This window comes from Mauremys reevesii, linkage group 4 (assembly GCF_016161935.1).
Source record: "Mauremys reevesii isolate NIE-2019 linkage group 4, ASM1616193v1, whole genome shotgun sequence".
NCBI lineage: Eukaryota > Metazoa > Chordata > Testudines > Geoemydidae > Mauremys > Mauremys reevesii.
In genome coordinates, this window is record NC_052626.1 from 17,290,017 (window position 1) to 17,362,105 (window position 72,089).

Below are 72,089 nucleotides of genomic sequence, written 5' to 3' on the forward strand. Positions count from 1 at the left end.
CCTGCCTTGTCCACATACTTTGAAGTGTGATGTGTCTGCCTCTCTAGTTTTGCTTGGTTTGCTGATTGCTTCTGAAGGCAGATATGAAGCCAACCTCTCCCTTGAAAGGGCCCCATTGAACAGCTGTAAAATGACAAACCTCACACATTTAGGCATTCCTTACACACCCAATACATAAGATGACACCAACTCAGCTGATTTGAGGGAGGTGTTCTGACAGCCTGGTGACATTACTTTCAGTACAGATAAGCCTGGGAGGTTATCTCAAGTGCAGCGATATCCTTTAAAAAAGTGAGGAGGAGAATCTACTTTGCACCATGTCACCATGGATAAAAACCTTTTGATGAGTGACAGCACTAGTTAGTGTGTTCCAAAATCCAATGCCTTCTAAGGGCATCTGAGCATGAAGAGATGCAGCCAGATACAAACACCAGTCAATAAAAGCAGACATAATATAGGGCCGACATTTTCAAGCACGGGTGACTAAATTTAGGCACCTACTTCTATATGTATGCACCTAAATACGTAGCCTGTTTGCCAAAGGAGCTGAGCACCTTGTGCGCCCATTGACTTAAATGAAATACAGGGGTGCCCACTCTTGTAAATGTCAGGCCACTTTTAAGTAGCTGCCTAAATGTGGGTATTTGGTTTTAAAAATATTATGTTGGCTTTTGCACTACTTTTACTCTTGGGCATATGTTGCTAAACTTGGATCCCTGTGCAAACTCTTCCAGAACATGGAGAGTTTTGATTTCCCAGAGGTCTGGTTCAGGCGCATCTTCAGTCATTTTTATATTGCTCATTAGAGCCAAGAATTATTATCTGCTGCAAATAAACAGAATTTAGCTGGCAACATTTGTTTAGCTTAAGTGTGGGGATTTGTAGTCTCATGTCAAGCATTTAGCCAAATCTCTCTGAGTGAGGCCATTTAGTGGCCCATTCCTTCCACCCACAAAAACTCCATTTGGGCATTCTGAGTGTCTAAGGAATCAAAGATCTGGTCCACCAATGTAGCCATTCCTGGAGTAAATATCCTGTTGTTTATGACCTCACAATATAAGCCAATGTTGATTGGCCAAAACTGACATCGCTCCTAGAATACTGTCTTTAAAAGTGCCACATGCAGGAGAATGCCATAAAAAGACTATTCTCCTCTCTTCCTGCTCCTTTCGGTGTGTGGAGTAGCAGTATGTAATTTATGGAGCTAGGTAAGTGCTGGCAGCCAACTCCATACTTCTGTCCCTTTATCATATCCTGTTGTTGCTCTCCAGTGAAAAATACCAGTAGACATTCAAGGTTATTTCCGTTTCATGGTATACTGAGATTGCAGTCTGATTACATCGACACCACTTAGAGGTTTCCTGCTGTGCTCTAGCTTTACTGCTCTTGCATCGTGGATTTCTCTTTAGAGACCATATAGCATTAAGGCTGGAAAATTTGGTTGAAATAGTCCTGTATTTTCTGACCAGGCTTTGACTTTTTTCCAGCTTCTTGTTTTTGTTTTTGCTATCTTCTGGCTGATACTTAAATTGAATTGCCCAGACTGTCTGCTCCTCAGATGTTTTAGTTCATGTGCTTGACAGACATTTGATACTAAATAGAATCAAACTCTTTACCAAGAACAGGATTCAAAAAAGGCATTTATATGAACAGCCAGAGCTATAATAGCAAGAATTCTAACACACCATGTGCACACATGAGTTTTGGAAGGGTTACAAAACTCTCATACTTCAGGGTATAAGCCAAAGCCAATCTATCTCTAAAATAGGTTAGGAAGTAAGTTTCCCCTTGGGCTAGCTATTTCATGACTGTTTCTGCAGAATTTCTTGCATTTCTCTAAGAAACATCTGGCTTAGGTGGTGCATGAGTCTGATTTGGACAAAGGGAACTGGATTAGCTGAATCACAGCTCTGATCTGGTTTGGCTGTTCTTAATTCTTTTTATATTCTGGACTGTAAACAGTATGGACTGAAGCTTTGGCTCTCCTTCTGTCTTAAAATGCATGAAAGGGATTAGGATCCAACTTGTTCTCCATTCTGAATACTTGTTCTTCAACTGCATGTTAAGCTTAGCTAATATTGAGAACATAAGAATGACCGTAGTGGGTCAGGCCAACGGTCCATCTAGCCCAGTGTCCTGTTTTCTGACAGCGGCCAGTGCCAGATGCTTCAGAGGACAATCAGAGAACAGGGCAATTATTGAGTGATCCATCCCCTGTCATCCACTACCAGCTTCTGGCAGTCAGAGGCTTAGGAACACCCAAAGTATAGGGTTGTGTCCCTGACCATCTGACTATTGATGGACCTATCCTCCATGAATTTATCTAATTCTTTTTTAATCCAGTTATGCTTTTGACCTTCACAACATCCCATCACAATGAGTTCCACAGGTTGACTGTGTTTTGTGAAGAAGTACTTGTTTGTTTTGTGTTAAACCTGCTGCCTATTAATTTCATCAGGTGACCCCAGGTTTTTGTGTTATGTAAGGAGGTAAATAATACTTCCTTATTCATTTTCTCCACATGCCTTATGACTTTATAGAGCTCTGTCATATCCTTCCTTCTTCACCTCTCTTCTAAGTTGAGCAGTGCCAATCCTTCTAATCTCGCCAGGGCTGGAGCACCCACAGAGAAAAATTAGTAGGTGCTTAGCACCCACCGGCAGCCAAACTCCCCACTCTCCCCTCCACTCTCCCCCACCAGCAACCTCACTGATGACTCCTCCCTCTTCCTCCCAGCACCTCCCTCCTGCCGTGAACAGCTGTTTCACGGTGTTCAGGTCAGCTCTGGGAGGGAGAGGTGGGGGCTTGGGAGAAGGGGTGGAGTGGGGGCAGGGTCAGAGCAGGAGTGGGATGGGGTGGGGGCTTCGGGGAAGATGTGGAGTGGGGGAGGGACTTGGGCAGGGGGGGTTGAGCATCCACAGGGTAAGTTGGCGCCTATGTGCTCTTCTATGAACTTTTTTCCAATTCTAATGTACCTTTTGTAAGATAGGATGACCGGAACTGCATGCATTATTCAAGGTGTGGGCATACCATGGATTTACATAGTGGTATTATGAAATTTTCTGTCTGTCTATCCCTTTCCTAATGGTTCCTAATATTGTTAGCTTTCTTGACTGCTGCTGCACATTGAGTGTACATTTTCAGAGAACTATCCATGATAGTTTTTCCAGTCTCTGGAAAAATCATGGAGCAGGTCCTCAAGGAATCAATTTTGAAACATTTAGAGGAGAGGAAAGTGATCAGGAACAGTCAGTATGGATTCACCAAGGGCAAGTCATGCCTGACTAACCTAATTGCCTTCTATGATGAGATAACTGGCTCTGTGCATGAGGGGAAAGCAGTGGACGTATTATTCCTTGACTTTAGCAAAGCTTTTGATATGGTCTCCCACGATATTCTTGCCAGCAAGTTAAAGTAGTATGGGCTGGATGAATTAACTATAAGGTGGATAGAAAGCTGGCTAGATCAACGGGTCGTGATCAATGGCTCCATGTCTAGTTGGCAGCCTGTATCAAGCGGGGTGTCCCAAAGGTAGTCCTGGGGTCGGTTTTGTTCAATATCTTCATTAATGATCTGGAGGATGGTGTGGACTGCACCCTCAGCAAGTTTGCAGATGACACTAAACTGGGAGGAGTAGTAGATAGGCTGGAGGGTAGGGATAGGATACAGAGGGACCTAGACCAAAAGAAATCTGATGAGGTTTACCAAGGACAAGTACAGAGTCCTGCACTTAGGATGGAAGAATCCCATGCATTGCTAGAGACTAGGGACCAAGTGGCTAGGCAGCACTTCTGCAGAAAAGGACCTAGGGTTTACAGTGGATGAGAAGCTGGATATGAATCAACAGTGTGCCCTTGTTGCCAAGAAGGCTAATGGCATTTTGGGCTGTGTAAGTAGGGGCATTGCCAGCAGCTCGAGGGATGTGATCATTCCCCTCTATTACACATTGGTGAGGCCTCATCTGGAGTACTGTGTCCAGTTTTGGGCACCACACTACAAGAAGGATGTGGAAAAATTGGAGAGAGATCAGTGGAGGGCAACAAAAATGATTAGGGGGCTGGAACACATGACTTATGAAGAGAGGCTGAGGGAACTGGGATTATTTAGTCTGCAGAAGAGAAGAATGAGGGGGGATTTGATAGCTGCTTTCAACTACCTGAAAGGGGGTTCCAAAGAGGATGGATCTAGACTGTTCTCAGTGGTAGCAGATGACAGAACAAGGAGTAATAGTCTCAAGTTGCAGTGGGGAAGGTTTAGCTTAGATATTTGGAAAAACTTTTTGACTAGGAAGGTGGTGAAGCACTGGACTGTGTTACCTAGGGAGGTGGTGGAATCTCCTTCCTTAGAGGTTTTTAAGGTCAGGCTTGACAAAGCCCTGGCTGGGATGATTTAGTTGGGGATTGGTCCTGCTTTGTGCAGGGGGTTGGACTAGATGACCTCCTGAGGTCCCTTCCACCCCTGATAGTCTATGATTCTCTGATACTGTAAACCTTCTGCCCGTCTGAGTGAGTGGACAGCAACAAGGGCTGCGTTCAGTATCTAGGGCAGGTCTGCACAACATACGACGGCCTGCGGAGCCTCACTGTGTGGCCCGTGGGGGGATTCTAAATCCCCCACACACGGTGCTCTGTGGGCAGCCCAGAGCCCTTTGAATCCCGGCCGCGGCAGGGAATCAAAGGGCTCTGTGCTGCCCGCGGGGGCAGGGAGCCCAGAGCCCTTTAAATCCCAGCCGCAGCCAGGAGTCAGAGGGCTCTGCGCTGCCCGCAGGGGCAGGGAGCCCAGAGCCCTTTAAATCCCAGCACGGCCGGAAATCAGAAGGCTCTGGGCTGCCCGCAGAGATTCCCAGCCGTGGCTGGGATTTAAAGGGCTCAGGGCTCCCTGCGGCTGCCTGCAGCCCAGAGCCGTTTGAATCCCAGCCCGCGGCCGCTGATTGTCCCCTCCCTGGACCCCTTCCCCTAACTGCCCCCCAGGACTCCCACCCCCTATCTAAGCACCATTGGTCCTTGTCCCCCGATTGCCCCCTCCCGAGACCCCTGCCCCTAACTGCCCCTTGGGACCCCAGCCCCTATCTAAGCCTCCCTTCTCCTTGTCCCCAACTGCCCCCTCCTGAGACCCCCAACTTCCCCAGGACCCCACCCTCTACCTGTCGCCTGATAAACCCCTGGGACTCCCATGCCTATCCTACTTCGGCCTGTCCCCTGACTGCCCCCCTGAACCTCTGCCCCATCCAACAACCCCTGCTCCCTGGCCCTTGACTGCCCCCCGGAACCCCCTACCCCTTCTCCAACCCCCAGCCCCCTTACCGTGCCACTCAGACCAGCGTGTCTGGCTCCGTGCAGCTCCAGACAGTTGCTGCCATGCTCCCCGTGGAGCCCACAGCCCCCTCCCAGCACCTGCCTTCCAGATTTGAACACCTCAAAATTCAGGAGTGCTCAAGCTCAGTTTGGGCAGCTGTTACTTCATTTCTCCCAAATCAAATATACTGATCCACTGTAACTTGCTGTAGAAAAAGTAGGATAAAATTGAGCAAGAAATGCTTATTAGGACTGGAATTGCTATTTTCAACAGCCATTGCCTTTTTGTTTGTTTAAAAGGAAGACAGTGATATTGCATTGGCAAATTCCCCATAGAAAGAAAGAGTGGAACAAAAGAATAATAAAGGCACCTCAACTTTTCCTCATTTATGGAGGACGGTCTTATAATATGCATCCAGATATCCCCCAATCACACAAGCTGAAAATTGTTCCACTTTACTGCAGCTCTGTAACCATATGGGAACCAATCCTGTCTGTGTTTTGTGCACATCCACAATTCCTGCTGAATGACCCGCTCTGGGAGCGAGTTACCAGTGACCCAGGGCTGGGGCAGCAGGAGGTGGGGGGGGGCACGGGTGGGGGGGGGCCACGGGCTGGGGCAGCAGCGGGATGGGGGGAGGGCACTGGTGGGGAGGAAAGGGGGAAGCCCAGCACTGGGGCTGCAGGGGGTGTGTGTGGGTGGGGGGAGAGCCCAGGACTGGGGCAGCAGGATGGGGGGCGGCCAAATTTTTTTTTTTTGCTTGGGGCAGCAAAAAACCTAGAGCCAGCCCTGCCGGGTTCCCCCAGCCGCCGGAGCCCCGAGCCCTTTAATTTGACCCTGAGGGCTCCCAGCCACCTCTTTAGCTGGGAGCCCCTGGTTGATTTAAAATAAAGTATCACCTCCCCACCCCCAACCTTCCGTTTTGGCCCACAGCTGTTTTGGTGGGGGCGGTGCTGGGGAAGGAGGGTTTGTTTCCACGGGGCTGGGCGGCCCTGGGGCGGGTGTTTCCACGGGGCTGGGAGGTTTCGGCCCTCAGCTGTTTTCTTTGGAGGAATGTGGCCCTCACCGCTTTACGAGTTGTGCAGGCCTGATCTAGGGGTTCCATTTCAATAACACAATGCAAAACCGGCTCGCGCTCCCACCCCGTGACCTGGGACAATTACATACCACCCCCTGGGCACCTCTAAGAGGCAACACTTCCCCTCTCACAAGCACGGAGTCTGAGTATAGCAAAATCCTTTTAATAAAGGAGGGAAACAATGTGGCATTATGTTGGGGAAACACCACAAACAGGATTCATAACACAAACCATGAACAAAAGACCCACCCCAAGTAAGTTTGGCAGTATCTTTTTTCCCTCAAGGTCTTAAGTCCAACACCCCTAAAGATCACCCCAAAGTCCCAAAAGTCCAACACCCCAAAAGTCTCTGTCGCTGGTCAGTGCAGCCCCAGACTTCAAAAGTTTATCTGCAGAGTTTTACCTGCCCCCCAGCCTGGGTGGAAATGGGGGGAAGGGGTGCACGGGCTGTTAAGGGGCACCTTGTGTGGTCCGAGGCCAACTGCCCTGCCTCTCCGTGGGGTTCTGCAGCAGCCTTCACCAGGAGCCACTCCACACCACCAGTCATCCTATGAGCCGCTCCAGCATCCCACAAACTGCTCCACTCAGCTCTGCTCCACTTCACTCCACTCACCATCCTGTGGGCCGCTCCAACCATCCCACAAAATGCTCCTCTCTACCAGCCACTTAGCAATATATCTTCAGGCTCCCCCACTAGTTAACAAAGCACTCAGTGATCTCAGCTCTTGAGCGATTTCAGCTCATAGTAGGGGAGCCCCAGTCCTGGTCCACCATTGGCCCAAAGTGAATTCAGCACAGCAGCCTGTAACTAGACTCTTAATGGAATCAAAATCAGTACTGCTGTTTAACAGTGGAGAGAGGAGACAGTACAATTGGTATTTCAGGCCCTAAAAGCGGGCCCATACTATCAAGTACAAATATCTGTACCCAGCTTCTCTCAATTCACTAGGTTTTGGAACCCATGTCCCCTGTCTAGCGAGTGCTACTTGGTTGAGGGTGAGTCCCTCTGTCATAAAACAGTTCCACTGGCCTTGAATCAGGGTAACAACACTTCATTCTTCCTGCCTCAATAACAGAGAAACTGGAGATCCCACAGCAGCCAAAGTGACCATTTGGGCAGCTGTGGGCTCATGCTAGATGGGGTGGGTGCGCCTGTGCAAACAAGATCAGCCCCTGAAATTCTTTTCCACACTCACCACAATTCACCACCAGATGTCAGGGTAGAGCTCATCCTGACTCTGGTTACAATACCAAGATCTTTCTTGAGAGCTAACAGCTAATTTAGGCCCCATCATTGGGTATGTACAGTTGGGATTGTGTTTTCCAGTGTGTACTACCTTGCATTTATCAACACTGAATTTTATCTGCCATTTTGTTGCCCAGTAACCTAGTTTTGTGAAATCCCTTTGTAACTCTTCGCAGCCTTTTTTAACTTAACTATCTTGAATAATTCTGTATCATCAGCAAACTTTGCTACCTCACTGTTTACCCTTTTTCTCGATGATTTATGAACAGCCCAGGTTCCAGTACAGATAATTGGGGGACCTTGCTATTTACATCACTCCACTTTGTAAACTGACCATTTTTTCCTACCCTTTGTTTCCTAATTTCTAACCAGTTCTGATCAATCAGAGGACCTTCCCTCTTATCCCAGGACTGTTTCCTTTGCTTAAGAGCCTTTGGTGAGGGACCTTGCCAAAGGCTTTCTGAAAGTATAAGTACACAATAGCCATTGGTTCACCCTTGTCCACATGCTTGCTGACCCGTTCAAAGGCACCTAATAGATTGGTGAGGCATGATTTCCCTTTACTAAAGTCATGTTGAATCTTCCCCAACAAATCATGTTAATCTCTTTCTGATAATTCTGTTCTTTACTCTAGTTTCAACCAGTTTGCCTGGTACTAAAGTTAGATTTACTGGCCTGTAACAGCCAGTGTCATAGGTCAGCTGGCTTTTAAGGGAGTCATGCGTTCAGCCCCACCTGTAACTAGTTTACCTCTCAGACTAGCGGTCAGGTGATGGAAGGAATCATGTGACTAGGATCTAGACTTGTTGGGAGGAAAGCATGTGACTAGGCACCAGGCCCTCATCTAGGGGAGGACTAAGAACCTTGCACCAAGGACTGGGATCCAGCAGGAAATATGCTGTTGTTTAAATGTTCTTCTGTTAACAAACCAGATTCTCACAAGGGGAGAGGTATAGTGAAAACATCTGCAATATGGAGTTTGATTCGCTGGGGGAAAGGACATCCACGGCAAGGGAAGCCAGATTGGGTAAGCGCTACTGCAGAAAGTAACCCAAAGGCATTATCAACTGCTACTAGCAATTGTAACTAATACAGTATAAATTTATGGCTGTTCTCAGCACATGTATGCAGATGTCTAGAGATGGGGAATTCAACTCTATTTCAGGTTGTACTGTCCACCATAAACCTCTATAGATCCAAGTCTCATTTACACTGCTCTGGAAAAATAAAGGGGCTTTAAAGAGGGGAAGGAGAGCAAATCAACATAGTGCCTTAGTGTGGAGATAAGAATCAAACCCTACAGTTCTCTCCTTTCACCGCTGTCTCAGTGAAAGCATGCACAGTATGTGCCCTGTGAGTTCTACTTCGGATTCTTCTTTTAACTTCAGAGTCATTGGACAACTTCTCTAAAGAAGGCAATTGCCCTGCTTTTTCCTAGGTAGTTTGAATAAAGCTAGTCTTTCATAGTCATTGTAGCTCTGTTAGAACGAAACAGTTGACTTAAAGTTTGATTTGAATTTTCTACAAGTTTGGAATGTTTTTTTACAAAATTGATTTTGAAATGTGTCCTAAACCCGGTTATATTTTGCTAGATTAATTGTAGGTTTATTATTTACTTGATGTTTAAATGTGTATATTTCAGAAGATCAAAATTAGGGGTAAATATAGTTGTAAAGAACAATATTGCCTAGATTTTAGTGGGGCTTATGGTAGAAATCTCCTAATAGATGTTGCTGAAGTTGTAATTCATTTTCTTCTTTACATATATACTTGAGACTCTTGAGATACATTTTCAGATTCCACCGGAGCCTTTCTCCATCAGATTACCAAATTAAAGGTGTGAAACTCCAAGCTACCCTGGGGTGATGAGACAAACTTTGCTCTCTGGGAAAATGAATTAACTTACTGGAATTCCAGATATGAGGGCCCAGATCACCAAGTGATAAATCAGTGTAGCTCTGTTGAGCTCAGTGATGCTGGGCTGGTTTACAGTAGGGTGACCCTCTGTCCCAATTTTATAGGGACAATCCTGATTTTTGGGTCTTTTTCTTATATAGGCTCCTATTACCCCCTTTCCCCAACCCCTGTCCCGATTTTTCACACTTGCTGTCTGGTCACCCTAGTTTACACTGACTGACAATCCGGCCCTGTGAATGAGAATCTTGACATTGATTCTTACTTTGAATGTTGACAGCAGGTTTTTCCATACGGCACAGTAACCAAAAGCCGCTTACCATAATCAAACTTAAGGGCTTGTCTGTTGGGCTATTTTTCTCTGCTGCTATTCAAATTTTAATGGATATTGAACATTTGCATCTAAACCAAATGTACTCTGATGGTAACAGGAGATTTGGAAACCTTAACTCCAGTGTCAGTTCTACAAGGGGGATACAGCGTGATATTCTGGTAGTGATCTTCCCATGTGGGCTTGTGTTTAGAGAATGGCTGTTATCTCTTCCACTATAAATACCTGTAATTTATTACGCTTGATTGTCAAGGTTCACCTGTTGGGCTCCTTTACTACCCTAGCAACTCCTTTGAAGGGATTATTTTGGGTTTACAGCCGTGTCAATGAAAAAAATCTGCCCCTTGATCTTGTTTCGCTTTCCTAACACCGCTAATTATTAGAGATACTGTCAGGAAGCCTAATCTTCTGTAAGAGATTTCAACAATAATGTTGAGTACGTTGTTGTGTCTTCTGTACTATTTCCATCTCCTGTGCATTTCCTTTCTCTAGAGAGAAAGGGGTTTGGAGTAACACTCTGCAGTAGATAACAAGGTGGTGGTGAGTGAAGAAAGGAACAGTGTTTTCTACAGCTCTGTCCTGTGAATAGCCCTTGAAAAACAGCACCAGAAGGAGATGCAAATACACGTTGATAAAGAGGGTTGCCAACTGATGGGTCCGATTCTGTTCTCACTGACGTTGATGGTAAAACTCCCATTGACTTCCATTTATTATTTGTTTCTGCACATGCATCTTGGAGACTTTTATCTACCATGTCGCGAGCCCAACTGAGACAGCTTAGGAAGAGTAAGTAAGTTTGTACACGGTGCCTTACAAACCACGGTCACTAAAGACAGAAACATAAAGCCCCTTTCACGTGGGCAGAGGAGTTACAACCAAGGTCTGCTGAGCCCTGCTCCAGTCCAAAGCAGCTGGAAGCAAGACTGGGTGTAGTGCTGTCCTCAGAGGCTATAGCTCCTGTACCACTACCCTTCCTCTCCCATGTAGGTGGGAGTTCCCAGAGGAGTGGTGTCATGGCTGGAACGCTGCTGCACTCAGGTAAGCCCTGCTGAAGTCTGCTGAATGACATCTTGGGGCTAGATGGTTTAGAGCAGCCCTGGAGCTGCCCTAAACTATGTTGGGGACAAACTTGCCCCAGGATTCCAGAAACCACCCCTCAACATCAGCTGCACCCATAGGATGGTGGCCATAGTTGACAGTGGAGGCAATTGTCTGCTTGTTTATGTGCATGAATAGCCCCATTTCTGGTGCCATCTTAAAAACAAAACTGCCAGGAACCCACCATATGTGACTGTGTCTATTCAAAACCATCTGTCATCCATCGGTAAGGCAGAAGGCTAACTAGCCCCTAAACATGCTTCCGTGCAGGGATCTCACCAGATTTGCCCATGTGTCTTTTTCTGGGTGACAGAAGAAGAACCCAAAATTGCATTTAAATATCTCCATGTTTTTATACTGCCCCTTTAATGTTGTATGCCCCGAGCTGACCGAAACAGCCCTTGCAATGTGGCTGTTTAATGCCCTGTCACCTAGACCGTTTGTAAAGCGCTGTGTAAATTAAGCAGAGAAAGAGGAAGCATTTTGTTTTGGCTCCTCCAGGGAGGCCAAGTAAATAGTTAAGTAGAAATACAGTAATAGACTTTGGGGGACAAAGTAACGATTCAGTTGAAGGTGCTTGGGGAAATGTTGTTCCAGAACTGAGGACTGGGAGACTGAGTAACAATGGCTTCAGTTTATGTTGAGCTTCACACGCTTTATGATCTGCTGCCAAGATCAACCCGAGTGAGAGGAACTGAAAAATAACACAAATCTTGTGGCAGCAGAGATACCCGGCAGCATATCCTGCTCCCTGTAAATATGCCTGGGAGTTAAGAGAGAAATATTGGCACTATTGTGATGAAGTTAGATTTAAAAATAGAAAGAGAATCGTAGTTTTGGGGGTGATTAAAAATTGTGCTCCAGTTGTGCTGCTTTCTAATGCAGGTCTGGAAAGAAAATACTTTATGGGTTTGTAGGTGCATAGAGAAGCATTTTGCTCATCTGTTAAAATGTGAGTGCTCTGCCTTATCTCCATTTTCATTGTGATAATGCTGCTCTGGTTACTCTGAGAAGTGTCGATGGGTTTTACACACCATCTATTGCTGTACACAAATATCTGCAGCACTGTACTAGCTTTTCTATTGCTATATATTCGGTGGAAGGCTAGCTAGGGCCCTGAGCCTGCAAACATTTGCACACATTGCTTAGCTTTATGTCCTGTGAGCAGTTCCAGTGACATCAGTTGATGTGCTCAGAGTGAGCGAAGTTAAGCACATGCCCCAATTCTTTGTAGGATGGAGACCAGGCAGTTTTCAGAGAGCTTGCCTGGCAGTTAAGTCTAGTGGAAGCAAATTGTCTCCAGAGATGCTTTGCCCATGGAAGCTGCGCTGTTGTGATCCAATTTCAGCTGCTGCTAAATTTACTTCTAGTTCTGTTCTTGAGGGCCATGTTTTTGATGCGGTGTGGTTCAGTAATTAATCTGTTGGAGTCCACTTGTTTAATTCTGTCCATCAAATTAGCATGATAGGCACATTTCTATAAATAAATATGGATACATTTAAATAAAATGCTGATCCAGGGATGCAGACATCTTGCTGCACTGAGGGTCCAGGGCTGTCCCTTTCTCTCTGAGTCTGGGTCTCCTGGAAGCGAGCATCATCCCGCTCCGGATAGCAAGAGGATTTGGAAAGGGAGCTATTGGGGATGTGACCTCCAGGAGCAGCTCAGCACATCGCTCAGTGGCACTCTCTGCATACACCAGCATGTCAAGGATGACAGGGATATTTTAGGGCCTGAGAGACTACTGAGGCCCCCAGGCCATTCTTAGGGAAGCTCAGGCCATGGCCTGGTGTCTGGGATGGGCAGGAAACACTGCAAATCAGGGCTGTCCCTGGCGGGGGTGTCCCCAGGGCGGAAGTGACGAATCCGTCATTTCCAGGACCGACCGTGCTGGGCAGTTGTGCCTGCCCGCAGGGCCTGGAGCAGTCGCCCCAATTTGCCGTACCTTAGGGATGGCTCTGCCCGGGGCAGCACAGTCAATGGGTCCCCGAGAAAGGTCTGCCTGATGTTTGGACGGTGCTACGCCTGCACTGGCTGGTGCCCAGTGAGCTGCTGGGTGTGCCACTGGGCGTGCTCTTCTGGCACGGCCAGGGCTTCCACGTGCCCGCCCGGCTGCCTTCGCCACCAGTGGTACCACCGTGTGTGTGCTTAAGAACCTTGCAGCCCACCAGGGCAATTAAAAGGACCCGGGGCTCCCGGCTGTTGCTACCGCTACTGTGGCAGCAGCCAGGAACCCCTGGGCCCTTTTTAAATCACCCAGGCTCCTGGGCAATTGCTCCCTTTGTCCTCCCCCCATCAGTGGGCCTGTCCTCCTCCACTTCTGGATTTTCAAGCACTTTATATTGGGGTACAGGGGACTGCAGGTGTGTACTCTATGTTGGAATTCCCCATGATTTGGCTTCACACCACCTCAACACAAGGCAATGTGTATTAGACATAATCTGTCTCCTGAGCTTTTGTTCAGAGGTTCCTGTACTTCATTCAAACTGTATGAAATGAAAGATTAGGCTTGATCTTGCTTGGGGGAATGCAGAGCTGGTGCTGGGGACTTTCTGTCGAGGTGGTGAAGTTGTCCTTCAATCAGGCAATGCTAAACTATCACGGGGAAAAAAATTCAAAAATGGAAGTTTCCTCCCTCCCTCCCATGATGGCTTTGAATTGGTTGGTTGTTGAGCAGGTATTGGGGGTTGATGGGCTTGCCAGGTTCCTATTGCTTGTGGCAGTTTAATGGAAGCTCCTCTGCCTTGTGTTCTCATGGGTTTGGTGAACCAAAACTGCTTACTAGATTAGTAAGTCAACAGCTCTCCGCTGGGTCTGAGACACAGAGTGAACCTGTACCAGCGCCAGTGAAATGCAATTGTTGTCTGTTTGGATTTGCAAAGTGCCCATCTTGGGGGTAGGTGATTGTCTCGAGCCCAACAGACTTGCTTGGCAACTTCTAACCTTTCAGGTTTTGGAAAGTGGAAGCCTGGTGGAATGCAATTCCTTTCCTTCCACTCTGATCCCTGAGTGAGGAGGTGGCTTGTCTGCTCCTTGGGCCTTCAGGTGGACTGTGGGCCTCAGAAGTGCCTTGCACAATTACCATGGAAGCCCAAAGCCACTGAGCGGGCCCTGAAGATCCTGGGAGGTGGACAAGGGCAATCACTTAGTCGACCAATAGCAGCAACCTAACAAACAAATGAGCTAACATCACAATTTCACCAGTGCCAGGCCACTGATGGCTTTAAACAGCCCTCCCAACACACGCCTCGATGGAAACTGGTCAGCCCTTGAGGAACCACTTTCTGTATTTGGTAAATCAACACCACTCAGTGATGCATAGGGAGAGATCCACTCACATAGAAGTAGAAAAGTTCAGCTGATTTAAATAAACATAGCCCACTTCATTTCTGTCTGCAAGCTAACTAAATCCAGGGCTTTCCCCCAGGACTCCAAATACAACTTGATCCTCATGGATAAACTGCAAGAACCAGAGATTCATAATTTTTTTTTCTTTTAAGGTCAGAAGGGACCATTAGCTCATCTGATCTAACGCAGGCCATTGAATTTCACACTGTTGAATCCAAGAACTAATTTTTCGCTAAAGCCTATCTGCCAGAAATGCATCCCGTCTTCATCTGAAAATTTCAAAACGTAGTGAATCCACCACTTCCCTTAGTAGTTTGTTCCAATGGCTAATCATCCTCACCGTTTAAAAACTTGTGCCTTATTTCTAATTTGTCTTGTGTTAACTTCCAGCCACTGTTGCTTCTCATGCCTTCTTCTGCTAGGTTAAAGACCCCTTCAGTAACTGGTATTTTTCTCCCCATTAAGGTACTTGTACAGCATAATCAACTCACCACTCAATCTTCTCTTTTGATACACTAAACAGCTTGAGCTCCTTCAGTCTCTCGCTGTAAGGCATTTTTTTCAGCCCTTGAATCATTTTTGTGGCTCTTAGATACGTCACAGATAACGTACATTCCTGGTACTAAGCATCAAAAATCTGGTTTGCTTCCCACGCAAAATTCCCTGAGCTGCGGAAGTTTATCCTTGGGCGGTGAAAAAAACATGAGATATGCTGTGTGCCATGGGGTGAATTTAATTAAAAGAACCAACCCCACGGTGCTGAGGCAATCCTCTCCCAAAAGATATTGGGAAAGCACCACCTCTGATTCCAGCTGTGGTCTCAAGACAAGCACCTAAGTGTCTCAACAGGAGGAAGGGAAAAACTCGGAGCTGGATCTCATACAAGTACATGGCTGTTCCAGGAGCTTGTAACCAGGGTCCTGTTCCAAAGCCCAGCTTCTCTAGAAGATAAAATCAGTGAAAGGAAGTGAGAAAAGAACAAACAGATTTTAGAAGAACCAACAAGCCTGTATGAACGCACAGCCTGCCAGCGTACCCAACTGCTGAGGGAGATGGTAATGTTTGATAAAGGAGACGAAAACACAACATGGGGGCAGTGAAACAGCTCAGGGGCCTTGTGCTGATACTGGACATGCTCGTTAGCATTCCAGAGAACAATTCCACCCGTGATACCAAGGCTAGGCCAGACAGGACATGTTTGACTATCCCGTAGAAAAGAATGCTAGGAGATTGGTGACAACCTGAGTTTTGCCTGTCTCTGTGCACAGGAGGAAGGACATAGGCTTGGAAGGTGAGAAGAGAGCAGACTTGATTAATTAAATTTGCAGCAATTAGAATGCCCTTGGGGGGAGGGTTTTAGACTGGAGGAAAACACTGCCCAAGATGAAAACTGGTTTGTTCACAAGGCTCTCAGGCCCCAGTTCAGCAAAGCATTTACACGTGTGCTTAAGTCCATTCCTAGTCAGCAAAACACTTAGGCACATGCTGAGCTTTAAGCATATGGGAGTTAAGCACTTGTCAAAAGCTGGGTGTGCTTTGCTGAGTAGGGAGGGACTGCTGAATTAGAAGCTAAATCATGGCAAAATAGTATACACAGTAATTACTCTTGGCTTCTGTGGTGTAAACCCCAGAGTTAGAAGGGATAGAGGGATGAAACTTTCTGTTCCCTCTACAGGTGTGAAGCCAACTAGGGCCAATATCATTTACAGGAATTATAAAGTTGCTTACCCAGAGTTCCACATTCTGTGTGGTGTTGCTTTATCTGGAATTTGTCTACATTCTGATTGTTACTGTGACTGCACTAGTAAAAGAGCATAGGAATTGTGCAAAATAAAGTGACTGTCTATCTGTGGTGATTGATTTTATGTTTTCTTCCAAGTTGTTAATAAAAATGTTAAATAGGGTGGGGCCAAAAACTGATCCCTGTGGGATCCCACTAGAGACACACCTGTTCAGTGATGATTCCCCATTTAAAATGACATTTTGAGACCTGTCAGTTAGCCAGCTTTTATCCATAGAACATTTTATAGTCTAGTTTTTTAATCAAAATGTCATGTGGTAACAAGTCAAATGCCTTACAGATGTCTAAAGAGATTACATCAACATGGCTACCTTTATCAACCAAAATTGTAATCTCATAAAAAAAATATCAAGTTAGTATGACAGGATGTATTTTCCATAAAACCATGTTGATTGGCATTAATTACATTACCCTCCATTTCATTCTTTGTTAATCGAGTCCGATAGTAGCCTCTCCATTACCTTGCCCGGGACTGATGTCAGATTGACAGGCCTGTAATTGCCTGGGTCATCCCATTTATCCTTTTTAAATATTGGCACATTAGTTTTCTTCAAGACTTCTGGAACTTTCCCAGTGTTCCAAGTCTTATTGAAAATCAAAATTAACAGTCCAGTGAGCTCCTCAGTCTGCAGAGACCCTAAGTGTTGTGTTTTTGCTTAGTTTCCCACCTGGAGACTCAGACCTGGGTCCAGAGTGATTTTGGGGGACTGGACAGGCCCAGACTGAACTGGCAGTGGCAGCGACAGCAGCACAGAGTTGGCTTTGCAGCAGGGCCTGTGGTGGGGTGTCCTATCCCCACCACAGGCCCACAATAGCCTGGATGCAATCAAGGAGCCCTGCCCCACCCTGGGTCTGGGATATAGAAACAGGAGGAGGAAGCTAAACAGGGGACAAGCAGCAACTCTGGCTCGTACTGGTTGCAAGCCCTAAGTCTCTAGCCTGATGTGGGCCTAGAGATTTGGTTTTCCTTACTATAAGCTTGGTTGCTCTTTCCTCAGAGCCTTGAGAAAGGGCCTTATGAACTTGGTGAAGCTGCTGCTCTCCTGACCTGGCACCTAAGGAAAAGGGAGGAAGCCTGTCTACCTCCTGAAATATAGAGGAAATTAGGAGCTCTGATGGCCAGGGTTGGTGTGGAGGCCTTCTGAAAGGGGACATGTTTGATGGCCGCCCCTTTCTCAGATCCTGCACTGGGCCAACAGAGCTGACTTCGCAGTGCCCTGACAGCTTGCAGCGATGCAGAGTAAATGTGTAGTAAGGTGTGATCAGACTAGTAGTGACAGAGCTGTTGTCACAGAGCTGGACCAGGAAGCCGCACATCACAGTGGGACATGGTGGTGTGGACATCTCTGGACTACAGCAGACAGGCAGAAAACGGTTGCCCATGGTGACCAGTGAGTCCGAGTGGAACCATGAGAGGCATTTTAGGTGGATTAGAATTGTTGTGGGACTATGAGTGCTGGACCACAACAAGCCAGACAGTTCATTAGAATTGAGGGATTAGCCACACTCCTGGCATAGGGTTTGGGTTTTGCGCATTTTATTATATGTAAATGTTTAGATGATTATGTTTCTCTTGTTTGGTTTTTCCGTTCTCCCCCCACCCCCCAAGAAAAAGCATTTGTGGTTCCAGAGTGTTTAAGAATGGAGAAGAACAACCTGCAGAGATGACCAGGGAGGTTATTTTTTAATTTCCCAGAGCTAGAAGTAAGAGTCCAGCTTGGGGTGGTAGCTTGAGGCCTAGTAATATTTATTTTAGAAAAGAACCTCTAGGCAGACTGAACCAAGTCCTTTTGCTTCCATTGGCACCTGGGGGAAGAGAGACACACGATGACCTGCTGTATTACCTGATAAATACGTACATAGTAGTTCTGTTATTGGGTATATCTGCTATATCATGTGGGTCTAATTTTGTAACCTGTGTTGATGCTGAGTAGCACTTTCACAAGCAGTCCTCTTGAAGTAGAACCTCCATTCCAAGAGTTACACTTGTCCTATGAGGGGCCAGAAACATCCTGTGTGGCCTGTGTTTCCAACCAAAACTAACCAATGCAGCTTGAGTTTTGTATGTTGCAAATGAGCAACAGATTAGGAATGATTTGTCTGAATCAGTTGGTGAAGAACTTCAAATATCTTGCAGACAATTAATGAAAAAAGAGATTACATTCATCAGATAAATTAAATGCCTTGCCATAAAATTATTCACCCAGCCATAGTAAATACTTCCTTACCAGCTGTAGAATATTACATTTCAGCCTACAATTTAAGAATCACTTGTCCATAGACAATGGGCTCCAAAGGATGATCATCAACCCATCTAAACAGTGACATGGGTGTAATCAGAGGAGGGATCCATTTTTCAAGTTTGGTGATATGTCAATTTGCCCTCTTAATAAACTCTTTGCACTGAGCTGGACTATGCTTGTTTTCTGTTACATTGTCATAAATCTTCTGTAGCTCATTCTCAAAAGGAGGAATATTTCGAATGTTTCTGATTTAATCAGGACAGGTAGCAGTGTGACTACTCTCTTATCTTGCAAAGCTAAGCAATTAAATACCTACAAGGCACTCCACAGCTTGCAGACTTTAGAAGCCTGCCTTAGCTTTTTGTTTTAAATTAGTCATAGTGATCTCAGACAGTGCCGTGAATCAGCAAGAGTTCAGCCAATGCACTAGGTGACATTAATCAGCTCTTGTGTCTGATCTGAATGTTTTACATCATGTTGTCTTGCAAACCGATTTCTTTAAAGTCTACATGAAAAAAGGAATGGAATGTCTGATGACAGTAGCCTCCAATTTTTAACACATTAGGCACCAAATTTTCCAGTGGCCTCAAGATGGCCTCCAAAATGGAGCATTCAGAACCCATGCTTCTGGACACAAACTGAACTGGGTGCAGCTGTGAATCTGACCAACAAAATATGCCACCTGAAGTGGCTTTCAGATATTTGGTTATGCCAAGTGTATGACTTGAATGGAGAGGAGACTACATAAAATTACTTAAAACATCTTTTACAAATTTCATTCTTCAGTACACTTTCTTAATGCACTCTTTCCCCCGTGTAGTGGAAGGCTGGGATACACTTGCTGAAGTGCCAATCAAGCTAACTCACTGGTTGCCCCCAATGTCCTAAGAGGACTATTGGTTGGCTGGCATTTTGTGGCCCCCTGTAGGCCCTAATCCCATAGCATGTGGGCAGACAGCTACATGTGTACTGAGCCCCATGGATGTGGTAATGTAGGCTCAGCAATGAGCCTGCATGCTGCACGGTGCCGGGTTGGGTGTTAAATGGGAAGCAAAAGGATCAGAGGCTAATCTGAGTAATCAGAAACACGTTATGGATTTGACAACATTTGGCCTCATATCTGTAAAAGAGGAGTGAGTGCTCTTGATATCAATATTTTCTTTAGAGTCACACAGCAACTTCTTAAATAATGTTTTTATATACACTTTTCTCAATAAGGCTATCATAAGCATCTGAACTAAGAATCATGGGGAGAGCCACTTCATGGTTTCAAAATGTTAATGAGGTCGTTGGATGGAAGTCACTACAGAAATGCAAAATATTAGCATATGTCAGGCATTGCAGAAACTTGAATGTTTATGGTGCTGATGGAAGGATGGGCCGCAGGGGGGTGGAATCAATAATTTTGGATTTCAGTTCTGCTGATTAGGTGGAGGGGTTTCTCCACTGCATTGGATTATGGCAACATCTCTTCATAGAAAGGGTTAGTTGCTTTGTGTTTGTGCGCGTAGATTGTGTAACTTGGTGTTAGATTTTCAAAAATGCTTGACTTTGGCCTAACTCTCCCATTGAAGTCAATGGGAGCACAGCTAGGCTAATGGGAGAGTCAAACCAAAGCCAGTGGGGCAGGCAGCTTCCTTGCCTGCCAGGAACTCCAGTACCTATGGGTAGTTTTGTCCCAACCTCAGTTGAGTGTATAGAATCTGAAAATCCCTTATGCGCTCTCTCGCGCTCTCTCACAGACACACACACACACACACACACACACACACACACACACACACTCTCTCACTCTGTACTTCCTTTCCTTTCGTTTCTGCCTGAACATTCTCTGGTGGTTGTAATTTGGTGGTACAGTCTATTTTAGTGGTTGCAATATGTACTTTTATTTTCTAGGGAAGTGAGGAAAATTTTCACTTGCCTCATTCATTTTGTGCCAGCAGTGAGTCAAGGAAAGGTCTGATTCAGGCTTCAGCTCTCAGTTCTGGACGTGCTGTTATGTGCTCTGACACCTAGAACATTGCAGGGAGCAGCCACGATTTAAAAAAATTCACTTTTCCTAGGGGATTGTTTACTTTACTCACTTGCTTTGGATACCTCTCAAGTGTCTCTTGTCACACTCCTTTTCGACCCCAATTTACCTCTGTCTCACCCAGAGTTACTCCAATTGGCAATCTTCTGTTATAAATTACTAAAGCTGGGGAGGAGCTAGAATTTCCATTTTGTGGGAAATTCTGCCATTTTGAAACTTGCTTTTATTTCACTGGTTCACCCTTGTCCATATGCTTGTTGACCCCTCAAAGAGTTCTAATAGGTTGGTGAGACATGATTTCTCTTTCCAACATGTTTGTATACGTGTCTGATAGTTCTGTTCTTTATTCAACCAATTTGGCTGCTACAGAAGTTAGCTTCAGTGGGTGCAGACATACTTTTATTCCTTCGCAGGATTTGGTGGTTAAGTCCTTTAGCCTAACTTCCTGATTCTGAAGATTATGGATTCAATTTCCATTGAAGGCTAAAATGACTGTTGTTGCACATACAACGTATTGTGGAGACAAAAGAATAAAAGTCTGATCATAAAGTTACTCTCACCAATATGATCCATGGCTTTGAGCTACTGAGGCACTGAGTTGGCCATAGAGCTCTTTTTTCATCAGTTGCTCACACGTGAGCTCAGTAAAGGGAGAGATACAGTAGATGAGCTTTTCAACTTCTTTGCTGCAGTCTGGCTTTCACAATCAGTAAGATCATCTCTACAGGAGGATCTTAGCTGGAATTTGTATTGAATTTAATGTTAACATATACAAGCAGCTTCCTAGGCTGTTTGCATGGTTTACAGGACAGACCCAGCCAAGTTCAAGGTAATTTTTCAGACAGGTTGCACGTCAGAAATTGCAGGGAGACCTGATGGGGAGTGGGAGGAAGGCCATGCTTTCCAGAACCTCAAAGGGGTACAGAGAAGGGAGAGTTTAATTGTAACATGAAAAACATTTGATCTTGTTAAGAAAAACCTCAGCTACATGCTGAAACTAAGCTGCGACAGTTGGAAAATCCTGCATTAATTTCCAAAGATATTGCACAGACGGTAGCTAAATGACATAAGCCCTGCTGTTGTTACAGCATGTTCCCCTGCTAGCTATGCAAATAGATTGTCACTCACCCCGGTATTCCTACATGACTTGATTGTGATTATATGGCCCTGGAATTGCTTTCTCCTGGGTAAATGACTCTGTAGGCATGCGCACGCGGGCATGCGCAAAGGGAAATAGAAATGGTGCTCAGCTCTCTGACCCCAGTACACTTTAGTTAATGAGTCCAGGTATTGGATAGACAGGGTCAGCAGTCAATCCATCACTGGACCAACAAGGACTCAGTTGTACAAGGGAAGGTAATGCACTACATATCGAGCAAACTGGGTCTTTGCCTTTCCACTTCCCCACCAAAAAAAAAAGTTTCCATCATGTGAAGGTTTGTATTGTGATTTGCTGATATATGAAATGCAAAAAATCCTGCATCAGGAACTGTACCTGCCTCGAATGCATATCAATCCCTGGAATATTGTGCTATCTTTGTTTGCTGGGCTCAGTTCTCTGCACTGGATAGAGAGAAAGGCAGTGAGTCATTGGCCTTTACCTTGAACAAGGTTCTTAATCCTTTTGTTTACAATATATTTAATTACACTGGACCAAATCCTGACTGCTGTCTGCATTTGCCCCGGTATTTACACCTTGGATGGGGTGCATCCCATTCATGCTTGCTATCTCCCAGCCTCTGGGCCCCTTGTTATTAATTATTTGTAGGATGATAACACCTACCCTCCCTCCTCCCCCCTCATGAGATTATGGCCCCGCTGTACAAGGTGTTGTACAAACACATAGACCCAGTGTTCCGGAGCTCTGGCAGGCAGCAGCGTGCCATTAAAAATCCTGCCCTGCCCGGCCTGGCCCGGCCCGCTCTTCTCCACCCTCCGCTCCCACCGCACCCCTACCTCCCCGCGGGGGGCAGGAGGCAGAAGCTTGGTCCTGCTGGCTCCCCTGCCTCTTCCCGTAGTGTGCTGGGTTCCTGCCCTCCTCCGCCTCTCCATCCCTCCCTCCCTCCCCGCCCGCCGATGGGCTGATGGCCCTTGTGAGGGAGGGGGTCGGGAAGGAGCAGAGTCAGCATGCTCGCTGTTCCCTGCGAAGGAAGTGGGGGCAGGGCCTTGGGGAAGCGGGGGGTGGAATAGGGGCATGTCTCCTCCAGCCCCCTGCCCTGACGCCCCTCACACACACACCCCCAGCCCTCTGCCCTGAGCCCTGCTGCCCTGCACACCCCCCAGGCTCCTGCCTGAGCCCTGTGCCCTCCTCATACACACCTACCCCTGTGCTTGACTCCTTCATGACCCCAGCGCTGACTCTGACACCCCCACACATACCCAGCCCCCCACCCCCTGCCCTGACACCTGCACCCCTCTCACATGCCTCCAGCCCTCTGCCCTGACTCTTGCATCCCCCTACATACCCAGCCCCCATTCACCCCCCACGTCCTGACTCTTGCAACCCCACATCCCCACCCTGAGCACCAAACGGGAGCTCCTGTACCACCACCCCACATTCCCACCTGCACCCCTCACACCAAGTGGGAGCTGCCCAGGTAAGTGCCCCACACCCAAACCTCCTGCCCCAACCCTGAGCCCCTTCCCTCATTCTAGCTCCTGGCCAGACCCTTCACCCTCAGCCTTGTGCTCAGTGCACTCCCACCCTCAGCTCAGTGCAGAGAGAGAAAGAGAATGGGCCAGAACCAGGGAGAAGGTAGGTACCCACTGTATGTGGGCAGGGCCGGGACCCCAGACCGGCAGCAGGCTGAGCAGGTCCGGCAGCCGGGATCCCAGCTGGCAGGAGCCGGCAGATGGAACCCCTGAGTGGCAGTGGGCTGAGCAGCTCAGCCCGCTGCCGGTCTGGGGTCCCGGCCGCAGGCCCCGCTCAGCCCGCTGCCGGTCTGGGGTCCTGGCCGCAGGCCCCGCTCAGCCCACTGCCGGTCTGGGGTCCCAGCCGCCGGCCTCGCACAGCCCACTGCCGGTCTGGGGTCCCAGCCGCCGGCCTCGCACAGCCCGCTGCGGGTCTGGGGTTCTGGCTTCCGCACCCTTGCCAGCCGGGGTCCCGGTCACAGGCCCCGCTCAGGCCGCTGCCGGCCTAGGTGAACAGAACCCCAGACCACCAGCGGGCTGAGCAGGCCGGTGGCGTAAGATCAACATTTTAATTTAATTTTAAATGAAGCTTCTTAAACATTTTGAAAACCTTGTTTATTTTACAATACAACAATAGTTTAGTTATATAATATATAGACTTAGAGAGAGAGACTTCCTAAAAAACATTAAAATGTATTACTGGGACGCGAAACCTTAAATTAAAGTGAATAAATGAAGACTTGGCACACCGCTTCTGAAAGGTTGCCAACCCCTGGCCTATAGGTTAAAACCAGCACCTTTAACTCTAACTAGATATCTACTGGAATCTAATGCAGATCCTGGAGCATGGGTGTAATATAATCCTTTTATGAAACTACACTTAATAAGCAGGCCATGGCATTGTGCACTACTTTCCGTTTCTGATCTCCAATCCAATCTCATGGAAACTTTGTGTCATTATGATATTTATGCTAAGGCCTGAATTAGAAAATGGTGCACTCTTCTTGCCAGGCACACATGGGAAAACGCGTTCTTAGCCATAGCTGCTACTGGGGCATACAGAATGAGGATGAGTGAACTGGTTTAGATACACTCTGACATCCCCTAAAAGAAACAATATCACACAGACCCTCTTCCCCCTACCTTGAACCTCCACCAAACTTTTCTGGGGCTTGTGCCTGTTAGCTTTTCCCTGTTCTTGAATACCAGATAATGTTGCTTGGGCCAACCAGGGTCTGAGGTCAAGTGTTGAAATATTGCTAGAAAGCTTGCCATCATGTGACTTCCAGTTTTACAGACCCAAGAGGTTTGGATAGTTTGGAAACTCTTCAAATGAACACCCAGACTTCTGAGTGCATCACTCAACGTGATCTCAAAACCTCTCAAGCAGTGCTTCTCAGCCTGGGTTATGTGTACCCTTGGGGGCACACAGAGGTCTTCCAGGGAGTACATCAGCCTAGTTTTACAGAAGGCTACCTGAAAAGCACTAGTGAACTCAGTACAAACTAAAATGTCCCACAGACAATGGCTTGTTTATACTGCTCTATATACCATACACTGAAATGTAAGTACAATATTTATAGTCCAATCGATTTATTTTATAATTATATGGTAAAAATGAGAAAGTCAGCAACTTTTCAGTAATAGCGATGTCTGATTTTGTAAGCAAGTAGTTTTTAAGTGGGGGTTACGCTAGACAAATTAGCCTACTGAAAGGGGTACAGTGGTCTGGAAAGGTTGAAAACCATGCCCCAGAGACCAATCCATTATGCCTTTAGAGCCCAGCCATCAAATTCCCAAGAAGAAACGCATTAACTAAAGTTTCCTGCCCAGTTATTTCATCACCATGTGCCGGCATGAAAGAAAACCAAAAGAGGAGATCATTCAAACGTGGATCTGTGCCTGGGGAGCCCTGGCAGCATGAAGACACCTGTAAGGTTTCTGATTGTTATATTTTGCCATTGTGACTTCTTTCTATCACACTAACGCTCCCAGAATAAAGACAAATATCACCTAACTCTGTCAGCAATGACAGCAGGGTCTCATATTGCCCCTTCTGGCCGAGTGTAAAATGCAGCGAAATGAGGGCGTGCTCTGTAAATTAACCCACCAAACACACATACACATTTGACATAGGCGCAAGCTAATGCACACCCTTGGCTTGTCCCCTCCTGAGGCAGTGCACACTTGCCACGCTTTATTCCTCAGCCCCAGCAGCCTTTTGCTGCTGCTATTGTACCTCTGCTCTGAGAGCCTGACGCTCCTTCACAGCTAACCACGATTGCAATGTGCAAGTGAGGGGCCAGTAGTATTGGCCAAAGCTTCAGCTGGTGTAAATCAGCCTTGCACCACTGAAGTGGAAGAAGCTACTCTGATTGGCACCAGCTGAGGGCCTGGCTTCAGTACTTTATTTAACAGCACGCTGTGTCGCCCTGTACTGCGAAGCCTGCGACGCTGCTCATCTCTCAGGTGATGCCAGGATCACCAGTCTCCTGTGTTCAGGTGCTACCATGCCACCCGTCTCCTGTGTTAATGCTGCCATGCCACCCGTCCCTTGTGTATTAAAGCTCCCCCTTCACAACAACTGAAATATTTGTTTTCTTCTCCTTCAGAGAGGAGAGTGCTAAGGAAAAAACCCCTCTCGCCTTGCCCACGGCCCACCTCAGCCTGGCCAGCATTATGGCATTTGGTAGCATGGAAAGATTAAATGCAGGTTTGAGTACAGTGCTTTCCTCTTTCCCTCTCCAGCATGCCTGCAAAGCAGGAGCCGTTATCGGGCCTTTCTGCTTGGGGACACTCTAGAATGTATTTGTAGGTTTTCATTTTCCCAGCTATTCACGCACTACACCCTGGGCCTGATTGGGAGCTGAGAGAATCGAAATGTAGGGGGCTGGCAAGCCTGGGGCTAAGTTAGCCCTGAATACGGGATGAGCCACAGCTGGGTTGAATCAGGTGTTGGCAGGGCAAAAAGAGCAGAAAGATGCTAGTAAATTGGGAGAGTTTAAGAAACTGTACCTAGGCCTGTGGGTGCTGCATGGAGTAATAAGAAGGCTCTTGCAGGGCCCTGAATCAACATGGGCTGAGAATTTGTAGAGAAGGTCCAACTCCAGGCAGGGGGGACCAGTAAGCCAACAGATGATCCTTAGGGAGGAGGGGCCGTGCTGGACTGAAACTGGGATAAAGGCTGTGGGACTCCTGGTCGGGATTGTTTGTTTCAATTAGCTTTGTACAGTGAGTTCTTAAAGGGGCCCTGGAAACACAGGCAGGCTGCTGTAAAGGGACGTCTGTCTACGAGGAGGCACTCGGCTGATGGCCACGATACTACAGGGAAACCAAATGGGTGTAGCTTAAGTCTATCTCTGGTCCTGTCAACAAGTGTGTAATGCCAGCTTAGTCTCACTCACATAGGGGTAGTTGGGGTACCAGGTGTCCGGTTTTCGAATGGAACACCCGGTCAAAAAGGGACCTGGCAGCTGACCGGGCCATTAAAAGTCTGGTGGGTGGTGCAGGCAGGCTCCCTACCCAGCTCTGCATGGCTCCCAGGAAGCTGTGACATGTCCCTCTGGCTCCTAGGTGCAGGGGCGGCCATGGGGGCTCTGCCTGCTGCTCCCACCCCTTGTGTTCCCAGCCAATGGCAGCTGCGGGGGTGGGATCCGCTCACAGAGCCAGAGGGACATGTTGCTGCTTCCCAGGAGCCGCATGAGTAAGTGCCGCCTGGAGCCCTGACCCCCTCCTGCACGCCAACCTCCGTCCCAGCCTGGAGCACCTTCCTGCATCCTGAACCCCTCATTTCTGGCTCCACCCTGGAGCCCTGACCCCCTCCTGCACGCCAACCTCCATCCCAGCCTGGAGCACCTTCCTGCATCCTGAACCCCTCATTTCTGGCTCCACCCTGGAGCCCGCGCCCCCCAGCCAGAACTCTCACCCTCCCCCCACCCCAACCCCCTGCCCCAGCCTGGGGAAAATGAGCGAGGGTGGAGGAGAATGAACAACGGGGGGAGGGAGGGCGGATGGAGTGAGGGCTCAGGAAGGGGGGCAGGGTCGGGGCCTCGGAAGGAGCAGGACAGGGGCGGGGCAGGTGTTTGTTTTTCTTTCATTAGAAAGTTGGCAACCCTTAAGTAGCAGTGTGGATGCTAGTAGGGACCTGTCTATACTGGCAGGAGGGGCTTTGCACACCAGTATAGCTGCAGCTGTGGTGCAAGTCCCGAGGACAAATGTACTGATCCGGTATGAACTGTGATTTGTATCAGTGCAGCTCGTCCTGCTTGCAAACTGGGTTGTGATGTAGTGGCTAAACCTTGGAAATGCTGCAGTCAATGAATAAACCAGCATATATCCCATGCAGTGTACGCAGTCTCTGAGGAAACAGTACATGGCTGTCAGCACTTTTCATCCCTAGTGAACTGGGGATGTTTCATGCCTGCAGGGTTTTGAACTGGGGGAGGCTTGGCTAGAGTAGTACATTGTGGCAGGCAGGCTGAAGCAGTGAGCGTTTAGAGGAGATAAGTGTTCTTGCTCTGATCAGGACATGACCAGGCAGGTTTCCTGATCCCTCACCTACGCATGCCCCTCCTTGAGACAATACTCTTATCCATGGAGGAAATGTGCAGACAAGCAGGAGCAAAGTACAGCTGCGAACCCACTGGTGTGACCTGAACAAACAGCATCCCTATGTACAATCTACGGTATCCTAATGCTGGTGCAGTTCCCAGGACAGGCAGTGATTGAGGGGAGACTTCCAAAGGCAATAGCTCAGCCAAACGCAATCTCTGAACTACATAAAGCCGGGAGGGCAGGTAAAAGGGTGAGTGTCTTTTAAAGTGCCATTAATAAGGCCTAATAGGGAAAAGAGTATGTGAAAGAGAAGATGGTGCTTAAAAAGAGTAGAAGCAGCTAGAGTGGGGAGAGCCTGTCCCTGCATGTGTCTAGTGGGTCTCTGTACCTATGCTCCACATATGCACTACGCAAGATAGTTAAGTCGAAAGCAGACTGCGAAGAGCTACAAAGGGCTCTCACAAAACTGGGTGACTGGGCAACAAACTGGCAGGTGAAATTCAATGTTGATAAATGCAAAATAATGCACATTGGAAAACATAATCCCAGCTATACATATAAAATGATGGGGTCCAATTTAGCTGCTACAACTCAAGAAAGAGATCTTGGAGTCACTGTGGCTCGTTCTCTGAAAACATCCTCTCAATGTGCAGCAGCAGTCAAAAAAGTGAACAGAATGTTGGGAATCATTAAGAAAGGAATAGATAATAAGACAGAATATATCATATTGCCTCTATATAAATCCATGGTACACCCACATCTTGAATACTGTGTGCAGATGTGATCACCCCATCTCCAAAAAGATATATTGGAATTGGAAAAGGTTCAGAAAAGGGCAACAAAAACGATTAGGCGTATGGAACTGCTTCTCTATGAGGAGAAATTAATAAGACTGGGACTTTTCAGCTTGGAAAAGAGACGACTAAGGGGGGATATGACAGAGGTCTATAAAATCATGACTGGTTTGGAGAAAGTCAGTCAATAAGGAAGTGTTATTTACTCCTCCTCATAACACAAGAACTAGGGGTCACCAAATGAAATTAATAGGCAACCGGTTTAAACCAAACCAAAGGAAATATTTTCTTAACACAATGCATAGTCAACCTGTGGAACTTCTTGCCAGAGGATGTTGTGAAGGCCAAGACTGTAACAGGTTTCAAAAAAGAACTGGATAAGTTAATGGAGGATAGGTTCATCAGTGACTATTAGCCAGGATGGTGCCCCTAGCCTGTGTTTTCCAAAAGCTGGGAATGAGCGATGGGATGCATCACTTGATGATTACCTGTTCTGTTCATTCCCTTTGAAGCATCTGGTACCAGCCACTGTCAGAAGACAGGCTAGATAGACCTTTGGTTTGACCCAATATGTCCGTTCTTATGTTCTTATATAAGCATGCAGGGTGGGATTTTCAAAAAGTACCCAAGGCTCAAGTCCTTAAAGGTATTTAGGTGCCCAACTCCCATTGATTTAAATACCTTTGAAGAGTTGGGCCTAAGTGACTTAGGAGCACAAGACCCTTGAGTCTCCACCACTGGCAATTTTTAAACTTAGACTGGATGTTTTTCTAATAGAGATGCTCTAGTTAAAGCAGGAATCCAGGGAAGTTTTGTGGCAGGAGGTCAGACTGTGTGATCACAGTGGCCTTAGGAGCACACTGACTTTCATCATTCTAGGTCAGGTAGACACCCTGAAAATACTACCCATAATCTGAAGACTTGCTTGCCCCTTACATCTAGCTTGGTCTAACATGTAAATGGAGAGCCCATCTTCAGCTATCACCTCTGGCTCCAGATATCTATTATACATGCTTGCTCCACATCGGTGTTCCACCTTGCACGCTTACTATTTCATTCTATCACTGGGTCCTCAGCAGAGCCAAATCATCAGCTGTGCTTTGGAAATGCTGTGGCCAATGGACAAATGAGCCAGTCCTATGCTCTTTGCTTTTCTGCCTGTGTTGAGCCCAGTCCTACTCCTATTGATGACAATGGCAAAACTCCCAGTGACTTCAGTAATAGCCTGACCAATCCCATTTTGTTAGGAAAGCAACTCAGGTCTTGGTTATCCTGAGGCCCTTCTATGCCATTCTGACAGCAAAAGGGGGCTTTAAGTGGGCAGAGAGAGCCCTACGAATCCCTCTGTTCAGGGCCTCCCACCAGGTGTAGAACTGGTGTAAATGCTAGTCCATCATCCTTGCTCCAGGCAGGAGGCATGGCCTGAGAGTACTGTACGAAGGCCAGTCACCAGTTCGCAGGGCTCATTGTGAGGAGGAAAGCAGAGTGTGGTTAGAGCGGCCTTAGGACCTTGCACAGCCCTAGTGTATGCAAGGCACGAAGATGGCTTTTCCCCAAGCCTCATTCTTGTTGCAAGCGCAGGAATGGAGTAACTGAGAAGCAGACCCCTAGAGTTTACTAAGGAAGCACTATTAAAGGAGTAGAAAAGGAAGATGACTTGAGATCTGACATCTAAACTTTAGCTCTCCAGATGTATTGATCCCTCATCTTCTTTCAAAAATAATGCATTATTTAAGGAGGCAGATGAAAATTTCTTTTGCCAGTATAAAAACAAGACCATTGCTTAGACCTCACCCCCTCCAACCCCATCTCAGTTAGTGCTCTAATTATCCATCTTCGGCCAGAAGTCCTCTCATTCCTCCCAGTTGTTACAAGCTCTTGTAAACCACTCTGCAGTGTCAATAAATGACATCAGCTGTGCAGCACAGCGAGTGCCTGCCAAAGACAAGCTCAACAATTTGGGGAGAGATTCATGCTTCACCATCTTCTTGTGGGGGACGGTGTTTCCTAATGGAGATGTTCACATAAGAGTTCTTACTGGAACTGTTCTAAAAATTGAGAATTACTGGACTTGGTTGTAAGATTGTGTCAAGGAAAAGGATACTGGAGAGTTGCATAGCTGGAGGACTGGGTCAAGTTTCATTAGCATAGTCTCCAGCTGATAGTATTTTATGAACTTGCTAATGAAGTCAAAGAATGACTTAGCTATATTTTCTTGACACACCATTTGCTCGCATAGGCACCGGTTCAGGAAAGAACATAAGTATGCCACTTTATTCAGGACAGCGCTTATGCATGTGCCTGGCTTTGTTCCCATTTTTAAAGCCAGGTACTATGTTTGCCTTTCTCCAGTCCTCTGGGACCTCACCCATCCTCCATGAGTTCTCAAAGATCATTGCTAATGGTTCCAAGATTGTATCAGCTAGTTCCTTAAGTACACTAGGATGAATTTCATCAAGCGTTGCCAACGTGAATCCATCTAACGTATCTAAATAGTCCTTAACCTGTTCTTTCCTTATTTTGGCTTGTGTTCCTTCCCCCTTGTTAAAATTAAGTGTGTTGAGAATCTGGTCACCATAAACTTTTTTAGTGAGGACTGAAGCAAAGTAGGCATTAAACACCTTAGCCTTCTTGATGTCATTAGTTATTAGCTCCCCTTCTCCGCTAAGTAGAGGACTTTTCCTTAATCTTTTTCTTGCACCTAATGTGTTAAAGAATGTCATCTTATTGCCTCTGATGTCCCTTGCTAGGTGTAACTCATTTTGTGCTTTAGCCTTCCTGATTTTGTCCTTGTGTGGTTATGCTATTGTGTTGTACTTCTCCTTAGCAATTCATCCATGTTTCCAACATTTTGTAGGATTCCTTTTTATATTCGGGTCACTAAAGAGGTCCTGATGAATTTCTTTCACTGTTTGCTTCATCACATAGGACCAGATTCTGATACTCTTACTTACCATGACGTGTACCTTACTTCTCAATTAATCCCATTCACTTCAGTGTGGAGTGAGATACCTTACTTGTGTTGTGTTGGAGTCTGGCTCTGTATTTCTAAGCACTTTAAGAGAAATAGTGTATGTGATGGCTTGCAAAAGCATTTTAAAATCAATAAAGGGGTGGGAGTGTGCAGAAGGGGACTGAGTTATACCACAGTGGTATTTTTGGTGTATTTTTTTTAATGCTTTGGGGAGAGGGAAGCATTGTGGAGTTAGTTCAGATCAGCATCCCAGTATTGCAATGTAATCTCTTAAAATATGTAATTGACACATGAAAAATCCCTGTGTTGTTAATGTGGATGCCTGATTTCTCCCCATGACTAAGATAAACACTGGAAGTGCAATCTTTAATCAGGTGCTTTTAGCACTCTAAGGGTTTTTTTTTTTTAAATGTCTGTTCTTTTAAATGTCTGCTGAAATGGTTTACAATCGGGAATGTTGGATTCACGGCTCTATTACTAAAACGGTTGGAGTTACACAAGGGTCAGAATGTATGTGAGTGAGTGAACGAGCGGAAGCTCAGACCTCTTGTCCAGAATGGTTTGAGAGTGTGACATTATCTATCAGGAGTCCCTTAAGAAAGGAAGACTAAGAACAGACAGCCTGAATTTAATTCCAGAAAGAGCATTCTGCAGAAACATAAATGTGACAATAATGCAAACAGGAATTTTCAACAAAGAAAGTCTAGGTAAGTGACGGTGATTTGAGCAAAGCTAGGGAAAGTAAGTTATCAGATGTCTCCCTGTCCTGGGGACTGTGTCAGAAACAAAACAGGGGAATGTGGACGGGGGAAAGGAGGGGTGCACAGAAAAGGAGGTATTTTAATTCAGCATTTATTCTTGAACTAGGGCTGGGTTGCCATTTCTAGCTAGAAACTGGAAATGAGTTGCCTGTTTACATATTTTAAGATGAAATGTTAACAGAGTAAATGCCACATAAATAAACATCAGAAACAATACCAAGCACTACTTGAAGGGAGAGATTAGTAGGGCAAGCTCCTCAGCTGATGTAAACCAACATCGTTCCATTGATTTCAGTGAAGCCACTTTGATTTGAGGAGCCGGCCTCTAGATTTCCAGGCCTATTTTTTTGAAATTCAGAGTGAAGCTCTCTAAAGGTAATGCTCAAACCCTTAAGCTGACCCTGGTTTCCAGAAAACTATTTTACAAAATTGGACTTTAATAGGCATAGGTACATCTAGTATTTTCCAACTTGCTGGTCCAAGACGCCCTTAGAAATGCATTTCTAGGTGGAAAGATATTTTATTTTAGCAATAAAAAGAGCTACATCTTCCCCTTCGTTCAGGGGCCACAAGAAGAAGTGTGGAGAAGGAAAGTGTAAAACAACACTTCTGTTTTAAACAGACAGTGCTTTAGAAGTGGCTGAAAGGAAGGATTATCTGGTAGTTAGAGCTCTAGCTTGAAACTCAGGAGAGACCTTGGGTCAAAGACCTGCTCCCCCATAGATTTCCTGTGTGACCTTGGGAAATGTCATTTAGTCTGTCTGTGCCTCAGTTGGGTGTCTGTGCTTCAGTTACCCAACTGTGAAATGGGGACAGTTGCACTTCCCTACCTCACAGGAGTGTTGTGAAGCTAAATTCATTTAAGACTGTGAGATGCTCAGATACTGTGGTTAAGAGGGTCATTTAAATACCTTGGTTAGACTCAAACACAAAAAACAGCCCCTAGGTCAACCCAACAAGAAGTTACCAAGAAATTCTACTGAAAAGAGAGATGCCGTAGGGTAGGAAACCTTATCAGAGCCTGTGATGACAGTGAAAGCTTAATTCAAAACTTCTAAAGTTCTGCATGATGAAGAGATACAGCATTAGCTATACAGAAATTGCTTCCCTGGCACTGGGAAGCTCAGTTCCTTTGTATTTCATATCCTGTGCTGTACAGACCATTTTTTTCCAGAGAAGTCTGCTGTCATGTTCCACTGTTTGGTTAGTGGCCACTGCCTGTAAGGTTCTAGCGGTTCCCTCTAGCAAACCTTCTCTTTTCTTTCCATCTTCCTCTGGAATTGTTTGTTGGCCACAAAGTCAAGCCACTGATGCAGAAAGAGAAGAAATGGCAACAGTGGTTCTAAGAGACGCTCCCATTTCTTCACAATGTTCTGGTGAGTGACTGTGCCCCAAACCACAATGGATAAAAGGCAAATGCTTAAACAGCAGTGAGTTCAGGCAGTGCTAACAGCAGCTAAGGACCTTGAAGAATAGGTTAGGAAGTGTCACAAAGTGTGCTGCAGAATAGCAATCTGCTGCAAAGGGCAGTGACTGATTTTTAATGCGTAGAACCAAAAGGCAACATAGACATCCCACTATAGGTACAGCAACATAGGGTTTAGACATGATAGGACAGACGGAATGGAATGGAGGAAGGCCCATAGAAGGTATCCAAACCCATACTTGTCTCAGTAGAGAAATAAGCAAAGATGTCAGGAACTCTCTGTGTTCTAATACCTGCTTTTGTTAATGACTCACTGTGTGTCTCATTGGTTGATTTCTCTGTGGCTCAGTACCCTAGTGCAGGACACATTTGATGTTGTGAAGATTAGTTAATATGCAGTGCATCACTTTTGAAGATGCAGCGGTAAACCTCATTATACTGGGTCAGGTTGGGTATCTTAAAATTAACCCATTTTGAATGTCAAGCAAAATGGTCACCATGATATTAACCTGGTTGTGCTTTTTTCCCCCTAACGGTGTCAATGGGATTCCTTAGTCAGAATGGGAAAGATCACAAGTAACTGGTGACTCTCAAGTATTTGAAATAATAAACCGTGTGTGTAAAAGAGGCTTGTTCTTCTAAACCTGGCTGCCTGGTGTGCTCAGCACGGTCCTGTTCATGTGGGATTTTTTTACATCACAACTCCCTGTCCTGGAAGTGTTTGTAATGGGGGCTGTGTGAAACCTTCCACCTTTTTCAGAGATTCCACAGGAAACCCAACGTCTCAGTGTTCCAAGCGAACCTCTGCCCAGGTTCAACCAGCTGGGTGAAAAGTTTACCCGAGTGCCAGAGATCCATGGCTTCGCCCTTTGCTCGCTGGCTAGTGTAGCTGGCTAGGCACACAGGAAGGAATAAACTGTTCCATGAAAATGAGCTAAATAGCTTCCTCCAGTCCCCCAGAGCCCGGGGGAAGAATTGAAACTCCTGGGACCTTGTGTGGACAGTAATGTCTCACTCTAGCCCTTAGTAGTCTTCAGCCCATTCCCCTTGCCAATGCAGGATTGTTCCTGGGTGCTTTGTCTAATCCTGTTTGTAAATTATTCATACAATAGGATCACACTTCTTCCCTTTGGAGACCATAGCCCTCTTTTCTAGTAAATTTCACCATTGAGACTGATTTGTCCTGATCTTAAAGCCTACGTTTTTCTTTTGCTTCATTTCAGCCCATTCTTCTTAGTGACACCCCTTTACAACTTCCTGAACAATTCTTCTTCCTCACTGATATTTACACCCTTTAAATACTTGTAAGCAGTTATTGTATTTCTTTTCTGTGGTCAGTTAGCCATGGGATTCAGAATTGCTCTTTCCAAGTGTCTTCACGGGTCATTCCCTGTAGCTCTTCATCTTAGTTGCTTTGTTCTGAAAATTCTATATAACTTTTTGACTTCCTGCTGGCAGCATAGTTGGTTGGATGTGGTATCCCCAATGCCATAGAGAGGGAGTATCACTCATCTGCTCCAGGACATCGTGCCTCTGTGACTGTGGTTCAAAACTGCACAGACAGTTTTACTTAGATAATATCTGGAGATGGGTCAGAGCTTCAAATTTCCAGTACACATTTTTGCCCCCTCCCAAGAGACTCAGCATGTTTAGATGCAGAGTTTTGTTTGAGCCCATTAGATTAGAGCCAGCTTTGAAATCTAGCTCCAGGTTTGGATTCAGAATTCTCCAAAGTCTGGACAGGGGTTTTGGAATTATCCCTTCTCTGATTTGCTGCATGCTGTCACCCCTAAGTCTGTTCTGACTACTCTCACAGCATCACCCTCCCATCAAGCACCTGTTTTCCCAACACTATCATAAGGATTGCAGTTACAGTATGTAGCTGCTAATTAATATCCCTCTGCAGCTGGTTCCTAGAGGCACTGACAACCTGACTCCACTCCACTGAAGTCATCGGGCATCTTTCCCTTCATTTCAATGGGGGCTGGATCAGCCTCTCCAACATTTTGGTGGGTGAACGCTGTTCTCCCGCCCACCCCCCACGCACTCTGTCTACAAATCTCTGCCAACCATGATGTGATGTTGTTTTAAGCCCATCACTCAGTTAAAACATTCTGCTCTAGCTTGCATCATCTGTTTTCAGTTTATCCAGTTTTACTGAGATGTTATCTCTTTGCCATGCTGGTGAAATGTCATGCTGAAGCAGACTGTACCTTGGAATTCCACTCATGCATATGCTCTTGCACCATGACTGCCAATTTATCTCCGGTTTTAATAGAAGATAATATGATCGCTTTGCAGGGCACTGTTATAGTAATCCCACAAGTGGACAAGACCATATAATCCTCACATTCCATGCAGGGAAAAAAGCTCCGTAGATCTAAACATAAATGACCAGCGGTGTGTTATTTTAAGTTTGAAAGCTTGGAGGCAGGGTTTAAAGGCCAGCCTAATGGCATTTTTTTTATGAGCTGTCTTAAGTCCCCTTGTCTCTTGCTAGTGTTGCATCAGACAGCAGTGATACTTTGGTGCAGAATCTGTAGCTTCTGTTCTCTGTGCACTTTAAGCCTTTATATGTGGCTGAACTAAGCAAGCTGGAGACTTGGAGCAAATGCTGGCTCTGGTCTAAATTTCTTTTGATCCCAGGACTGTCACAAAACATAAAACAGCCCTATAGATGGATAAAGTCAGATTGCAAGCCTGCTTCTGGATGCTGCATGCTATTCCAGTTTGCATGCGTTCTCTCTCCCCTTGGAACTGGGAGACGAGCTAGTAATGTGAGAGAGAGGTTTCACTGCCAGGCAGATCTTCCTTCTGCCATGGACAAGCTCAGCTTTACTGTAAATTAGAGAAGCCTCAGGCTGACTCACACTGCTCTGCATCCAGGTTAGCGAGCCAGAATAGCCAGAACACAGTCTACATCAGCCGCCTTCCTCGGAAGCCCCCTGCACCAAGGCAGGCCAGCGTAGAGCCAGTGTGCCCTTATGTTGGGGGGGATTCCATGAGGGCTGTTTCTGCTCATTTACACCATGTTCCCATCATTGATAAAGCTGAATGTTTGTCACAACCATGACAAAATCTGGGATTTATGGGGTTGTTTCACAAAATGTCAGAATCTTTGCCACTCCCGTTTTCTGTGTGTGCACAGTGCGTGTTTGTGTTCAAAGACGAAGTCAGCAGCACAACTATGAGCCAGATCCTTGGCAAGTAGCACCACTGAAGTTAGTTAAACAACCGCAAAGAGTAACTATTAATGGAATGATTTTGGATTGGAGCGAGGTCTCAAGTGGGGCTCCACAGGGATCTTTTCTGAGTCTGGTGTTGTTTAACATCTTTATTAATGATTTGGATGTAGGTATAGAGCATACTGATCAAATTTGCACATGACACAAAGCTGGCGGGGGGGGAAGGTAGCCAACATTTTGGAGGATAAAGCTAAAATTCAGAGGGATCTTGATAAATTGGAGAACTGGGCTGTAGATGACAAAATGAAATTCAACAATGACACATGTAAGGTGCTACACTTAAGGAATAAAAACCAAATGCTTAAGTACAGAATGGAGGATAACTGGCTTGACAGCAGAACTGCTGAGAAGGATCTGGGAGTTGTGGTGGATCACAACCTCAGCATGAGTCAGCATGTTACAAAAAAAGCAAATGCAATTTTAGGTTGCATTAACAGAGGCATAGCATGCAAGTCACAGGAGCTGATAGCGCCACTCCACTTGGTGCTGGTTAGCCCTCAGCTGGAGTAGTGTGTCAAATGTTGGTCACCAATGTATAGAAAGGATGTAGAGAGAGTGGAAAGGATCCAGAGGCATGTGATAACGATGTTCAAAGGGATGGAATGCAACCATATGAGCAAAAGCTGAAGGAACTGTGAATGTTTAGTTTGGAAAAGAGGAGATTAAGGGTGGCCATGATAGCGGTCTTCAAATACTTGAAAGGCTGCCATAAAAAGATAGAGAAAAGTTGTTCTCACTTGCCACAAAGGGCAGGACAAGAGGCAATGGATTCAGACTACAGCATAGAAGATTTAGATTAAATCTCAGGAAAAACTTCCTAACTGTAAGAACAGTAGGACAATGGAACAGATGCTCGAGAGATGCCATGAAGCTCCTTCACTGGAGATTGTCAAAAGGAGGCTGGATAGGATGGTTTAGACCCAACAAATCCTGCATCTTGGCAGGGGGTTAGATTAGATGACTCTTGTGGTCCCTTCTAATCCTATGATTCTAAGTTAATGCCAATACAGCACCTGAGGATCTGGTCCTCAGTAGTTCAGAAATGCAGACCATGCTTTATCAAAGCCTGATATACCAGCCAGGGCTCTATGAAATGTTCTGGGCCAGCTCCATGGCTGGTGTAAATCAGCCTTGACTTCAAATACAGCTATGACATATTCTACCAGCTTGAGGGCCTAGTCCCTTATCTATATTTCATTCTGCTAATTTATATGGTTTTAAACTACTACAAGCTCCTACTCAACAGTTTTCTAATAGAAAATAAACCTGCTAGTAATTAGAGCTGTTTTGAAAACTACACAAACACTTACAATATCTACTTCATTTTAGGTGACTTTTGCTAGCAATCACGTTTAACGAAAATGTAGTTTCTGTCAAAATTTTCCAACCAGCTGCTACTAATTTAAAATATGAGTAGCCATGATTTTTGCATTTTTAGAACACCAAAATGATCCCTTGCAAGTTTGCTATAGTTCTTACTGTAACAAGCAACCGGCCTGAATGTAATTAAATCTGGAAGATGGCAGCCTTTGTCGGTTAGTCAGAAGGATGGCAGGCTATATAGAATAGATACATTGGACATTTTTCATAGAATGTAATGGGCTATCTCTGTAAATCCTCACTCAGTCAATGCTCTCACTGACTGCTCAGCATCTCTGAAAATCAGGCCACTTACATGGGTGCCTCAGTCCTGCAAAGATTTACTCACATGGTTAACGTTACATTCTGTGGATATTCCCATGGAGTCAACTGAACTACTCCTGGTGCAAAAAGTTAAGCATGTACATCAGTCAGTCCTCGCAATCTCAGGGTCTAATTATGGATTAAGATGCTTAACTTTAGGCATTCACATTAAAAAACTTTGGCCTGATCATATTTTTTAAAGCCATTTCCATTGTTTTAGATACATACACCACCACATGCTTTGGAAAAATTACTAGAGTTTGTTTGTTTTATTAAGGTGAACCAGAGCCGAACTGGCTTGTTCCTTTCTGAGCTGTTTATCTTTTGTTCCTTCTTTCTTTATACAGGGTTGCTTTTCTCCTCTTGAGTTACCCCATCCACCTCTTTGCGCCTCATAGTTCACGCTTGTATTCCCTTTCTTGCTCTTCTTTGGAAAATACTTCCCTAATTATAACTCTCAAAAGCAGCGAAGGTAGGAAAACACAAAAGAACAAGACAGACAATTTCTGCATGATGGTGCCGGCTTGCTTTGCCTCAGAGGATTCTACGATCAGACAAAATTTCCCCTTCCTACTGTGATGGTCTGAGTTACTATCCAAGGACTATTTGATATAAATTGGAATGATTTTAAACCTATTTAATCCCTTTGGAAAGTATGACAAAAAGAGGAATCTAACGTTTCAGGCAAGGACTGCAAAAACCTAGTTAACATTCGAATAGGGCCAGCAGCATGAAGGGGTATCTGTTCACAGCACAGCAGTGTAGATGCCTGTAGGGGTATGCAAAGAGGATTGTGTCTATATTCAGCATCTCCCTGGGTTCAAAGGGGCCTTTGAAGTGATCCATGTTAGGTAGTGAAAGGAGATGAGGATTTCTGTTCACTGTGGAGTGAGCTGGAACACACAATGGAAGATGATCCAGCAGGCTCAATGCTCATTGTGTACCTTAGAGAATCGGAAACTGAGGCTGCACCAGCCTTTTTTCTCTCAAATTTCCCTCTGTTGCTAGCAGGGATGCAGCTCCGTGGGGGGTAGCAGAGGTGGGAACACTGGTGGAGAGAAAGCATTAATGAGCTGCCAGCAGTTTAAGCACCATGGTTCAGTGGCTAGGGAGGCAGAGTAGCAGGCTGGAGCTCTGGGTTCTCTTCCTGGCTCTGGGTGAATTTGGTCAGGCATCTTCACTTTTCTCTGGCTCTTTCCCCTCCCGCCCTTTGTCTCTCTTGGCTGTTTAGGTAGCCAGCTCTTCAGGGCAGGGACTATTTTTTGTGAATGTACCATGTCTTGCACAATGGGGCCTGATCTCAGCTGAGCACTCTGGGCACTCCCACAATAGATATAAAAGGTTCTAGATGATATGGAGGTACAGTAGAACCTCAGCATTACGAATACCAGAGTTACAAACTGACCAGTCAACCACACAGCTCATTTGGAACTGGAAGTACGCAATCAGGCTGCAGCAGAGACCAAAACAACAATAAAACCCAATACAATACTGTACTGTGTTAAACATAAACTTCTAAAAAAATAAAGGGAAAGCACCATTTTTCTTCTGTATAGTAATTTCAAAGGTGTGTTAAGTCAAAGTTCAGTTGTAAATTTTTGAAAGAGCAACCATAATGTTTTGTCCAGTTACGGACGTTTTAGAGTTACGAACAACCACCATTCCTGAGATAGCAGCAAAGAGTCCTGTGGCACCTTATAGACTAACAGGCGTATTGGAGCATGAGCTTTCGTGTATTCATCCGACGAAGTGGGTATTCACCCACGAAAGCTCATGCTCCAATACGTCTGTTAGTCTATAAGGTGCCACAGGACTCTTTGCTGCTTTTACAGATCCAGACTAACACGGCTACCCGTCTGATACTTGACATTCCTGAGATGTTCATCACACTGGTGGCTGCAGATGTCTTACCTACATTACAGCTCCTCATTATTGCTTCCACAGGTAGAGTTGCACAGTGGGAGCAGCTGTGGGAAATTCTAGGGGGAAAAGGCGAGTGGAGACAAAGCCTATGAGAGGAGACACCTGAGCTCTAGGAAGTAAGTACTTGAGTCATGGCACTGTAACTCCAAGGCTTTTCCTCATCTCCTGATGCTGTTACCTACACTTGGGATTAGACAGGCTGGCGTTGCCTTTCATTCGCTCCCCTTTGATACTTTTGATTTAGGCTGATGGGGCAATCTTGTGGATTGGGGGGAAAAGGAAATGAACTTCTGCTCTCTGGGGAGAGACTGAACGAGGGGAAAAGCTTAGTGCTAACCAGGTCTGGAAAGCAGGGCCAAAGGTATTTAGGTTTCTAACTCCCCTTGATTTCAATGGGAATTAAGTGCTTAAATATCTTGCCACTTACATTTCCAAATGATGTAGCTGAAATTTATTGTGTTTATGGCTGCTATAGCACGGGATTTTTCTCGATTGTTTCAGCAACATTAGAACAAAATCCCCATACCACCTTGTGAAAAAAGAAGAAACAAATGTTTCAGCATCTTGATGATCTTCCACAAGTCACACTGAATAAAATGAAGGAATCTGAAGAGAACGTAATGGGGAATGTGCAGGGAACATGTCTGGCTCTCTATGTAACTAGCTGGGAGATGGTAATGAAAAATAAAATCAATGCCATTTGTTTTAGAAATACACATGTGTTTTGAAAAGAAGTGAGATTACAAATGCAACTAAAGAGTGATTTGCTGCTTAGAGCAAAGTTTAACATCATCAGTAGTGGATCATCAGAACAGTGACTTATGTTTCCCCCCTCCCCCAGGGCTGGCACCCGTATTGGGATATGCCATGTTTGTAATCTTCTACTATACTGGGAGCCCTCCAAAGCAGAAGTGACATGGAAAGAATCCCAGAGTTTCCATCTGTTGAATTCCCAAATGACAGTAACTTGATGCCGAATGCAGAGGATACACTCCATGTTATTACTGGTGTAGCGGATCAAACTGCCTGAGCTCCTAGTCATGCATTATTAAGTGAGCTCAGAGAGAGAGAAAAACGGACGCTAGCTGGAAAGGGGATTCACTGGATTTGAAAGGGGAAAATGTCCAATTCATCTTTGTTAAAACCAGACTTCATCCTAACCTGTGAGAAGGACAGGTTGATGGCTGGAATTGAAAGGACAGTAGAGCACCTTTCAAGGACAAAGATGCTACCAGTGAGGCTGAGTTCCTTAGGACAATAAGAAAGACCTTTTACAATCATTTGTAAGAGCTACCCAGGAGATGGAGGGAGGGAGGGATGTGTGCATAGGAACCAATCGTAAAATATAAAGTACTTAGAGTGTTTGCTTTTGCTGAGTCTCTGGGAACAGGAACAGGAATACTTTGTAATTGTGGGAGCTGCCACAATGCCAGATCCTGTACAGATTGTAAAACCCCATCTGCAGCATGAGCCAGCTGCATGCCCAACCAACTGATCCGGGGGCAGGTTTGCCTGCCGCTCAAGCCGAGGTGGAGGGAGCCTGTAGCTCATAAAAATCAGCCCCCAGGCCTGAATTAACCCTCCTGGAGTGAATGCAGAGCTTACCCCAGAGCTAAGGTTGCTGTGCATCCTTTGCAGGTCCAGCCAGGGAAAGGGGGGACAAATAAGCGAGCCCCCTCTCCCCCCACATTCCTCTCTCAAGCAAAACAACCTGCACAATTGTCTAGAGTGTCACATGATGAATCATAAAACACGAAGTGTAACCTGTCCACACACACAGGGAAGTGGTGAGACTCAGCATCACACCTGGTCACCACTAACCTCTCCCAGACCCGCCTTTTATGAATGACCAGCCAATCCCAATCCCAATCATAGAGGCACTGGCATTGACCAATAGCAGCTCCCTCCCAGGGGAGAGCCACCAAGTGGGTGTGGCCCCAGCCCTGTCCTGCAAGCCAGAGCCTGCTTGTAGGACGGACACCCTCCCTAGCTTTTTCCACGTGGGGATTGCAATTCAGTGCATAAGTGGTCTTGTGGATGCTTCCCCCTCTCATTCCTGCCTGATTAACATCCCTGTGGCAACTACTAGGACATAGTTAATGAATTTCTAGCTGGTTTAATGCAGTTAAGCAACTGCATACCAGGAGGACGGACTAGCCCCATATAACTAGCCAGCGCTCTAAGCAGCGAGTGTCTTGCGGACCACCAGTGGCCACAGATCCTGGGCTGACTACCTCTGGTTTAGGAGGAGGGGGAAAGGCCATTCCTGGTGTTTGCAGAAGAGGCATAACCACAGAATGCCAGATATTACACACCTATAGGCTCTGCTGGAGGCTTTGCCACCATGCTGAGAAGTAACGACAGCACCGTGGAATTTGGCCTCCTTGATGTGCTTGTGACATTATAAGCCATACTTTGGGCTAGCCCCAACCTGACCTCCAGAAGTGTCCCACAGTTAGGTGTGTGCATGACATTTGAATGTATTTAGGTAAAGGGCCTTGGGGATGCAAATCAGGGGGCTGGGTGACCCTGTCCGAGGTGCTACACACACAGTAGTGCTTGGTTTTAGGCTGTGATGTAGATATGCTGGGCCAGAGCCTGAGCTAGTGTCAATTAGCATCTGCCCATTTACACCTGCTGAGGATCTCGCCTTGTGATAATAGTTTTTTCCAGGGCTTTTTTGTTCCTTCTCTGATCTTGGCTGAAAGTGCAAACAAATTACTGAACATTTATGAGCCTTGGAAAAGGTTCTGTCTGGCTCAGCGGAAGTTCTGGGTCAGTTTTTATGTAGGTTTAAATGGTTCATTATATCTTCCCCCTCCCCTTTTCTTGTTGATAAGTGGATATAAAGAGCAATAGTTTCCAAATGACAGAATTGTAGCATAACTTGAATGAATACATCCATTACCCCCAAATCATCTTCTCTGGAGAAATGCAAACTTCCGATCTTGGCTCTCTTGCTGCAACATATTCTGGAAAAGATCGCCTTAGGCAATTAGTTTTAATGAGCATTCGGGTATCCACATGGCTTCAGTATTTGTTTAGTGCTGTGGTACATGTCCCTATTGAGGGAAAGCAAATTTCCATATTAATGTGTAAATTTACAAGACAGGCTTTCTTAAGGCTTTGTGTTCTTTTAGCTTCTGATCCTGCTCCCGCTGAAGTCAATGGCAAAACTTTCCTTGACTTCAGCGGCAGCAGGATCATGCTTCTAAACAGAAGCAGAACTGCTGAACCCAAGTGTGTGCATTTGCCATATGTTGTTTTCTCTTCTCTGCTTTCCTCTTCCCCTCTATCTGCGTTATCAAAGAAATGGAGCTGATCACGGGGTGTTTACACAGGGAGTGTAACTCAAGCTCCAAAGTGAATTGTTTTTGGCAGGGGCATCTAGGTACTGCTTGTTGTTTCAGCTGACCTCTTCCATGTCTTCTCAAATGGCTGGGGGGGTTACTGCGGTGGGTCTAACGCATGGTCTTCCTTGGGTTCAAGTTTTCTGTTGTAATTTTCCTTTGATGCATCAGTGTGTCTGAGCTACTCGCTTCCTCTTTTGTATCGTGTTTGAATAAGCTACTGTGGGAGCACTTCTCCACCTAAGGGCCAAATTCTGCAACGTGGATTCACTTTGAATGAGTAGCACTTAGTCATCTGAGTAGTTTCCACAGGGATGCCATAAATGGGTGTCGCAGGGGCTCTTTTGGTAGTACCTTCACCTCCGTGTCACCTGTTCAAATCCATTCTGGTCTTCTTAGGTTCTTATACTACAGACACCACCATTGATATCAGAGTGCCTTCACCAGGACCAAGTTCATGTTCTCAACAAGTCCTGCACATGCTTCACTATAAGCCCATCCTTTGAAAATATGGTCCTTGAGGTCAAGGAAGTAATATGAATTATTCTGTGCATCAGCTGCAATGGTCTGGACAGCAGGGCCGGTGCAAGGATGTTTCGCGCCGTAGGCGAAGCTTCCACCTTGCGCCCTCCCCCGTCCCCGAGCCCCCGCCCTGAGGCGCCCCCCACCTCCCCGCGGCAGCTCCGCACACCACCACCCCTGCTCCATGCACGAGCACCCCGAGCACGCCGTCACTGCTTCACTTCTCCCACCTCCCGGGCTTGCGGTGCCTAAGCTGATTGGCGCCGCAAGCCTGGGAGACAGGAGAAGTGAAGCAGCTCACCCCTGCTCCGCCTCCTCTTCCATGTGTGCTTGGGGAGGAGGCAGGGCAGGGGTGAGCTGGGGCGGGGAGTTCCCCTGTGTGCTGTCCCCCCCTTACTTGCTGCAGGAGGCCCTCCTCGCGCTCCCCTGCCCCAGTTCCCTCTGCCTAAATGCTGGCGGCGACCGGGGTGGCAGAAGATCTGTCCGCTGCGGTCACTGCCAAAGAAAATGCCGCCCCCCAAATCCTAGTGCCCTTGGCGACTGCCTAGGTCACCTAAGTGGTTGCACCGGCCCTGCTGGACAGCCAGAAGAGAATGCTTTACTTTGTAAGGGTTGATCCAAAACCTACTGAGGTCAATGACCATCTTTCCAAAATCAGTTTGGACTATCTAGAGTGTGAAACACCCCAAATTCCCTTCTATCCCATTTCTCAGTTATGTTTCTCTAGTGGCTACAACACCAGAATGGAGAACAGTCAGTTCAAAGACTGACAATCCCAGCTGAAACATGTCAATTTTGAATATCCCATTTAAAAAAAAAAAATCAAACGGGAGGGTGTGTAAAATATTTGAGCCTTGGAGCATTTGCAATGTGTGTCCCAACAAGATATTATGTATGGGTCTTATACAATGATTTAGTCTGATTAATAACAAAAGATAGGAACTATAGTAACTGCCATATCTCATGCCCCTCTGATATGCAGCTCATCTTCTTAAAGAAACAGAGAAATCCCCAAAATGTTTGGAGTACGTTTTGTCTTTTTTTTAAGAACAAGATGAAATAAATAATCCTATACCTTTCATAGGGCCAGATCCTCAGCTGCTGTAAATCCACATAGCTCTATTCAAGGCAGTGGTGCTAGCTTGAGTTACAGCAGCTGGGGATGTGAGCCATATAATTTAATGACTTCTTGTAAGGTTGCTTTTCAGGACTTTCAGGAAATATCTTCCATGTATTTATTTATTTTTTTAATTTTGGAGGCCCCTGCACATGCAAACACACACTCTGTTTCAGAATCATTTTTTTAATGTAACCATAATCTGTTTAGCATGTGATTTTATTTTGGTTGCTGAAATTGTGCCATCCTGTTCTCTTCCATTTCGGTTCACCTGTTTTGTCCATCACTGTGGTATCTGAACAACTGTGAAAATAAGGTTCTATGAAGTTATCACTCTCTGGGGAGATTTTGCTTATATTGTTTAGACTAATGTTACACCAGGGTACATGCCAGGGATGCCGACCCGTACTTCCTCCATTCATTCCAAAGCAAAGTCCTCTCCAAATTCCGTACTAGTCTGTATAGCCCTTTATGTGCTACCTTCATGCTTCCAGGTGGGTAGAGGAAAATATGGGTTGGCCAGATCCCATTGTAGCTGAGTTCTGGGTGAAGTGGCTGCTCATTTGCCCCGGTTCTCCTGAGAAGTTACTCCAGCTCCGAGCTGGGCTCCAAGGCTTGGGCACTGCGGAGAGCAGCGAGGGGCTAACGGGCTGTTTGCACAGAGAAGAGCAGAGGCAGGCAGGAAAGGGTGAGGAGTCAAATAGCCAATGGTCTTGCAAGGACAGATGACTGATTACGGGGGAGCATCCCATGCAGGGACAGAAGCTTCTTCTCTTACCTCAGGCAAATCCCAGATTCCTCACATAGTCAGCTGAACAGGTGCATAGTGGCATTCTGACACAAGGAAGAAAGGAGAGCAGTAGAACAGAGACCCTGGACTTCAGAAAAGCAGACTTCGACTCCTTCAGGGAACTGATGGGCAAGGTCCCCTGGGAGAATAACATGACGGGGAAAGGAGTCGAGGAAAGCTGGCTGTATTTTAAAGAATCCTTATTGAGGTTGCAGGAACAAACCATCCCGATGTGTAGGAAGAAAAGTAAATATGGCAGGCAACCAGCTTGGCTTAACAGTGAAATCCTTGCTCGTCTTAAACACAAAAAAACAGCTTACAAGAAGTGGAAGATTGGACAAATAACCAGGGAGGAGTATAAAAGTATTGCTCAGGCATGCAGGAGTGAAATTAGGAAGGCCAAATCACACTTGGAGTTGCAGCTAGCCGGAGATGTTAGGAGTAACAAGAAGGGTTTCTTCAGGTATGTTAGCAACAAGAAGAAAGTCAAGGAAAGTGTGGGCCCCTTGCTGAATGAGGGAGGGAACCTAGTGACAGAGGATGTGGAGAAAGCTAGTGTACTCAATGCTTTTTTTGCCTCTGTCTTCACAGACAAGGTCAGCTCCCAGACAGCTGCACTCTGCAGCACGGTATGGGGAGGAGGTGACCAGCTCTCTGTGGAGAAAGAAGTAGTTCGGGACTACTTAGAAAAGCTGGACGAGCACAAGTCCATGGGGCCGGATGCACTGCATCCGAGGGTGCTAAAGGAGTTGGCTGATGAGATTGCAGAGCCATTGGCCATTATCTTTGAAAAATCATGGCGATCGGGGGAGGTCCCGGATGACTGGAAAAAAGCTAATGTAGTGCCCATCTTTAAAAAAGGGAAGAAGGAAGATCCAGGAAACTACAGGCCAGTCAGTCTCACCTCAGTCCCTGGAAAAATCATGGAACTGGTCCTCAAGGAATCAATTCTGAACCACTTAAAGGAGGGGAAAGTGATCAGGAACAGTCAGCATGGATTCACCAAGGGCAAGTCATGCCTGACTAACCTAATTGCCTTCTATGATGAGATAACCGGTTCTGTGGATGAGGGGAAAGCAGTGGATGTGCTATTTCTGGACTTTAGCAAAGCTTTTGATACAGTCTTCCACAGTATTCTTGCCAGCAAGTTAAAGAAGTATGGGCTGGATGAATGGACGGTAAGGTGGATAGAAAACTGGCTAGATGGTCGGGCTCAACGGGTAGTGATCAATGGTTCCATGTCTAGTTGGCAGCCGGTATCAAGTGGAGTGCCCCAAGGGTCGGTGCTGGGGCCGGTTTTGTTCAATATCTTCATTAACGATCTGGAGGATGGTGTGGACTGCACCCTTAGCATGTTTGCAGATGACACTAAACTGGGAGGAGTGGTTGATACGCTGGAGGGTAGGGATAGGATACAGAGGGACCTAGACAAATTAGAGGATTGGGCCAAAAGAAATATGATGAGGTTCAACAAGGACAAGTGCAGAGTCCTGCACTTAGGACGGAAGAATCCCATGCACTGCTACAGACTAGGGACCGAATGGCTGGGCAGCAGTTCTGCAGAAAAGGACCTAGGGGTTATGGTGGACGAAAAGCTGAATATGAGTCAACAGTGTGCCCTTGTTGCCAAGAAGGCTAATAGCATTTTGGGTTGTATAAGTAGGGGCATTTCCAGCAGATCGAGGGATGTGATCATTCCCCTCTATTCAGCACTGGTGAGGCCTCATTTGGAGTACTGTGTCCAGTTTTGGGCCCCACACTACAAGAAGGATGTGGATAAATTGGAGAGAGTCCAGCGGAGGGCAACAAAAATGATTAGGGGGCTGGAGCACATGACTTATGAGGAGAGGCTGAGGGAACTGGGATTGTTTAGTCTGCAGAAGAGAAGAATGAGGGGGGATTTGATAGCTGCTTTCAACTACCTGAAAGGGGGTTCCAAAGAGGATGGATCTAGACTGTTCTCAGTGGTAGAAGATGACAGAACAAGGAGTAATGGTCTCAAGTTGCAGAGGGGGAGGTTTAGGTTGGACATTAGGAAAAACTTTTTCACTAGTAGGGTGGTGAAGAACTGGAATGGGTTACCTAGGGAGGTGGTGGAATCTCCTTCCTTAGAGGTTTTTAAGGTCAGGCTTGACAAAGCCCTGGCTGGGATGATTTAGTTGGGTTTGGTCCTGCTTTGAGCAGGGGGTTGGACTAGATGACCTCCAGAGGTCCCTTCCAACCCTGAGATTCTATGATTTTATGAGTCTATGATTCTGTAGACTCCTTGTTATAATGTATTTATTTATTTGTATTACCATAGCTCCTAGGAGCCCTAGACATGGACCAGTATCCTATTGTGCTAGGTACTGTACAAACTCAATCATTTCCTTGTACAGATTTTCAACTGTGCCCAGGAGAAACTGTCTCTTGTGTGAATGCACCACATTTGGCCCTACAGTTGTGATTACCCATAGCCAATCTAATATCCTTGAATATCATGCAAAGCTCTCTGCCCCACAGCCCCTTTCCTTTTCCCTATGCCCCCCTGAAGTAGGCTGGTTTCTGCCCCTAGGCTGGGCGATCTTATGTAATTTCCTAATACTTGGGTTACTTCCTATCAAGTTGGGCTTTCTTCAGCAAGGGGGTATTGATTTGCTTAGAGACGGCTATCTGCAGAAGGGCTGAGTGCTTCACAATTTATTGAACGGCAGCCTAAGGTTTTTGCTGATTACCACTGCTTGTACTCTTTGGATGAACAGCAGTCGAGTGCAGGCAATGAGATCGTATGTATGTGATTGTTCTTTCTAGTGCCTCTTTCAGAAAAAAAATATATATGCGGGAAGAATTCATCTTGAGACATCAAGAGCTTTAGCTCTGTGTTTTTCCAACGTCCTGCCTCTAAGGTACATCATTACTAGCATCAGATTTCCTTATGTATAGACCATTAAGTACTTAAATCTCTCCACGCACTTAGCCAAGTGTTTTGCCAAAAAACCTAGAATTTCTATGCTTTAAAGGCACAAAGTCTTCCATTTGTTTCTTAATTATAGGGTTGAATACACAATTAAACTGCAGCTCTGTCCCTACATGCATGGAATGTAACACCACTTTACTTTGTCTCACATGAAAGACAACTTGTAAAAGCCACAGATGAGTAATAAAACTGTAAGGACACTCATAAGAAAGGAGGGAACCCTTTTCAAACAAAAATAAAAAACCGTTCAGTAAATCATTGGGCTTTTTAGGATAAAAGACAAAAAGCTCTTGGTCAGGAAGTGACTCTGTCTGAGAACCGAACTTCCGGAAAATGTGGTTTTTGTGGTAGAGAGCCCATCTGCTCATAACCACAAAGAGGGTGGGGCCCTTAATAGATGATATGCAGCGTGGATGTAGAATAATGCTGACTTTTGCACTGTAAATCGGGCAAATCCAGTGCTACGACCCACTATGCAGCGTCACTCCTGGTCCCGTTTCGGTTTAGATGCCGGTAGTGGCAGATACTAAAAGCTTGCTCCTATTAAAGGATGATAAAACACTTAGCTGCAGCAGCACGTTATAGGTGATTTTACACAAGCTGAGCCTGCACCATTGAAGTGAGCGGTAATTCTTCCACTGGCTTCTGTGGGAGCATGATTGAGGTCATACTAATGTATCCCGCAAAAGGCTGCAGACCTGATTCTAACGTGTTCTACTCCTGCACTTGGGGCAGGGACAGGAGCAGGGGACAAAGGTGGCTTTGAGCCACATTTCTGCTTCCATATGCTGAGTCCAGGTGGCAGCTGAGCTGGCCTGTAGTCTATTTAGAGCAGCTTCAGGGCTGCTCTTTATTTACTTTCTGCTTCTTGTGGCCTCCTGTGAGTCCTGAGAAGCAAAGAACAGCTGTTGTGATCTAGCCATGTCCCTCTCCCCTGATCCTCCCCAGTCCTGGGGGCTGGGAGTAGTGCCAATGCAGAGCTGTTTCACCAGAGCTGCACCAGCTGGGGCACCTGCTTCTGCCCATTAAAGGTTTTTTTATGCTGCCAGAGCAACATAAGCGAGTCTTAGCATGACAGAGGCTCCATCCTTATGTATACACATGAAGAAGTGTATTTGGAAAGAAACAAGCTTATAAATCCAAAATATGATTGACAGCAATCAAACAAAAACTCGGGCTTTTGCACATAGATAAATAGAGGTAATGAGACAGTGCCTATAATAAATACACCACGTTACTCTTGCTGTTACTTTAAAAGAAGTGTGCCCTCTGTTTCCTAGCAGAATCATCATCAAAGCTTGAAAGAAGCATCAGCAAAGAGATGCCTGCTTCACACAGAGCATATAATCTTCATTTTAACCTGTGATTATTTTCCTCTGAAAGATCAAATTAGCTGCTTCAGATCCATGCCTAATTAAATGTTTTTCTTGCCCCCATTCCAGTGCCAAATTCCTGCATAATAAAACAAGTTTTATCACCCAGCAGAATTATTTTTTTAGTCAGAACATGCTTGTCATTCCAAACAAATTAGATAAAAAAGGGTGGGTTTAGCCACATTTCTGCACGCTAATAAAACAAAATGGTTAACAATCCTCACTGGGCTAAAAATGCTGTTTTGCAGACTGCAGAGACCAATACGGGTAGTGCTCCCTCACTGTGAATTGAAATGCAAATACGCATTGTACTGCATACCAGTCACAGCCCATTGTGGGTCTATGAAGCTGAAGTTTAGTGACTTTGTAAAGGAAACATGTAGGCTGTGTGATTGCATTTTTAAGAAAGCATAATAGGGCTTTTGTCTTCTGTTTTTTCCTGTGTAGCATGTTACAGCTGGTTTTCAAGCCTACCTTAATCTGCACCTATATTTCTGGACAGTTCTCTTGCCAATTCTGTACTTTCTCTTTTTCCTCACCTGGATGTCTCAGCAGATAGCTAACATTTTTGCAGTAATTGATCGTTTGCTAATTTTTTTGGTGGGTATTTGCAGAATCATAGCCTTAATGTTCATTGGACACCCACGTGACAAGAGCATAAACCCACCCAGTGGTAAGGCCTCCGGGACCAAGAGCAACACCCCATTCTAAAGCCCAGGGCATAGGCCCTGATACTACAGTCTGTCCTATTGGGCACATCACTTAAGCATATGCTTAAGTCCCATTGATTTAAAGTTCAGCACTAGTGAGTAGCCCAGAGGATTCAGGGGGCCTGGGGTCTGCGGCAGCGGGGTGCCCCCGCTTTGGTGGTAATTCGGCGGCGGGGGGTCCTTCCGCTCCGGGACCCGCTGCCGAAGTGCCCCGAAGACCCGGCACTTGGGTGGCGGGTCCCACTTCGGCAGTAATTCGGCGGCGGGGGGGTCCTTCCATCCCAGGGCGGAAGGATCCCTCGCCGCCGAAGACCCAAAGCGGAAGAAGCTCCGGGGGCCCAGGCCCCACGAGAGTTTTCCGGGGCCCCCGAAGCAAGTGAAGGACCCCGCTCCAGGGCCTCGAAAAACTCTCGTGGAGGCCTGGGGCAAATTGCCCCACTTGCGCCCCCCCCCCCCCCGGGCAGCCCTGATGAAAATAAGTGCTTTGTCTGAACTGGGGCCTTTACAGCCAGTGAAAGCAGTAAGGAATGGCATATCAAGAACCAAGTAGTCATTCTTTTCTTCTCACCGTGAGCTTTCATGAGAGAAAAGGACACTTTTCTGCCATGAAAATGATGACACCCATGTGTAACACACATGCCCAATTTCTACCTGTGGTAAATACAGAAAGGAATAGAATTTTTGCTGTTTTCAGCACGTAAAATCTGAGCTCCCTGGCTGAAAGGTGAAAATTTACCATAGATCCAATGTCTATTTGTGTATGTAACTACATGGAAGGTTGGTTCCGAAATGTCACGCAGGCTTACTGGGGAAGTGGTTGTTGGATGGTTCGGGGAAGTAGGGGTTTTGGACAGATGAAGTGATCTGAAGCATCCATAGTGCATTTGGAATAAGTTACGTGGTTTGTTTGTTAACAGGATATTTTAAAGTAAAATTCCCATCTGTAAAATGCAGTCCCTGCTCTTTTTAATTCGTTGTTTTATAATTTAAAAACTAACTTTAAATAGTTGATGATCACAGGTCTCTGCAGTGGGTTTTAAACACCAGGATCTGACAGCCACGCTGCTATCACTGCAATACATATATGAGTAATAAATGTTCTCAAGCTTCTGGCTGTAAGGAAAAGTGCACGGAAGTGAATAACTCGGAAACATTTAAAATGTTGAGGCTCCTGGGGTCCCCAGAACACTGCTAATGCCAGCATGAGACCTGGGGGGACTTGCAATGGTGTTGGGAGGCGGAGAGCTTCCTGGTAAGTCAACTTAACTCTGATGCCATCCAATGCCTGTGAGGGCTTGGAGTGAGTTTTAATGAGCATCACAGGTATTGTGGGAGGCAGAGCTTTGTCAGACTCATGGTGGGGTGGAGTTCAGGAGGACCCCAAACAACTTCCTAAGGCTTATCTTGATGGAATTGGGCCCCACAGCAAACCTCTTAAAGCTCACCAGTGTGGGACATGGGGAGCCTCTGACTAACCTCCTAGGACTTGCCAAAGGACTGATACACTTGCACCTTATAGACTCCCCTGCAGTCTTAGGGATAGTGTAGGAGGGAGACTCAGGAAATCGGAAGGGAGGGGTGGAGAGTTCCTCTTTGTTCCCTTCACTCCCTAGTCACTGCACAAACACAGAGTAAGAAACAATTCCTGCCCTGGGGAGCTTACAATCTAAATAGACAAGGTAGCCAAAGGATAGAAGAAAGGGATACAGCACACAAGCAGAAGGGTGGTCCCTGAGGCCCTGAGTGGTTGAGTGATTTACCCAAGCACCTACAGGAAACCAGAGGCAGAGTGAGGAACAGAGTCCAAGTCAAATCATCATTCCGCCCTATACATGTACATAGACCGCACTGTAAATTAGAGGATTTGTATATATTGTGCGTTTTAAATATCCTCCACTCCTGCTTGCAAAAGAAATTAGTTCATAACTATTCTTCTTTATTAGTTGTATTGCACTAGCACCTGGGAACCCCGGTAACGCATCAGGACCGCCTTGTGCTAGGATCTGTACAAATACAGAACAAAGATGGCCTCTGCCCCCAGTGAAGTTACAGTTTAAGTGAGATGACAGTTGGATACAGATGGGTGAGAAGAGAAGGAAACAACGAGACAAAATGCACACAACATTTTATAACCTTATGCTACATTCTCTTAGGCTATGGTTGCAGTGTTCTGTTTCTTCCAAAGTAACGTAACACGTCTCCATTTTAATTAAGAGATATACATGCTTCACCCTGGGATGTGAGACTGTATGATCCAGATACTAGTGGAGTTAAAAATGGAAGAGCTATATAAGCCTACGTTCTATAATAAACAAATGCTGGCAACTCAAAGGAGCTCATGTCCTATACAGGAGTTCCCAAATTAGATATTTTTGTTTAAATGACACTGCTGCCCTTACAGCTTTTCTCACCAGCTGTTCTATGGAGTAATATGTTCTATATTCGTTTGTTTACCTTGTCTGCTGTAGGAACGGTTCCCATGACTGTTTCTGTTAGGGAGAAGAGAACACCTGCAAGGAGAGTTTGAACCCCATAATTTTCAATTTTGAAATTACTTGTTCTTCTTGATATTCTTAAGCATCAGTGTGAGTCACGTAAAAGCAATGCTTTAAAAGAAATGAAGTGCTGGTAGTAGGGAGTAGGACCTGGGGCATCAGGGGTTGGTATAACGTCCGTCAAAATTCCACCTCATGTCAGTGATAACACCGAAACAAAGTAAGTGTTCCAGAGCTGTCTCCTATTGTTAATCTTAGAAGCTGGGCATTGTGCAGTCCAGTAACAAGGAGAGAGTCCCTTCCTTAATGAGTTTACAATCTAATCAGAAGACTTCAGCTGCAGCTGAGTGAGAACTGGAAAATAGAGCTCCTTCCGGTTTTGGCTCTCACCCGGAACCAAGTGAAAGGGGCAATTTCAGATTCAGGGATGCAAATCCCCCATGTCTGATATTCCTACCCTTCTGTGTTGGGGTGGACAAGGCCCAAAGGCTCCCTGCTGGAGGCCTCAGGGTCCTGCCACGCCCATCCCAGGAAAGGAGTAGTGGAGAGGTCCTCTAAGAGAGGCTAGAGAGGCTGCAGGGAGCAGCCAGTGAGGGCCCAGCAGGCTCATATAAAAGGAGCTGAAAGGGCCTGGATAGAGCCATTTGCTTGCAGGGATTGAGGAAGCAAGAGGTGCTCCTGGCTGGCTGCATGGGCTAAGGCAGGTGTGCTGCCAGGGAGTGGGGAAGCGAGGGTATAGCTTCTGGTTGGCTGCCAGCACTGACTTGAAACAGGCTCTGGGGGGAAGTAGCCTAGGAAAATACAGTTAGATAAAGGAATGTGGCACGTGGCTGCTACTTAGAGGGTCCCTGCGCTGGGACTTGGAGTACAGTAACTCCTCGCTTACCATCCTCCCGCTTAACATTGTTTCAAAGTTACATTGCAGCTCCATTAGGGAACATGCTTATTTAAAGTTGTGCACTGCTCCCTTATAACGGCGTTTGGCTGCCTGCTCTGTCCACTGCTTGTAAGATTCTGTGGAAGAGCAGCGACTTTACAAGGTAGCATTGCACAAGTTCCTCTTCTCTGCCTCCTCCCCCTCCTTCCCTGTGCTTCCCCCACCGCCAAACAGCTGTTTGGCGGCACTTAGGACTTTCTGGGAGGGAGGAGGAGGAGCGGGGACGTGGCATGCTCCAGAGAGGAGGTGGAGTGGGAGTGGGAAGGGGTGGGCCTGGAGTGGAACAGGGACAGGAAGAGGCAGCCTGGAGCACCCCCCGGCAAAGTCGGCGCCTATTCTTCTGGGGGGAAGCTGCCACTGCTGCTGCACAAGGTGCTTCCTAGCGTCCTTGCCTGGAGTGTGCTGTGCCTGTGTGGGGTAAGCCAGGGGCACCTCCCAAACACAGGACAGTACTGTACAGTATATAATGCCTTTTGTCTGCCCCACCCAAAATTTCCTTGGCACCTAACCCCCTGCATTTACATTAAATCTAATGGGAAAATTGGATTCATTTAACATCATTTAACTCAAAGTTGCATTTTTCAGGAACATAACTACAATGTTAAGTGAGGAGTTACTGTAGTGGGTAGGCCTGGGCCCCCCTCCCCTAACAAGGGAGTGTAGACAAGCCCAGGGAAGGGACTGTCTGTGGAACTGTTAGTCCCTGAAAGGGGGCTGATCTAGACTGACCCAGCTGGAGAGCTGGGGTCAGAGGACTAAAGGGCAGGTGAAGAGCCCCAGGGAGGAAGCCTTGGGGGTGCTGCTCCACCCCAGAGCAGGAACTTTCACATGTAAGCTGGCCAGCTCAGGTACTGAGATAGGTCCTGTTGGTCAGACTGAGGACCAGAGCTTGGGGAAGGCTACAGGACATCACTGAGGGCTTTGAGATAGGTCTGGTTGGACAGCCTACCCCAGAAAGGTGGACAGTGTAGGTGGCTTGGCCAGAGAAGTGAGTCACTGTAGACCCACCGAGAGATCCATCGGCTGAAAGAGGGTGGTTGTGAGAGGCAGGTGCTAACCCCATTACACCTTCCCTGCCTCTGAAATTCAACAGCGCTCCAATTTGAAGTTCCAGTTCTGGCCCATCTCAAGTAAAGTGTTAGAAGTCAAATGCCTATGGTATATGAGCCAGGCACCTTGAAGGTAATTAAAGATTTCCGCACCAGATAAATCTGTATCTGGTTGGATCCAACAGTTTTGATGCCCTATGGGGCTAACAAAGCAATAACAAAGTAATAATTAGGGGCTGTATCCTGAAGGAAAATCTGGCTCATAGAATCTAAACCTGGAAAAGACCTGTTTAGCCCATCTGCCAGCCAGTGCAGGATTGTTCCTAACTATACATGTGCTTAAGGTATGTTTCCAGTCTAGTGCCAAGCACTGGGGATTTTCATCACTTCCCTAGTGGGACTATTCTGCAATCTACTATATAGGAAACATTTCTTGTTATTTTAACTAATTTTTACCTATCTCAATTTATCTCAAAAGCAACTTTGCTCCTGGAGCACATGATAGAAGTTAAATGAAACCATCCTTCTCTTCTTCCGTCCCTTTGGGTTCCATCATGCTCTTCAATAAACAGGTATGATTTATGATGTGTCTTGTTAAATTGGCTACTGTATCTGCACACATATCCAAGGCTAATTTTGCAAGCTTCATGTTGATGTGTGCTCATGTACTAAAGAATAAATTTAACCTCTTAGAACAAACTGTTCTAACTTAATTATCAGGGCAATTAATTCATAGTTAGGCTCATAAAATAAGTTGCTTGTTTTACAGAGTTACTGCGCACCCAGAAAGGGATGTTTGTTTCCAGAGGACATCTTTCTGGCCTTAAAATGTATGAATCTATACAAGTTCATTATTTAGCACTCCCCAAATTTTTGTATCAGCTTCAAACTTTATCAGTGACGATTTTTTATTTTATTTCAGGTTATCGATACAAATGTTAAATAGCATAGGGCCAAGAATCAAGGCCTGCAGGAACCCACTAGAAACATACCCATTCAATGATGAATCCTTATTTATAATTACATTTTGAGACCTATCACTTAGCCAGCTTTTAATCCATTTAATTTTATATTCTAGGGTTTTCTTTAATCAAAATACCATGCAGTACCAAGTTAAATGCCTTACTGGAATCTATACTACATCAACACTATTACCTTCGTTCACCAAATTGATGATCACCTAAAAGCAAGTTAGACAGGATCTGTTTTCTATAAACCCATGTTGATTGGCATTATTTATATTACCCACCTTCAATTCTTTATTAGTCGAATCCCATATTAGCCACTTCATTATCTTGCCTGGCGTCAATCTCAGATTTAGAGGCCTCTTATTACCCAGATCATCCCATTTCCTTTGTTAAATATTGACAGAACATTAGATTACTTCCAGTCTTCTGAAGCTTCCCCGGTGTTCCACAGCACATTGAAAATCAACATTAATGGTCCAGCAAGCTCCTAAGCCAACTCTTTTTAAAACTCTGAATTCAAGTTATCCAGACATGTTGATTTAAAAATGTCTGTTTTGAGTAGCTGCTGCTTAATATCCTCCTGAGATACTAGTGGAATGGAAAGAGTGCTATCATATGCTATGACTACATCATCTGTTTTTTCCCATATGGAGAACAGAAATATTTATTGAATTCTTCTGCCTGTTCTGCATTATTATTGATAATTCTACCATTCCCATCTAGTAATGGACCAATACCATTGGCAGGATTCTTTTTGTTTCTATTATGGTTTAAAACCTCCTTTTTATAGTCTCTAACTCTACTGGCCATAGATGTCTCCTTGCATCCCTTTGCTTCCCTTATCAATTCTCTACCATTCTTTTCTTCTCATTTATATTCACTGTTATCAACATCCCCTTTCTTAAGTTTGTTATATATTGTTTTCTTTTAATAGATGCTTTCACCTCCTGCCTAAAACAGGTTGTTTTTTAACCAAAATGGCCTTCTTCCTCAGTTGTCAGATTTTGACTTTTGGGGCATCTAGTAGTGTTTTTTAAATGATTCCCAATTATCATTCACATTTTTCTAATTCAATTCTTCCTCCAAGCTGATTTGGCTCATAATTGTTTTCAGTTTTGTGAAACTGGCCCTTTTAAAGTACCAATTATATATTACTGGTTTGGACTTTATTCTGTTTGCACTTTAGAAGTGTGGTCAAGTGATGATCACTTGTGCCTAAGTTACCATTAATTTTTAGTTCATAGACTCATGGAAATGTAGGGCTGGAAGGGACGATGAGAAGTCACCAAGTCCAGCCCCCTGTGCTGTGGCAGAACCAAGTAAACCTAGACCATCTCTCACCAGTGTTTGCCCAACTTGTTTTTAAAAGCTTCCAATGATGCGAATTCCACGTTCAGCCTTGGAAGTCAATTCCAGAGTTTAACTATCCTTATAGTTAGAAAGTTTTTCCTAATATCTAACCTAAATCTCCCTTGATGCAGATGGAGCCTAGTACTTCATGTCCTACCTTCAGTGGATATGGACAACAATTGCTCCCCATGCTCTTTATAACAGTCCTTAACATATTTGAAGACTGTTATCAGGTCCCTCATCAGTCTTCTTTTCTCAAGACTGAACATGCCCAGTCTTTTTAACCTTTCCCCCTAGCTCAGGTTTTCTAAATCTTTTATCATTTTTTTTTGTTGCTCTTCTCTGAACTTTCTCTAATTTGTCCACATTTTCCCCAAATTGTGGTGCCCAGAATTGGACACAGTACTCCAGCTGGGGCCTCACCAGTGCTGAGTAGAGTGGAACAGTTATCTCCTGTGTCTTACATACAACACACCTGTTAATATATCCCAGAATTGTATAAGCCTTTTTATTAGAGCTGCATCACACTGATGACTTGTATTCAGTTTGTGGTCTGCTGAGTCCAGCGGAGGGCAACAAAAATGATTAGGGGGCTGGAGCACATGACTTTTGAGGAGAGGCTGAGGGAACTGGGATTATTTAGTCTGCAGAAGAGACGAATGAGGGGGGATTTGATAGCTGCTTTCAACTGCTTGAAAAGGGGTTGCAAAGAGGATGGATCTAGACTGTTCTCAGTGGTAGCAGATGACCAAACAAGGAGTAATGGTCTCAAGTTGCAGTGGGGGAGGTTTAGGTTGGATATTAGGAAAAACTTTTTCACTCGGAGGGTGGTGAAGCACTGGAATGGGTTACCTAGGGAGGTGGTGGAATCTCCTTCCTTAGAGGTTTTTAAGGTCAGGCTTGACAAAGCCCTGGCTGGGATGATTTAGTTAGGTTTGGCCCTGCTTTGAGCAGGGGGTTGGACAAGATGACCTACTGAGGTCCCTTCCAACCTTGATATTCTGTGATTCTATAACCCAGATCCTTTTCAGCAGTACTATCACCTAAACAGTGATTCCTCATTTTGCAGTTGTGCATTTTATTTTTCTTTCCTAAAAGTGCAAAGTACTACATGTCTTTATTGAATTTCACCTTGTTGAATTCAGAGCAATTCTCCAATTTGGCAAAGTCATTTTAAATCTGTTCTCCAAAATTCTTGCAGTCCCTCCCATCTTGACTGACCCCTATGAGACCTCACTAGATACCCTCCCAATTTGACAGCAAACCATTGATAACTCTCTTTGAGTATGGCCTTTCAACCAGTTGTGTGCTTTCCTTATAGTAATTTCATCTAGACCACATTTCCATACTTTGTTTATGAGAATGTCATGTGGAACTGTGTCAAAACCTTACTAAAATCAAGGTGTAGCATATCTACTTATTCCCCCATCTCCACTAGGCCAGTAATCCTGTCAAAGAGGGAAATTAAGTTGGTTTGTCATGATTTGTTCTTGACAAATCCATGCTGGCTATTCCTTAATGCTATTAGCCTCCAGGGTCTTACAAATTGATTGTTGAATAATTTTCTCCAATATCTTTTGAGATATTGAAGTAATGCTGACTGGTCTATAATTCCACAGGTCCTCATTCCCTTTTTTAAAAAGATAGGTACTATGTTTGCCCTTCTCTAGTCTTCTGGGACCTCTCCCATCCATCCTCGAGGAGTTCTCAAATACAACTGCTAACAGCTCTGAGATAGCTTCAGCTAGTTTAAGTACCCTAGGATAAATATCAGGCACTGCTGACTTGAATACATCTAATTTATCTAAATATTCTTTAACCTGTTCTTTCCTTACTTTGGCTTGCATTCCTTCTCTCTGGTCGTCAATGTTAATTGTGTTGAGTATCTAGTCATAATTAACTTTTTTAGTGAAGACTGAAGGAAAAATAGGCATTAAATACGTCAGCTTTCTTGATGTCATCCGTTATTAGCTCTCCTTTCCTGCTAAGTAGAGGACCTACACCAGTGGTGCCAGAACATTCGTAAAAGTGTGTGTGTGTGGGGGGGAGGAGGTCAATGCCAAAACTGCTGGGCAGCCCAGGCATTGGGGGGGGGGGCAGAGTCTTCTGGGAACCTTTTGGGAAAGGAAGAGTTTACACAGGCAGAATGGGCTCCACCTAAACCAAAATAGAACCAGATTACTGGCATGTAAAATTAAAAAGGTCAGAGAGGAGTACTTAAACTAAGGGCTTGGGAAAGCCAACAGGCACAGAGGAGCACACAATTTGGACAGCAACATTCCTTAGGGGAGGATTTATTGATGGGGATTCTCTATATCCTAGGATGGAAGATGATAAAGTACACATAGGATCTGATGAGAAACAGTCAAATGAAAAGGTGTCTCCTTCAATTACATCACATGAAGGCAGACAGCTAAAAAATGACAAATTTTATAAGTGCTTATATACAAGTGCTAGAAGTCTAAATACTTGAGTGTCTGGTATTAAAAGAGGATATTGATATAAGAAACTTGGTGGAATGATGATAATCAATAGGACATGGTAATACTAGGATAGATGTATAGGAATGACAGAACAGGTTGTGCTGGTGGGGGAGTAGCACCATATGTGAAAGAAAGCGTAGAATCAAATGAAGTAAAAATCTTAAGTGAACCAAACTGTACTATAGAATCTTTATGGATAGTAATTCTATGCTCTAATATAGCAGAAGGGATATATTACCCACCATCTGACCAGGATGGTAACTGTGAAATGCTCAGGGAGATTAGAGAGGCTATAAAAACAAAAAACTCAATAATAATAATAATAATGAGGGATTTCATGTACATGTCACCTCAGGATGGGATGCAGAGATTTAATTTCTTGACACCGTAAATGACTGTTTCTTGGAGCAGCTAGTCCTGGAACCCACAAGAGGAGAGACAATTCTTGATTTAGTCCTAAGTGGAGCACAGGATCTGGTCCAAGAGGTGAATATATCTGAACTGCTTGGTAATAGTGATCATATTAAATTTAACATCCCTGTAGGGGGATAACACCAATGAAGACCCCCACAATAGCATTTAATTTCAGAAAAAGGGAACTACACAAAAATGAGGAAGCTAGCTAAACAGAAATTAAAAGGTACAGTCCCAAAAATGAAATGCTTGCAAGCTGCATGGAAACTTTTTAAAAAACAACAACATCATAGTAGAGACTCAAATTAAATGTATACCCCAAATTAAAAAAACATAGTAAGAGGGCCAAAAAAAGTGCCACCATGGTTAAACAGCAAAGTAAAAGAAGTGGTCAGAGGCAAAAAGGCATCCTTTAAAAATTGGAAATTTAATCCTATGGGAGGGAAATAGAAAGGAGCATAAATTCTGGCAAGTCAAGTTTAAAAGCATAATTAGGAAGGCCAAAAAAGAATTTGAAGAGCACCTAGCCAAAGACTGAAAAACTAACAGCAATAAAAATGTAAGCACATCAGAAGCAGGAAGCCTGCCAAACAGTCAGTGGGTCCACTGCATAATCAAGGCACTAAATGAGCACTCAAAGAAAGATAAGGCCATTGAGGAGAAACTACATGAATTCTTTGCATTGGTCTTCACTGCACAGGATGTGAAGGAGATTCCCACATCTGAGCCATTCTTTTTAGGTGATAAATCTGAGGAACTGTCCCAGATTGAGGTGTCATTAGAGGAGGTTTTGGAACAAACTGATACTTTAAACAGTAATAAGTCACCAGAACCAGATGGTTTTCACCCAAGAGTTCTGAAGGAACTCAAATATGAAATTGCAGAACTACTAACTGTGGTATGTAACCTATCATTTAAATCCACTTCTGTACCAGATGACTGGAGGATAGCTACTCTGACACCAATTTGTAAAAAAGGCTCCAGAGGTGATCTTGGCAATTACAGGCTAGTAAGCCTGACTTCAGTACCAGACAAACTGGTTGAAACAAGAACAGAATTATCAGACACATACATGAAAACAACACGTTGGGGAAGAGGCAGCATGGCTTTTGTAATGGGAAATCATGCCTCACTAATCTATTAGAATTCTTTGAGAGGGTCAACAAATGTGGACAAGGGTGATCCAGAGGATATAGTGTACTTGGACTTTCAGAAAGCCTTTGACAAAGTCCCTCACCAAAGGCTTTTAAGCAAAGTATGCAGTCATGGGATAAGAGGGAAGGTCCTCTCATGGATCAGTAACTGGTTAAAAGACAGAAAACAGAGGATAGGAATAAATGGTCAGTTTTCAGAATGGAGAGAAGTAAATAGTGGTGTTCGTTAAGAATCTGTACTGGGACCAGTGTTTTTTAATATATTCATAAATGATCTGGAAAAGGGGGCAAAGAGTGAGGTGGCAAAATTTGCCACTTCTGTGTCCAGCAGCTGCACTGATTGTTTGGCAGGCTTCCTGCTTTCGATGTACCTAATTTTTGTGTGTGTGTGCTGTTAGTTTTTGAGTCTTTGGCTAGTTGCCCTACAAATTAGGCAATTAAAGAATTTCTTCTCTTCTTATTCCCTGGTTCCCTGATTACTTTTGTTCTTGGCATCATGAGAGCTCATATCTTCCCTCTTTTTTTTTTAATCCTCCCCTTTTGTTGCCTGCTCCTGCCTGCTCTAGCCAGCCTGTCCCCAAGGAGATTGATTCCCCTTTTAATGAGGTGGAGGTCACACAAACTGTACAACCCTTTTTCTCCATAGAAGGTGGAGCAGTGTTCCTCAAAACCCTCCACCCCTTACTTAGCCAGAGGTTCACTTCCAGAATCTTCTGTCTTCCTTTACTAGTGGGAGAGGAAACACCTCAGAGAAGATTGCTTGGACATTCTTCCTCAGTATGCTTCCAAGTTCCTGGAAGTCCTCTATTATCTGCAACATTTGCTGTGAAGTAGTCATTAGTGCCAATGTGAACCATCACCAATGGATCCTTGCTGATCCAATCTTACAGTGATGTTAGAGATACATCACTTGATTGTCCAAGGAGCTTATTGATTCTGCTGGTAAATTAATTGTTGTTTTTTTCCGGTGAAAAACTTTTTTTTAATTGAGTTGCAGTCCACTGCTCTGATTCTCACTGATTAGCACTTTACTTTGAGTAACCCTTGCATGGTAAGATTCTATCCACATGAGTAAAGAGGGTAGAATGTAGCTCAAAATTTCATTGGTATATAATGAATTAACCCGCCATCTCATCCGTGCCTCCAACTTTCAAAGGAAATGGCTGAAAATAATGTGTAGGTATAGTGGAGAGATCAGATAGGTAATATACGTAAGTTACGGGTAACTATCCATCTCCAGCCTTTCACAGCCTGCCACCTCACTGGGGTTATATTTAGCTGAGGCATCTGTGGTGACAGTCATTTTTTCAGTATTTAGGAAATGCTAGTGCTGTCTTCTGGTTGGCTGCCAGGTGCTACTGGGGAAACATTTGTTGGGATTATTTTCGGAGCTCCCACAACCCGAGTGCCCATCAATCACTTCTGTGGAACCGATTCAAGTCGGTCTGGAGTACATCAGCCTTACAAAGTCCTACTACATGTCGGGGGGATGGGGGGAGAGAAGAAAAGGAGAAGGCTCAAGCAAGGCATTCAGATTATTTTCAAAAAAAAAGGCAAGTCCAGCTAGGATAAGCAGAATTGTACTAGGGCCTGCCCCGAAGCCCACTGAAGTCAGTGGAAAGACTCCCATTGATTTCAATGGGCTTTGGATCAGGCCCTAAAAATACACTGGCAGACTGTAATCCTACAGGACAGTATTTAAGCCTAGCAAATCAAATAACTACACATTTTCTGGACTCCAGGTTGAAATCTTAAGGTATTCTTTCAAAATGCTGCCCAGAAAGAGAAACCAAATGGATGAGCTAACCCTCTGTCTTCACCATGTGTTCAGCATTATGTGATGCAGCAGAATTTTTAGCAAGAGCCTTATTGTCTCATTCAGTATTGATTTCTTCTGGAAACGGTTCCAAAGTTGCTTTTTGCATTGGTCTCTCTCCTTATTTAAAAAGCAGAATGCAGTAAATAATAGATCAGAATTAAGGGAATGGACAGAGGTTAGCAGACTGCAAAGTGCTTTAAGCATCATCACTACTGGATTTAGAGCGTCTGTTAAGCTCTTTATTTTTTATTTAACAGATAATGGCATTTTTAATATGTACTTTTGTAGCAGCTGCATCAAGAAAATGTGCTGAGACATTATGGCTCTAAAACGGCAGTTCTCAAACTGTGGGTTGGGACCTCATTTTAAGTGGGTCGCCATTGCTGCCATTAGACTTGCGGGGCCCAAGGCTGAAGCCAAAGCCCCGCTGCCTGGGGCCAAAGCCTGAGGGCTTCAGCAAGGGTGGCAGGACGCAGGTTACAGGCCCCCACCCAGGGGCTAAAGACCTTGGGCATTGGCTCCCCAACCCGAGGCTGTGGGGCTCATGCGGGCTCAAGGTTCGCTCCCCCTTCCAGGGGTCGTGTAGTAATTTTTGTTGTCAGAAGGGGGTTGTGGTGCAATAAAGTTTGAGAATCCCTGCTCAAAAGAACTATTCTGTCAGACCCTGACTTGCTTTATTTTCCAATGTGACGTTTTCCTTGCGTCCCTATCAACTCATCATGTACCTCTTGTAAATGTCCATTTTTTGCTCACTTTTTGATCTGAGGTTCTCATCCTTGCAGCTGCAGTTCATGGGTAGTCCCTACACCCCACCTTGGCATCCTTCCCCCTGAGTTCAGTAATACTGCATAACCAAAAGGGTCAACATGCATAGGTGCAGCTGCAGGATCAGAGCCAAAATCTAGACCTCAGTTATTAACACTAAGGCTGGAACCCATTGGGGATACTATCTCCCTCTGTTCTTGGATTTTTTCACTTTCTCCTTCTCTCACACAGTTCTTCTTTCTTACCTTTCCCCTGCCCCATAACCTCCTTATCATGGATTGATCATGTACAAGGGCAGGACAGAGCAGGGGATGCATCTGCTGGGGGAAGGCCTTGTCAAAGAGGTGGGTTTTACCTTTAGCCCTGACCACAGTCGTGTTTGCGCAGTCTGAGCTCTGCTGGTAAGCTACACCCACAGCCAGTCTCCCATCAGGAAGAGTGCTCCACCACCTATGTTGGAGAGTCTGATCATGGGCCTATCTACCTGCATCATTCCTGTGGAGCACCAAGGGCTTGTAGGGCTAGACATTTGAATTCTGTCCCAAAACAGATAGCAGCCCGTGATGTTCATGGAGCACTGGTGCAATGTTCTATTCCCAGCCTTTGTCATTTCATACGCAGGCACCTGTGTGCTGTACTTGGAGTGTCTGCATGGCATTAACCCACTTTACCAGGGATTTAGCAGTCAAGTCTTGAGGTAACAAAGTCTGGATCATAGTGGAGAAATCCAGCCTTAAGGAACAGGGGATAGTCTCCTGGCCACCTGAAGGTGACAGGTAACATTGCTCAGCACTGCAGCCTTGTGCTACTGTGGCAAGTGGTGGATGGATGACGTCAGTCAAAGTAAGTCTTTCTTTCCTTCTCCTGCCGTCACGATTCAGTCTTCCCTTGATACTCGTTATAAGAAATAAACAGCTGCATTACACTGGAATAAGTCATTCAAAAGTCATTCACTCCAGGAACAGGAACAACACCATGTAACTTATGTAACTAACCAACACCAGTGAATGACCTTCATATTAAGGGTTCGCCTACGTGGCTAGTTAGTGCGTGGCAAAGTAGGGTGTGAATCTGTTGGACGATAGCTTGCTGCACGCTTAATTTCCATGTAGACCCTGCTACCACACACTAAAGGTTCCACTGTTCACGGGAGCAGGTTTCACACAGGGGTACGTCAACGTTCACTATGCAACTTTTAGTGAGTAGTAGCAGGACCCACATAGTGCGTCACTGTGCAGTAAACTAGGGCTCTGTATGTTCACACCCTGCCTACCTGCACACTAACTTGCTGTGGAGACAAGCCTTAAGGATTATTTGCTGAAGGACATCTGTGAACAGTTGAGAATATTTACAAACTAAGGAATTTTTCAGTCTCATTGTGGATAACAGAGACAGAGGTGAAACTCATCAAATACATTGTTCATGGTGAATTCTGCACCCTCCTGTATTGTGTGTGTATAGATCCCATTTCAGCTACTGCCTTGTGTGGACTTTGAGAAACATCCTTTCTGGAAAACTGTTTTCTAGGAGTCTACAAATTTCTATGATGACGATTTGTTGCTCCTACATCTTGTATACTATGGCAAAAGCAGTTGTTGGATTGATACATCAGTTCCTGTTTTTGTGCTGGGCCTGAAAAGATATTTGATGCAAATCCCTTCCAACTGATACAAGATCACTTTGAATGATTCAAGTAGGTTTCCTCAGGTCCATTTACCCAGTTTGACATATGTGGTTGTCACAAGTTAGTCATACCATCTGACTCTTGACAAAAGTTGCAAATCATCCAGCTGTTCATTCTGAAACCCCTGGGCAAGTATGTGATTGTGAAAACTATTTAATCACTTTCCAAACTAACTTTAAGTTCTTTCTCCCCACTTACTTGGTTCTCATATAGACACTTACTTTTTCATGCAAATACTTCTTGAAATAATGAGAACAATCAGAAGGTGCTGTGTTGCGTGATCAAGTACAGCAGGAGCAGTGAGAGGACAAATTCCTTGCTATTGCCCAATTAATATATCCCAAATCTATTGTGTAAAATGTGATAGGTCTTGTCTATGCAGGAAAATTTATCTGGATTAAGGAAAAGTGTACATTTAAAAAAAATATCTATTCCCAATTAATTCCATGAGTGGATACTCTTATTTTGGAATAGGAGTGCCTTGTTCTGGTTTATATTAATCTACTTCCAGAATGGATTAACCTAATTTGGAAAAAGGTACTCTTTGTTTTCTTAACTAAGGGATGTCTACACAGGGAAATTAACATGGATTAAGGTCAAGTGTGTATTTAAAGAGAAATAGCTATTCCTGAATAATTCCATATGTAGAGCAACCTACAGTGACAATCTCTGTTCATTTCTCCCTGCTGTACTAGCTGTCAGATGTACCATTTTCACTAAGAATTGGTCTAAGGCCAGCAGACTACTTCATTCACTATATTGCTGTGTAGATGGTAATTACTTCTGATCACTAGCTACTTGGTTTGGAGTCAAATTAGTGATTTGAGGTGAAAGTGGAGTGCCCCAAGGGTCGGTGCTGGGGCCGGTTTTATTCAATATCTTCATTAACGATCTGGAGGATGGTGTGGACTGCACCCTTAGCAAGTTTGCAGATGACACTAAACTGGGAGGAGTGGTTGATACGCTGGAGGGTAGGGATAGGATACAGAGGGACCTAGACAAATTAGAGGATTGGGCCAAAAGAAATATGATGAGGTTCAACAAGGACAAGTGCAGAGTCCTGCACTTAGGACGGAAGAATCCCATGCACTGCTATAGACTAGGGACCGAATGGCTGGGCAGCAGTTCTGCAGAAAAGGTCCTAGGGGTTACGGTGGACAAAAAGCTGAATATGAGTCAACAGTGTGCCCTTGTTGCCAAGAAGGCTAATGGCATTTTGGGTTGTATAAGTAGGGGCATTTCCAGCAGAGCGAGGGATGTGATCATTCCCCTCTACTCAACACTGGTGAGGCCTCATTTGGAGTACTGTGTCCAGTTTTGGGCCCCACACTACAAGAAGGATGTGGATAAATTGGAGAGAGTCCAGCGGAGGGCAACAAAAATGATTAGGGGGCTGGAGCACATGACTTATGAGGAGAGGCTGAGGGAACTGGGATTGTTTAGTCTGCAGAAGAGAAGAATGAGGGGGGATTTGATAGCTGCTTTCAACTACCTGAAAGGGGGTTCCAAAGAGGATGGATCTAGACTGTTCTCAGTGGTAGAAGATGACAGAACAAGGAGTAATGGTCTCAAGTTGCAGAGGGGGAGGTTTAGGTTGGACATTAGGAAAAACTTTTTCACTAGTAGGGTGGTGAAGAACTGGAATGGGTTACCTAGGGAGGTAGTGGAATCTCCTTCCTTAGAGGTTTTTAAGGTCAGGCTTGACAAAGCCCTGGCTGGGATGATTTAGTGGGGTTTGATCCTGCTTTGAGCAGGGGGTTGGACTAGATGACCTCCTGAGGTCCCTTCCAACCCTGAGATTCTATGATTCTATGATTCTATGACTCCACATCCCATTACAAAATCCCAATCTACCAAGTCCCCCTTAATACAAAAGCATTTATCCAGGGCCGGCTCCAGACACCAGCTAAGGAAGCAGGTGCTTGGGGCGGCACTCCGTCCGCTATTGGGGCGGCCCGTCCGGGTCTTTGGCGGGAATTCGGCGGCGAGTCCTTCTCTGCCTCTTTGAGCTGCCACTGAAGTGCTGCCAAAGAGGAAGAAAGGAGTGAAGGACCCGCCGCCGAACTGCCGCTGAAGAATGGAGCAGCGCGATTGAGCTGCTGCCGATCGGCTTTTTTTTTCCCCTGCTGCTTGGGGCGGCAGAAAACCTGGAGCTACCCCTGCATTTATGAGTAATTAATTATCATTCTACCTTCTAAAAACAAAAACCAATGCTATTGTTGTGTAAGTGAACTCAGAAGGGATTGTTTCTCATTCTGTGTTCGTACAGTGCCTTGTGTAGCAAGGTTCCTGGCTGGCCTAAAGGCATTACCATAATAAATGTAAGTTAAGATCATGATAATGGTTTTATGATATTAGAACTGACTCTGTATTTGGGAATAAAGTACAACCATCTAAGCTGGGTGGATCTTAACTATGGCCCAGGCCTGCAGCTCGTAGTGATGTGAAGAGCCACCATTGCAATCAGTGAGAGCGTTCATTTGAGTAAGGTCAGAACATCAAGTCTCTAGAGCCATGAGAGATTTAAACCACCATCCTGGAATGCACTATGTGCCTGTTGGTTGTGAGCTTTCTCCAAGAGCTGCCACTCCTGTTCAGCCCGGAACAAATCCAGTGTCTTAAATTCAGAATTAAAGTCAAACATTTACCCTTTAGGTGCCCTGTTCAGCCTAGGAATTGCAGCATATGTGGTATGCGCAAGGTCTTCATGGATCTCTGCAATATATTGATACATGAGGATGGGATAAAAGATGACCATCAAGGTTTTAAATCCAACATTTGACCCACCTTAATGTGCTTTATGATGTGATGGGAGAGACTATTCTTTACTCAAACTATGATTAAAATAAATGTACCACATATATATTTTTTTGCATTTATTTTCTAGGGGAAGTCCCCTAACTGGTCTCTGCTTCTACTTCTATGACTGTATAATAGATTTACCTCCCCTGAGGTTAGGCTGTCCAGATGGATTACTGCTTGAAAAGTGCTTTGAAGGTGAAAAGTGGTGGACAGCCACATCATTATTATTGAGCTGAATCCTCTGGACTTTTAACTAGCAAGGAGCGGGAGAGAGGCTGGTTCAGTGGTTAGGAGGCTAGCCTGGGGTTCGGAATATCTGAAATCTGACACGGATTTCCTGTGTGACCTTGGGCAAATTACTTAGTCTCTCTGTACCTCAGTCCCCCATCCCTTTAAAAAAGGGGATAATAGTTCATCCGTACCTTAGAGGGGTGGTGTGAGGGTGAATATTACAAGGTTTTCAGATACTATGGCAAGGGGAGCCATATAGGTACTTAAAATAGGAAACTCCCTTGGGTTGCAATGGGAGGTTGGCATGTAGAAAGATTCAGGGCCATGCAGCTTCCTGCTGCAGAAAATCCATGAATGGTCCCAGCTGAGGAGCAAAACTGCATGGGTTTTCCCTCACTGAGTTCATAGATTCCAAGGCCAGAAGGGACCACTGTGATCATCTAGTCTGACCTCCTGTATAACACAGGCCATAGAACTCCCCCCAAATAATTCCTAGAGCAGAGCTTTTAGAAAAACATCCAATCTTGATTTAAAAATTGTTAGCGATGGACAATCCACCATGATCTTTGTTAAAGTTTTCCAATGGTTAATTACTTTTGCCATCAAAAATTTACGCCTTCTTTCCAGTCTGAATTTGTCTAGCTTCAAATTCTAGCCACTGGATTGTGTTGTACCTTTCTGTGGTTGATTGAAGAGCCCATTATCAAATATTTGGTAGCCCAGGTAGATAGCTACAGCCTGTACTCAAGTCTCCCCCTTAACCTTCCCTTTGTTAAGCTAAGTAGACTGAGCTCCTTGAGTCTTTCACTAGAAGGCAGATTTTCTAACCCTTTAATCATTCTTTTGGCTCTTCTCTGAACCCTCTCCAATGTATCAACATCCACAGTTTCCACTGGTGGGCCTGTGCCTCTGTCCTGCCTTGCGCCTCCTTCTTCCTGACAGCATGGAGTCATATGCATGAAGAAGCCAGGGACTTCTCCACCTACAATCCTCTGCCCTGACCAATCTGAAAGGAGATTCATCAGCACAGAAAGGGCTTCAATAAAAAGTTAGTGCCACTTTAGATTCACTGCTCAGGGACAGAGATGATTCATGTCATGATCCACCCCCTCCCTTGACACAGATCTCCAAGCACACAGAAGATTCTGCTGTGGGAGCTACACTGACATAAAGATGACTCCCTACCCCGCTTCATGCAGACGGGGTCGGGGGAGGGTGGGGAGATCCATGCACAGTGGGTTTGTGTAGGCTTATACGGCTCCTACTTGTAGCTGAAAAACTTTAGGGCAAATTTTACCCAGAGTGGAGTTTTGCAGGTAAATGCTAACGTCCCTCAACAAAGAGGTTGGTATTGGAATTGCTGAGCTAGAATAGAGCTTTGGCAGTGATTTTGCTGTCTTCCAGTGTGCACTCCGCGTCTGCTCTGCAGCGCTGTGTACATACATAGTGCTTGGTAATAACAGAAGACTCCATGTTATCTTTTCTACACAGGGAAAACTCCCCATTAACTTTAGTGAGATTTTTTGCATGAGTAGAAATGCAAGATTTGTCCCACACTGGGGAGGGAGGTGACAGTTGCTCTGCATACTGTAGAATTAATAAGGGAGAGGGTGAATCAGAATTATTTTGGCACATGAGATGATTTTTGCTTGAGTTCAAAAGTTCTAACTTTAGGAAAAACTGTGTGTGTGTGTGTGTGTGTGTGTGTGTGTGTGTGTGTGTGTGTGTGTGTGTGTGTGTGTGTGTGTGTGTGTGTGTGTAACCTTGGTGACTGCTCTGGAGCCTATACATACGAGGGCTTCAATCAAGATTAGTTAAAATGTAATAAATCTAGGTCGGCCAGACATGGACTGTCCTGACTATTAATAGTAGCAGTAGGGGGGTCTCAACAACTGCTTGTTGCTCAAAGGCTTAAATGGATAAAATGAGACCGAAGGGGAATACATTTTAATTTAGGGTGTTACAGCGCTGTCATACGGGTGGAAATCATCCTTGCAATTAATACCGCTACACTATATTTTATACGGGGACTGAATGAAGAGAAGTTTATTTCCAATATCATTTTTGCTGTTACTGGTTTTGCACACTTGGTTTGGAAAAAAAAAAGAGTTCAGAGAAAAACCTTAAATGTTAGCACTTGATTCAGATGTTACTTAATGTGGTACATGAAAGAACCAATTAAACTGATAAAATACATGGAGCAAGGTCCTCAGCTGGGGTCAGCTAGCATTTGATATTTATCCCTTTCAAAGGAAGGAAGATGTGGATACAGGTGTATTTAGCAGCCCATTGTTACCATATGTAATATCCATATATGCATATTAGCAGTGGCGAACTAGCCACTGGGACAACAGGACCTAATTGGGGGGCCCTGAAAAAATGGGTGCCCACGTGCCCCGACCTGCTTTGCCTGCCCGGAGCTCCTGCCAGGAAGTGGGGTCGGATACGGGGGCTCGCCCCTCTCCGCCTACAGGGGATGCAACCACCTCCTGACTCTGTTCCTGGGTGGGGCGAGGGAGGGACTGCAGGCAGAAAGGATGGGGAGGGGCCCCCACTTGCTTTGGCCCAGTGCCTCACAAAACTGTAATCTGCCTCTGCATATTAGCGGGCAACTTAGTCCAGTGGGTAGCACACTGAACTGAGAATGAGTGGACCTCAGTTCTATTTCTAGGTCTGCCACTGACTTGCTGTGTGGCTTTGGACAAGTCACCTCCCCTCTGTTCCCCCTCCCTGGCCTTGTCTA

General features: G+C 45.3%; 1 long non-coding RNA gene across 3 annotated transcripts; it reads left to right on the forward strand.

Moving 5' to 3' along the window:
- The first annotated feature begins 1,090 nt into the window (after window positions 1-1,090).
- LOC120404760 lies at window positions 1,091-41,039 on the forward strand. Of its 3 annotated transcripts, none has more exons than XR_005598159.1 (6): window positions 1,091-1,208; window positions 8,552-8,646; window positions 10,357-10,650; window positions 10,852-10,902; window positions 40,399-40,493; window positions 40,879-41,039. It is a non-coding gene; the product is annotated as an uncharacterized LOC120404760 (long non-coding RNA). The 3 variants fall into 3 exon arrangements; XR_005598158.1 differs by having other exon boundaries at window positions 10,357-10,548; XR_005598160.1 differs by lacking the exons at window positions 40,399-40,493; window positions 40,879-41,039 and adding an exon at window positions 14,463-14,759 and having other exon boundaries at window positions 10,357-10,548.
- Window positions 41,040-72,089: the final 31,050 nt, after the last annotated feature.